Here is a 72,089-nt window from a genome sequence, read left to right on the forward strand (position 1 = left end):
CCTACCCTGGACGACTTGTGCGCCGCCCCATGGGTCTCCCGGTCGCGGCCGGCTACGACAGAGCCTGCATTCGAACCAGGATCTCTAGTGGCACAGCTAGCACTGCGATGCAGTGCCTTAGACCACTGCGCCACTCGGGAGTCTCTCTATGAAGGGTTCTACCGAGAACCCTTTTATCTTTGAAGGGTTCCACCAGCCTTATTAGCCTTTACAATTAAACTCTTTATGACAAAACATTACATATATCATAAGGCCTTTCTTCATGGGCCTACATATACCCTAACACAGTGGTGTTATGAAACTCCTGGTTTACAGGCCGCATCAGGCCATCAAATCACATTATGCTGGATTTGGAAAGTGATGTGTAATTCCTATTGGAATCCAGGCAGAGTGAGAATATACAACAATTAGAACCTTTAATCACCCACAACCTGCATTCAGAATGACTGCCAGAGTAGGGAAGATTGATTAATGGGACGACCATAAAAATAAATAAAAACATTTTCGTAATTTAGCAGACGCTCTTATCCAGAGGGACTTACAGTAGTGAGTGCATACAGTTTCATAAGTGTTCGTACTGGTCTCCCATAGGAATCAAACCCACAACCCTGGTGTTGCAAGTGCCAAGTTCTACAACTGAGCCACACGGGACCAATCATCTCACACACAACTCTGGTTATTAACAACAACACTAGGGTTATTTTACACCACTGAGTGAACACTAGAAATGTTACACTGAAACATCAACAGGTAAAACTGGCCAATTGGCTGTGTACCACACAATACACTGCTGGTTCACGCATACTCCCTTCTATCCCCCTACTCTCTGCTCAATAAAATCACAGAAAATACTTATTTGAAAGACAGAAATCATGGCAAAGATATAAACTATGTCAGTACTGTATATGTAAAATGATTAAAGGAATACCAGATACATGCACACATATTCCCATTAAGGTACAGTTTAAAACATTCTCACACCCATCTTTCTAAACTTATCAGATTACTCAAACTCCTGATGTTAAAAGGTCAAAAGTCCCAAAGAGTCATTCTGATTCCCACCTAAAATAGACTTTTGAGTGATAAAAACATCACCCACAATATTTTTTTTTTTACCCATTATTACTTTTTCTCTCATGTCAAACTACGAGGACGTCTGAAAAGACAGACTGAGTTGGCGGGGAGCTAGTACGCTGAGTGGGCGGGGAGCTCACCTTGACTGACAGTTCTTTGAAAACACCTACTGTATGTCAAGCAACATGCACGCTGTGAGCAGTGTTGCAGTGAGATTATATCAAGCACATTTTCTGATAAACAAAGCGATTCAAACAATGTTCAAATTGCGTGCAACATCCAATTACAGTGAGGGAAAAAAGTATTTGATCCCCTGCTGATTTTGTACGTTTGCCAACTGACTAAGAAATGATCAGTCTATAATTTTAATGGTAGGTTTATTTGAACAGTGAGAGACAGAATAACAACAAACAAATCCAGAAAAACGCATGTCAAAAATGTTATTAATTGATTTGCATTTTAATGAGGGAAATAAGTATTTGACCCCCTCTCAATCAGAAAGATTTCTGGCTCCCAGTTGTCTTTTATACAGGTAACGAGCTGAGATTAGGAGCACACTCTTAAAGGGAGTGCTCCTAATCTCAGCTTGTTATCTGTATAAAAGACACCTGTCCACAGAAGCAATCAATCAGATTCCAAACTCTCCACCATGGCCAAGACCAAAGAGCTCTCCAAGAATGTCAGGGACAAGATTGTAGACCTACACAAGGCTGGAATGGGCTACAAGACCATCGCCAAGCAGCTTGGTGAGAAGGTGACAACAGTTGGTGCGATTATTCGCAAATGGAAGAAACACAAAAGACCTGTCAATCTCCCTCGGCCTGGGGCTCCATGCAAGATCTCACCTCGTGGAGTTGCAATGATCATGAGAACGGTGAGGAATCAGCCCAGAACTACACGGGAGGATCTTGACAATGATCTCAAGGCAGCTGGGACCATAGTTACCAAGAAAACAATTGGTAACACACTACGCCGTGAAGGACTGAAATCCTGCAATGCCAACAAGGTCCCACTGCTCAAGAAAGCACATATACAGGCCCATCTGAAGTTTGCCAATGAACATCTGAATGATTCAGAGGAGAACTGGGTGAAAGTGTTGTGGTCAGATGAGACCAAAATCGAGCTCTTTGGCATCAACTCTACTCGCCGTGTTTGGAGGAGGAGGAATGCTGCCTATGACCCCAAGAACACCATCCCCACCGTCAAACATGGAAACATTATGCTTTGGGGGTGTTTTTCTGCTAAGGGGACAGGACAACTTCACCGCATCAAAGGGACGATGGACGGGGCCATGTACTGTCAAATCTTGGGTGAGAACCTCCTTCCCTTCCCTGGAAATGGGTCGTGGATGGGTATTCCAGCATGACAATGACCCAAAACACACGGCTGAGGCAACAAAGGAGTGGATCAAGAAGAAGCACATTAAGGTCCTGGAGTGGCCTAGCCAGTCTCCAGACCTTAATCCCATAGAAAATCAGTGGAGGGAGCTGAAGGTTCGAGTTGCCAAACGTCAGCCTCGAAACCTTTATGACTTGGAGAAAATCTGCAAAGAGAAGTGGGACAAAGTCCCTCCTGAGATGTGTGCAAACCTGGTGGCCAACTACAAGAAATGTCTGACCTCTGTGATTGCCAACAAGGGTTTTGCCACCAAGTACTAAGTCATGTTTTGCAGAGGGGTCAAATACTTATTTCCCTCGTGCAAATCAATGTATACAAAAAAAATCTGGATTTTTGTGTTGTTATTCTGTCTCTCACTGTTCAAGTAAACTTACCATTAAAATTATAGACTGATCATGGTGGTCCTCTGTAGCTCAGCTGGTAGAGCACGGCGCTTGTAACGCCAAGGTAGTGGGTTCGATCCCCGGGACCACCCATACACAAAAATGTATGCACGCATGACTGTAAGTCGCTTTGGATAAAAGCGTCTGCTAAATGGCATATTATTGTTTTTTATTATATAATTTCTTTGTCAGTGGGCAAACGTACAAAATCAGCAGGGGATTTTTTCCCTCACTGTACATAAATTATTGATTTAAAAAATGATTTGTTTATCCAACTGCTGGGTTATTGTAACAGCATCAATATAGACAATATGTTGGCTGTATAATTTAGCTAGCTACCCCAAATGGAATTGTCAGCACTGTTTATCAAGCTAGCTAGCATAGGCAGCGTGTCAGTTTCAAGTTTGGAGAAGCACATTTTCACCATAAGAATGCAGCTTTATAATAAAGCATTCCATGCAACATCGCATTTGAAGACTTATGTAAGACAGCCTACTATTCCTAATATGATGAGTAGCTTGTATAATCATAATTTAGGCTAATAATATAACTATCAACAAACATATCAATACAAATGACATTGTTTGATCCATATAATAGGCCTACAAGAAGGTAAGACAAATAAAATATGACATCCATCTAACCTGGAGGAGGAAATTATTGTCCAAAAACATAATTTAAAGTGGCACTGACCCAACAATGATAAAGAGTGAATATGCGCACTCACCGGGCTGGGCTGATGCTCTCCACTGGTGCCAATAAGATAGGCTACACTGTTCACTCAATTAAGTTGAGAATTTTGATAACTAAAAGACATAGTATTTTCATTGTTTTCTCTTTACAGTAATAGCCATTTGCTTTCCAAACTATGTTTTCCCGCGATTGTATTTTGAAATATTGCGACTCACAACTCAACAATCTACACTGAACAAAAATATAAACACAACATGCAACAATTTCAAGTTCATATAAGGAAATTAGTCAATTGAAATAAGTTAATTAGGCCCTTATCTATGGATTTCACATGACTGGGAATACAGATATGCATCTGCTGGTCACAGATACCTTAAAAAAAGGTAGGGGCGTGGATCTGAAAACCAGTCAGTATCTGGAGTGACCACCATTTGCCTCATGCAGCGCAACATATCTCCTTTGCATAGAGTAGATCAGGCTGTTGATTGTGGCTTGTGGAATGTTGTCCCACTCCTCTTCAATGGCTGTGCGATGTTGCTGGATATTGGCGGGAACTGGAACACGCTGTCGTACACGTCAATCCAGAGCATCCCACACGTCTGGTGGTAAGTATGAAGGCCATGGAAGAACTGGGACATTTTCAGCTTCCAGGAATTGTGTACAGATTCTTGCGACATGTGGCCGTGCATTATCATGCTGAAACATGAGGTGATGGCGGTGAATGAATGGCACGGCAATGGGCCACAGGATCTCATCACGGTATCTCTGTGCATTCAAAGTCTCATCGATAAAATGCAATTGTGTTCGTTGTCCGTAGCTTATGCCTGCCCATACCATAACCCCACCGCCACCATGGGGCACTCTGTTCACAACGTTGACATCAGCAAACCGCTCCCCACACAACGCTGTCTGCCATCTGCCTCGTACAGTTGAAACTGGGATTCATCCGTGAAGAGCACACTTCTCCAGCATGCCAGTGGCCATCGAAGGTGAGCATTTGACCACTGAAGTCGGATACGACTTCGAACTGCAGTCAGGTCAAGACCCTGGTGAGGATGACAAGCACGCAGATGAGCTTCCCTGAGACAGTTTCTGACAGTTTGTGAAGAAATCATTTGGTTGAACTTGAGACATCTGTGCCATTGTGTTGTGTGACAAAACTGCACATTTTCGAGTGGCCTTTTATTGTCCCCAGCACATGGTGTACCTGTGTAATAATCACGCTGTTTAATCAGCTTCTTGATATGCCACACCTTTCAGGTGGATGGATTATCTTGGCAAAGGAGAAATGCTTTTTGTGTGTATTGAACATTTCTGGGAAATTTTATTTCAGCTCATGAAACATGGGAAACACTTTACATGTTGTGTTTATATTTTTGTTGAGTATATTTGGTATTTGCCGTGCGCGCTGCCCAAATTGCAGGCCTTTCCGACTGTAGACAATGCGATTTAAAACAATCCACACATTTTTTAAGCTAATGATCCTCTGTGGCCAAATCCTGCTTTCTGGTTTAGTAGCTATTTTGAATTATTTTATTTATTACTGTATAGACAGGAGTCGGCTAATTAGGCCATATCATTTTGGCAATTTAATTCAATTTACTTTAGAGGGAAGCCTTATGGACATGCCGCCTATGCTAGCTAGTTCATCTTGGACAATTTCAGTTGAAACTTTACAGGGTGAGGTCTACGCATATTTCAATAAATATATATACTGACTGCCAGACAATGTTCATACACTGAGTATACCAAACATTAGGAACACCCTCCTAATATTGATCTGCACCCCCCAAGTATATACTGTATAGTGTATATCATAAATATTAATGATGTCAAGAAGTTTGTATAAATCTCCTGTTTGGCATGTCTCTTGATGTAATGACATGACAACTGCGACAGAGTTTTGGGAAACCCTTCACCCGCTTTTGTTCCAGGCTAACTGAAGACCGAACTTTATGATCAAACTTTATCAATGTAGAAGCAACAGTAATTTTTCAGTCATCCTTCTTTGATCTGGTTTCATCCAAATACCATCCAATTTCATGAAAAACATGATTTTGACTGTTCAGGACCTTTAAAGTTAAAAGGCCAACTGAGCTTCCTGATTTGTCCTCGTTTTAGATTTGGTTCATTAAGAAATGCTAGCTGCCATGACTGAATTCAAAACGTGAGTTGGTTTCAGGGTGTGGTTTGATGTGGGTTTCTCATGTGTGTTCGCAGGTGGGAAGAGTTAGCCAAATTATTTAGGCAATTAGCTTCAGCCGGCTGGTGTGCAACCATGGCAAAGTTGGTTTAACTTCAGATAGCCCATCTCTGGGGCTAATTAGTGTTACGTCTACTCCCGCTATCCCACTCCGGGATAGCTGGACTCCAAATGTATGATTACTTGTGTGCTGCCAGCTGTGGGTATGTGGGAAGGACTGAAACAAACCCAACCTTCATTTACAGTGCCTTCGGAAAGTATTCAGACACATTGACCTTTCCCACATTTTGTTACGTTACAGCCTTATTCTAAAATGGATTAGATAAAAAAGAAATCCTCAGCAATCTACACACAATACCCCATAATGACAAAGCGAAAAACAGGTTTTTAGAAATGTTTACAAATGTATTACAATTTAAAAACAAATACCTTATTTACATAGGTATTCAGACCCTTTTCTATGAGACTCGAAATTGAGCTCCGGTGCATCCTGTTTTCATTGATCATCCTTGAGATGTTTCTACAACTTGATTGGAGTCCACCTGTGGTAAATTCAATTGATTGGACATGATTTGGAAAGGCACACACCTGTCTATATAAGGTCCCACAGTTGATAGTGCATGTCAGAGCAAAAACCAAGCCATGAGGTCAAAGGAATTGTCCGTAGAGCTCTGAGACAGGATTGCGTCGAGGCACAGATCTGGGGAAGGGTACCAAAAAATGTCTGCAGCATCGAAGGTCCCCAAGAACACAGTGGCCTCCATCATTCTTAAATGGAAGAAGTTTGGAACCACCAAGACTCTTCGTAGAGCTGGCCGCCCAGCCAAACTGAGCAATCGGGGGAGAAGGGCCTTGGTCAGAGAGGTGACCAAGAACCCGATGGTTCCTCTGTGGAGATGAGAGAACCTTCCAGAAGGACAACCATCGCTGCAGCACTCCACCAATCAGGCCTTTATGGTAGAGTGGCCAGACTGAAGCCACTCCTCAGTAAAAGGTACATGACAGCCTGCTTGGAGTTTGCCAAAAGGCACCTAAAGACTCTCAAACCATGAGAAAAAATATTCTCTGGTCTGATGAAACCAAGATTCAACTCTTTGGCCTGAACGCCAAGCGTCACGTCTGGAGGAAACCTGGCACCATCCCTACGGTGAAGCATGGTGGTGGCAGCATCATGCTGTGGGGGTGTTTTTCAGTGGCAGGGACTGGGCGACTAGTCAGGATTGAGGCAAAGATGAACGGAGCAAAGTACAGAGAGATCCTTGATGAAAATGTGCTCCAGAGCGCTCAGGACCTCAGACTGAGGCAAAGGTTCACCTTCCAACAGGACACTGACCCTAAGCACACAGCCAAGACAATGCAGGAGTGGCTTCGGGACAAGTTTCTGAATGTCCTCGAGTGTCCCAGCCAGAGCCCGGACTTCCCTCAAAATAGCTGTGCAGCAACGCTCCCCATCCAACCTGACAGAGCTTGAGAGGATCTGCAGAGAAGAATGGGAGAAACTCCCCAAATACAGGTGTGCCAAGCTTGTAGCATTATACCCAAGAAGACTTGAGGCTGTAATTGCTGCCAAAGGTGCTTCAACAAAGTACTGAGTAAAGGGTCTGAATACTTATGTAAATGTGATATTTCCGTTTATTTGATTTGATAAATTAGCAAAAATGTATAAAAAACAGTTTTTGCTTTGTCATTATGAGGTATTGTGTGTACATTGATGAGGGGGAAAAATATTTAATAAGGCTGTAACCTAACAAAATGGGGTCTGAATACTTTCCGAAGGCACTGTACATTGTGAGGGGGTCACTACCACAAGTCTCACAAAACTCTGTTTTGGACGAGACTGACTTTATGACCAAAATTATCATATTTACACTTTGTAGTCAATTTTGACAGTAGAATAAATGTTTCTGACTCATATCGATGCCACAGGCTGTTTTTTAAATGAGAAGTTGGGTTTTAGGGGGCAGTTGCTCTTTAAACACTGAGTTAAACACTAATGCTCAGGCACTATTTAAAGGAAGAACCCACCCCCCCCAAAAAATAACTTATTCAGATTCAGAAGGGTTCTATATATAATTCTTGCCTTCCAAATAATCTTTCTTGCATTCCAAATAATCATCAGCACCCTTTCTTCTAAAAACTTTTCTTAGGATGAAAAAAGTTATAGGTAGAACTCTTTGCCTTATGAAGAACCCTTGTCTTCCAAAAAGGGTTCTTCAGATGAAAACAGTTATTGGTAGAACCCTATCCCCTCAGCAAATATCCCTTTTGGAACCCTTTTTTCTAAGAGTGTATTTACAGCCTTGTAACTCTAGTCCACAGAACACAATTAAGACGTTTTGTGCGTGCATGTGTAGCTTGCCTCCTCCACCTTGCATCCTAATGTGTTTAATGAAGCATATGACTGGGTCTGAAGAGAGACAAACTCAAGGCAGCCTCAACGCCACATCTCCAATTTTAAACACAACAGATTGGATTTGACACTCAATCTAACCAGGTAATAGCTGATAACGACAGAGTGAGTTAAACAGGTGCTACCTAGTATCTTGGTCCTGCGCATGTCAGCACCACCACCGCCATTTACCAGGGTCAAGTAGGCCGACATTGGGGCCAGGGCTATACCAGCAGCCCCTGCTACTGTGTAACCATTCTACAGGGGCCACAGCACCCTCATTACTGTTAGTACTAAAGACCATAACAGCCTGGTTTCTGGTAGTGCTGGTGAGTGGAACCAGAGACAATGGCCACATTCCAAATGGCACCCTATTCCGTTTGTAGTGCACTAGTTTTGACCAGGGCTCATATGGCTCTGGTCAAAACTAGTGCACTATATAGGGAATACTGTGCAATTTGGGAGGCTGCCAATAATAAGGTCTGGAAACACCGCAGGGTCTGGAAATATTAATGAACTCCTCCTCACACAGGAAATTCTACGACAGTCTCCCACCATTTATATTTTCCTCTCCCCTCTCCATGGCCATTTGTTTAATTAAAAGTGTGTTTTAGGGAAATTAGCCATTCGCTGTCTAATGCCTCTGGCAGGTCTCCTTCTCTCTCACTCTCCTTCTCTCTCCACCTCCCTCTCTATTCCCCCCCTTCGCTCTCTCTCTCTCACCAAGACTACAAACTGGAGACTGCTGACATTTAGCTGAGGAGGAGAGGAAATAAAAGGGGGTTGCATGGCAGACTGACTGAGGTGAGGCAAGAGATCGCACATGAAACACTCAATGTGTAGAGATCTTTATAGAAATATACTGTGGCGTGTACTCATTCTGAACATTTCAGTATTATTAAGGTTGAAGTCCACATTTGTAAATACTGTAATGATAGTGTTAACCTTTGATGATTTAAAATGCACAGTTAAAACCACAAGTGTCACTAATCAATTCCAAATGTTAATAAGTGTATTTAACAGAATATATTATACATTTTTATGTTCTTATATTCTAGGCAGAGAACAAACAAGCAAACTGAACAATGACAGCAGCAGCGCCACTTGAAAGTCTAATGTGAGAGAGTGAAAGAAAAGACTAACTTCACAATCCATAATAAAAACAGGGCCTAAGGCTGCATTCAGATTCACACTGTGCAGACCGTCATTTTTAATAACTCTGACAAGGTATCAGATAGACTCATATTCTCTGTCACAATAACGCGCAAAAACAGGATTTCCATCGCCAATAATTAGTGCAGGCAGTGCCTTTGTTCGTCCCCAGCCGAACATTTTCCTCCTCACAGACCTTAATTCACTCCAAGGTACAATGTAAATTTGCCTGCCCTAATATTTAAGCAGAGTGGGCATGAGGAATTTGATTCCTTCTAAAAAATAAAAAATAAAGTCAGACAGCGCAGCTGACAGTTTCCTGGAGAATAGAAACACACAAATCCCCCCTCTGTTTTAATTGCTTTTCTACAGTGGTAACAAAGGAGGTAATTTAGAATGAGCCCAGACCACACACAATAACCATTTTCTACTGGCCTGTCCTAGTTATTCCCCTGTTGGAAACTTTTTAATTCAAACTACTGTGTAGATCAATTTTCTGACATGTACAGCATTGTTCTACATACTGATTTGACATCGTTTTTATTGTTGCAAAGCAAGGCTTTTCACTGAGGCTTAATTAAAAGGGATAGTAAGGGCTTTTATGGCACGTTAGAGCTGAAATTAGCCAATTACTGTACCCTTTCTGTTAGCAGGAGGAATACCAATGTTGAGTCTCGATTCTCATTTAAGTGCCTGACTTAACAGCTTTGAGCTAACCCCCAAATATGTTTTTTTAGAAGCACAGCCTAGGAGGAGAGCAGAGCAAACCATTTACTGGTTATTAACTCTGCCTTTAAAAATATGATCTTACAAGGGTTACAGAAATATTGTATTGGTTGCTCTGTTGTTTCCTTCATAAAAATGGTCTGTAACAAATTAGCAAATATAAGTGCCAATATCTTTGTGATTTTAGCATTTTAGAAAAAATCAATAAGAAGATCTAATGCATGAGTAAATTAGTATTGTTTATTCAACGCAACTGGCTGCTCCAGTTGTCCTCACTGATCAGAGAGAGGATCCGTCTTGGCTTATGCTGCTCTCTGCTGGTGGCGGGTGGAAACTACAACAACAACGCCAATCAATTTGACTAATAATTTTGGCATTCTCTAAAACAAATCAGACAAGTAACTAATTTAGAGGTTTAAAGAATATTCCCCCTCCTGCTGATGTATGGTGTCTGTCTGGGTTGTCAGTGGAGCGATTGCATCCCCTTGTGCTATGCATAAGATGAAACACAGACAAGACAGCACTCACCTGTAATGTTGGTGTTTCTGATGTGCGTCCAACACTGGGTGGCTAGAAAAAGACAGATCACACATAAAACAAGTATATATTTACATACATGTGTCTGTCTCCAAATACTGGAATAACCGTTTGACATCAATCAAGCAATTTTTTTCCACTTAACACAGAAAAACAGAAATACATACTCAGTGTGTGGCCCGCTGTAGGTTGGCACAGATCTCTGGCGACTGGGGGCCTTGTGTGGCAGTGGCATATCATTGTGTGACAGTTTCAGATCCAGTATGGCTTGAGGCAGGATCAGTTTGAGTCCATGGTGGACTGTAAACGTCAGAGTGGTGTGGTCCTCTGTTGACGTAGAGATGATGTCACTTCTCAAACAACCAACTGGAGAGTCTTTAGCCAAACTGTTTGTACTCCGTGTATTTATTTTAAAGATATTTTTTTTTGTTAGGGGGTAGATCAGCTTTAATATTGCAGATAGATTGTAACTTCCATCAATGTAATTGTCTGCATCACTTCCAATCCCACTTATGTTAGTTTTTTCTCACACATACATATATATATATATATATATATATATATATATATATATATATATATATATATACACAGTGGGGAGAACAAGTATTTGATACACTGACGATTTTGCAGGTTTTCCTACTTACAAAGCATGTAGAGGTCTGTAATTTGTATAATAGGTACACTTCAACTGTGAGAGACGGAATCTAAAACAAAAATCCAGAAAATCACATTGTATGATTTTTAAGTAATTAATTTGCATTTTATTGCATGACATAAGTATTTGATCACCTACCAACCAGTAAGAATTCCGGCTCTCACAGACCTGTTCATTTTTCTTTAAGAAGCCCTCCTGTTCTCCATTCATTACCTGTATTAACTGCACCTGTTTGAACTCATTACCTGTATAAAAGACACCTGTCCACACACTCAATCAAACAGACTCCAACCCCTCCACAATGGCCAAGACCAGAGAGCTGTGTAAGGACATCAGGGATAAAATTGTAGACCTGCACAAGGCTGGGATGGGCTACAGGACAATAGGCAAGCAGCTTGGTGTGAAGGCAACAACTGTTGGCGCAATTATAAGAAAATGGAAGAAGTTCAAGATGACGGTCAATCACCCTCGGTCTGGGGCTCCATGCAAGATCTCACCTCGTGGGGCATCAACGATCATGACGAAGGTGAGGGATCAGCCCAGAACTACACGGCAGGACCTGGTCAATGACCTGAAGAGAGCTGGGACCACAGTCTCAAAGAAAACCATTAGTAACACACTACGCCGTCATGGATTCAATTCCTGCAGCGCACGCAAGGTCCCCCTGCTCAAGCCAGCGCATGTCCAGGCCTGTCTGAAGTTTGCCAATGACCATCTGGATGATCCAGAGGAGGAATGGGAGAAGGTCATGTGGTCTGATGAGACAAAAATTGAGCTTTTTGGTCTAACCTCCACTCGCCGTGTTTGGAGGAAGAAGAAGGATGAGAACAACCCCAAGAACACCATCCCAACCGTGAAGCATGGAGGTGGAAACATCATTCTTTGGGGATGCTTTTCTGCAAAGGGTCAGGACTACTGCACCGTATTGAGGGGAGGATGGATGGGGCCATGTATCGCGAGATCTTGGCCAACAACCTCCTTCCCTCAGTAAGAGCATTGAAGATGGGTCGTGGCTGGGTCTTCCAGCATGACAACGACCCGAAACACACAGCCAGGGCAACTAAGGAGTGGCTCCGTAAGAAGCATCTCAAGGTCCTGGAGTGGCCTAGCCAGTCTCCAGACCTGAACCCAATAGAAAATCTTTGGAGGGAGCTGAAAGTCCGTATTGCCCAGCGACAGCCCCGAAACCTGAAGGATCTGGAGAAGGTCTGTATGGAGGAGTGGGCCAAAATCCCTGCTGCAGTGTGTGCAAACCTGGTCAAGACCTACAGGGAACGTCTGATCTCTGTAATTGCAAACAAAGGTTTCTGTACCAAATATTAAGTTCTGCTTTTCTGATGTATCAAATACTTATGTCATGCAATAAAATGCAAATGAATTACTTAAAAATCATACAATGTTATTTTCTGGATTTCTGTTTTAGATTCTGTCTCTCACAGTTGAAGTGTACCTATGATAAAAATTACAGACCTCTACATGCTTTGTAAGTAGGAAAACCTGAAAAATCGGCAGTGTATCAAATACTTGTTCTCCCCACTGTACATACTATATACATTTTATGGACATAGTCAATTTTACAATAATTCTATTTTGTTTATTTTTACTCCTGAACTTCCTCTACCCTCAACCTCTCCGATCATTTTCATGATGTCCATCCGGTTTGCTTCTATATGCCATATCTTTCTAACTGTGCTCTTTCACAAAACCTTTCAACCTATAACCTATAAACGTATTATGGACACAGTAGTTTTACATTAGTTATCTTGTTGATATTAGTTGTTGTTAGTTGTTATTAGTCCCATCCTTCAACTCCATTCAACACCACCTATCTATCTCTTAACACCATTCATATTGGATTTCTATTTGCCATTCATTTTTCAACTGTACTGTGATGTTTCACAAAAGTTCTGAACCCTTCTATTCTCATTGTTTCTACAGATTGTAAATTGAAAATAAAAATGTTTGCTAAAAGTATTATTATATTATTGATCGATTGACCTTGACTTTTCAGATCACCCAGTAGTGCTATCTGCAGGGTTAGCTCCAGGTAAATATTGCAATCCTTTAGCCATTCCTAGACCTGTGTCCAAAAACAAGCTACAAATGGACAGTACCAAAACAAATGATCTAATGATTCTGTCTCTTAGCAGCAAAATCTGCAGATCTGGGATGATTGTATCACCCATATAAATAACATTCTACTGGTAGCAAGAATTTTGTATAATAATTTAAATTGAAAAGTTTTGAATCCGACGTCGTTTTGCGTATCAGTTCATAAACACTATGCCATGGCATCGGTACATCAAAAATCTCTTCCCAACTATTTTGCAATCTATATGGGACGGCTGTCAATCCTTTGGTCCTTAAATTAACCTGGTATACCTTAGAAATAGTGATATTTGGGAGATTATTTCCTTTTCAAATAACTTAAAGTGAGTGGTTGTAATCTGAATAAAGGGAAAAAGTCCATTCTTGAACATTGGGTGAGACAATCTTACTAATTTGCTAGAGAACCAGTTCGGATTTTAGTATAACTTTTGTATGACTGAAGCTTTTAGTGATAGGTCTAATTCTTTAATATTTAATAATTTCTGTCCTCAGAATTCATATTCATTATATAAATAGGCATGTTTAATTTTGTCTGGCTTGCCGTTCCAAATAAAATGGAATATTTTTTTCTCATATAATTTAAAAAACTGTTCGCTAGGCGTAGGCAAGACAATAAGCAAATAGGTCAACTGGGATAATACTAAAGAGTTAATCAGGGTGATTTTTCCACAAATTGACAGGTATTTACCTTTCCATGGTAGCACGATCTTATCTATTTTTGCTAACTTTCTATTAAAATGTATTGGAGTGAGATCATTTATTTCATTTGGGATATGTATTCCGAGTATATCCACATCACCATCAGACCATTTTATTGGTAAACTACATGGTAATGTAAAAATTGTTGGTGATCCAATACATAATATAGTACATTTAGCATAATTTGGTTGTAATCCAGAGAGGGTAGAAAATGTATCTAGATCCTCTATGAGGCTGTGGAGGGATTCGAGTTGTGGATATACAGTGGGGGAAAAAAGTATTTAGTCAGCCACCAATTGTGCAAGTTCTCCCACTTAAAAAGATGAGAGAGACCTGTAATTTTCATCATAGGTACACGTCAACTATGACAGACAAATTGAGAATTTTTTTCTCCAGAAAATCACATTGTAGGATTTTTTATGATTTTATTTGCAAATTATGGTGGAAAATAGGTATTTGGTCACCTACAAACAAGCAGGATTTCTGGCTCTCACAGACCTGTAACTTCTTCTTTAAGAGGCTCCTATGTCCTCCACTCGTTACCTGTATTAATGGCACCTGTTTGAACTTGTTATCAGTATAAAAGACACCTGTCCACAACCTCAAACAGTCACACTCCAAACTCCACTATGGCCAAGACCAAAGAGCTGTCAAAGGACACCAGAAACAAAATTGTAGACCTGCAACAGGCTGGGAAGACTGAATCTACAATAGGTAAGCAGCTTGGTTTGAAGAAATCAACTGTGGGAGCAATTATTAGGAAATGGAAGACATACAAGACCACTGATAATCTCCCTTGATCTGGGGCTCCACGCAAGATCTCACCCCGTGGGGTCAAAATGATCACAAGAACGGTGAGCAAAAATCCCAGAACCACACGGGGGGACCTAGTGAATGACCTGCAGAGAGCTGGGACCAAAGTAACAAAGCCTACCATCAGTAACACACTACGCCGCCAGGGACTCAAATCCTGCAGTGCCAGACGTGTCCCCCTGCTTAAGCCAGTACATGTCCAGGCCCGTCTGAAGTTTGCTAGAGTGCCTTTGAATGATCCAGAAGAGGATTGGGAGAATGTCATATGGTCAGATGAAACCAAAATAGAACTTTTTGGTAAAAACTCAACTCGTCGTGTTTGGAGGACAAAGAATGCTGAGTTGCATCCAAAGAACACCATACCTACGGTGAAGCATGGGGGTGGAAACATCATGCTTTGGGGCTGTTTTTCTGCAAAGGGACCAGGACGACTGATCCGTGTAAAGGAAAGAATGAATGGGGCCATGTATCGTGAGATTTTGAGGGAAAACCTCCTTCCATCAGCAAGGGCATTGAAGATGAAACATGGCTGGGTCTTTCAGCATGACAATGATTCCAAACACACCGCCCGGGCAACGAAGGAGTGGCTTCGTAAGAAGCATTTCAAGGTCCTGGAGTGGCCTATCCAGTCTCCAGATCTCAACCCCATTGAAAATCCTTGGAGGGAGTTGAAAGTCTGTGTTGCCCAGCGACAGCCCCAAAACATCACTGCTCTAGAGGAGATCTGCATGGAGGAATGGGCCAAAATACCAGCAACAGTGTGTGAAAACCTTGTGAAGACTTACAGAGAACGTTTGACCTGTGTCATTGCCAACAAAGGGTATTTAAAAAAGTATTGAGAAACGTTTGTTATTGACCAAATACTTATTTTCCACCATAATTTGCAAATAAATTCATCAAAAATCCTACAATGTGATTTTCTGGATTTTTTTTCTCATTTTGTCTGTCATAGTTGACGTGTACCTATGATGAAAATTACAGGCCTCTCATCTTTTTAAGTGGGAGAACTTGCACAATTGGTGGCTGACTAAATACTTTTTTCCCCCACTGTAGTCCCCTGTAGCTCAGTTGGTAGAGCATGCTGCTTTCAATGCCAGGGTTGTGGGTTCGTTTCCCACGGGGGGCAGTATGAAAATATATGCACTCACCAACTGTAAGTCGCTCTGGATAAGAGCGTCTGCTAAATGACTAAAGTGTAAAATGTGGATTTAACAGAAAACATGAATCATCAGCGTACAATGACACCTTTGTTTTTAAGCCCTGGATTTCTAATCCCTTTATATTATTGTTGGATCTGATTTTAATAGCTAACATTTCGATGGCCATAATAAATAGATGTGCCGATAGTGGACAACCTTGTTTCACTCCTCTTGACAGTTTAAAACTTTTGGAGAAATAGCCATTATTTACTATTTTACACCTAGGGTTACTATACATGATTTTAACCCATTTTATAAGAGATTCTCCGAAATTGAAATGCTCCAGGCATTTATATATAAACCCCAGTCGTACTTTATCAAATGCCTTTTCGACGTCTGCTATGAATAGTAGGCCTGGTTTCCCAGATTTTTCATAGTGTTCTATTGTTTCCAGTACTTGCCTTATATTATCTCCAATGTATCGCCCATGTAAAAAACCTGTCTGATTAGAATGAATAATGTCCGACAATACCTTTTTAATTCTATGCGCTATACATTTTGCTAGAATTTTTGCTTCACAACACTGAAGTGTAAGGGGCCTCCATTTTTTTTAATGGACTGGATCTTTATATTTCCCACTTGTATCCTGTTTCAGTAATAATGAAATCAGACCTTCTTCTTGAGTGTCTGATAATCTACCATTTACATAGGAGTGGTTAAAACATGCTAATAACGGTCTTCTGAGTATGTCAAAAAAGGTTTGGTATACCTTGACTGGTATGCCATCCAACCCTGGAGTTTTCCCAGACTTAAAGTCTTTAATTGCATCCAGAAGTTCCTCCTCTGTAATTTCACCTTCACATGTGTCTTTCTGTATGGCTGTTAATTTTACATTATCAATAGAAAAAAAATCTCTACAATTTGCTTCAGTTAGAGGAGATGGAGGCGACTGAAACGAAAACATATGCTTAAAGTACTTTATTTCCTCCTTCAAAATATCATTTATGTTTTGTCATTTAGCAGACGCTCTTATCCAGAGTGACTTACAGGAGCAATTAGGGTTAAGTGCCTTGCTTAAGGGCACATCGACAGATTTTTCACCTAGTCGGCTCGGGGATTAGAACCAGCGACCTTTCGGTTACTGGCACAACACTCTTACCCACTAAGCTACCTGCCACCCCAGATTTGGTGAATCATGGGTGACTCTGTCATTTGTAACCAGTTTCAGTAAATTATTTTTTGGTAGCATTCCTATGTTGAAGATAATTTGGTGCATTTTTCCCCATATTCCATCCAGTTTGCTTTATTTTTATAATATATTACACTTAATCTTTCTTGAATAAGTTTCTCCATTTATTTTTGTTTTTCCTCTAATTTATCCTGAGCCTCTATGTTACAGGTTTTATTGCTATCTATCTGTTCTGTTAGACCTTCTATTTCCTTTGTTAGTATGGAGTCTTTGACCTAAATTGCTTTTGTTTTTGAGATGAGTACTGAATTGCATGGCCTCTAAAGGAACATTTAAAAGTGTCCCATACAATAAGGGGATTTGCTGTACCTATGTTATGTCGGAAAAAATCAGTTATAAATTCCTCTGTCCTAGTTAAAAACAAGTTATCATATATATGCCAATTATATGATGGTGCGACCGCATTCTGTCCCCTATCAACACTTTTTAAACTTTTGGTGCCAACGAGAATGACATAAGAAAGAAGTCAAGACGACTAGCTTGATTGAGTCTCCGCCATGTATATCTCACTAGATCAGGATATTTAAGCCTCCATATATCTACTAGTTCTAATGTATCCATGACATTCACGATTTCCTTAAGAGCATGAGGGTGATAGTTTGTAGTGTGATTTCCTTTACGGTCCATTGAGCTATTTAAAACAGTATTATAATCTCCCACCATAATAATATAGTCTTGTATTACTTGCAGGGTTGATAATTTATTATATATATTGTCAAAGAAGTGTGGATCATCATTATTTGGTCCGTAAAGGTTAATGAGCCATTTCTGTTTATGGTCCAATAACATATTTAAAATAATCCATCTACAGTGGGGGAAAAAAGTATTTAGTCAGCCACCAATTGTGCAAGTTCTCCCACTTAAACAGATGAGAGAGGCCTGTAATTTTCATCATAGGTACACGTCAACTATGACAGACAAAATGAGAAAAAAAATCCTGAAAATCACATTGTAGGATTTTTTATGAATTTATTTGCAAATTATGGTGGAAAATAAGTATTTGGTCAATAAAAAAAAGTTTCTCAATACTTTGTTATATACCCTTTGTTGGCAATGACATAGGTCAAACGTTTTCTGTAAGTCTTCACAAGGTTTTCACACACTGTTGCTGGTATTTTGGCCCATTCCTCCATGCAGATCTCCTCTAGAGCAGTGATGTTTTGGGGCTGTCGCTGGGCAACACGGACTTTCAACTCCCTCCAAAGATTTTCTATGGGGTTGAGATCTGGAGACTGGCTAGGCCACTCCAGGACCTTGAAATGCTTCTTACGAAGCCACTCCTTCGTTGCCCGGGCAGTGTGTTTGGGATCATTGTCATGCTGAAAGACCCAGCCACGTTTCATCTTCAATGCCCTTGCTGATGGAAGGAGGTTTTCACTAAAAATCTCACGATACATGGCCCCATTCATTCTTTCCTTTACACGGATCAGTCGTCCTGGTCCCTTTGCAGAAAAACAGCCCCAAAGCATGATGTTTCCACCCCCCATGCTTCACAGTAGGTATGGTGTTCTTTGGATGCAACTCAGCATTCTTTGTCCTCCAAACACGACCGAGTTGAGTTTTTACCAAAAAGTTCTATTTTGGTTTCATCTGACCATATGACATTCTCCCAATCCTCTTCTGGATCATTCAAATGCACTCTAGCAAACTTCAGACGGGCCTGGACATGTACTGGCTTAAGCAGGGGGACACGTCTGGCACTGCAGGATTTGAGTCCCTGGCGGCGTAGTGTGTTACTGATGGTAGGCTTTGTTACTTTGGTCCCAGCTCTCTGCAGGTCATTCACTAGGTCCCCCCGTGTGGTTCTGGGATTTTTGCTCACCGTTCTTGTGATCATTTTGACCCCACGGGGTGAGATCTTGCGTGGAACACCAGATCGAGGGAGATTATCAGTGGTCTTGTATGTCTTCCATTTCCTAATAATTGCTCCCACAGTTGATTTCTTCAAACCAAGCTGCTTACCTATTGCAGATTCAGTCTTCCCAGCCTGGTGCAGGTCTACAATTTTGTTTCTGTTGTCCTTTGACAGCTCTTTGGTCTTGGCCATAGTGGTGTTTGGAGTGTGACTGTTTGAGGTTGTGGACAGGTGTCTTTTATACTGATAACAAGTTCAAACAGGTGCCATTAATACAGGTAACGAGTGGAGGACAGAGGAGCCTCTTAAAGAAGAAGTTACAGGTCTGTGAGAGCCAGAAATCTTGCTTGTTTGTAGGTGACCAAATACTTATTTTCCACCATAATTTGCAAATAAATTCATTAAAAATCCTACAATGTGATTTTGTGGATTTTTTTCCCTCAATTTGTCTGTCATAGTTGACGTGTACCTATGATGAAAATTACAGGCTCTCTCATCTTTTTAAGTGGGAGAACTTGCACAATTGGTGGCTGACTAAATACTTTTTTCCCCCACTGTACCTTGCGGATCTGTTTGGACAAATTACTGTTAATTAATATCTTCACCCCTTTTGAGTTTCTTTGCCCATGGGAGAAGTATATTTCATCCCCCCATTCGTTTTTCCACGCAACTTCATCTAGAATTGTTGAATGAGTTTCCTGTAAACAATAGATATTATATTCCTTCTCTTTGAGCCAATATTGTTCTTATTTTGTTATTATCTGCTAAGCCATTACAATTATAACTGACTATACTTATTTCACCACATACCATAATGAGATACAAGTTTCAAATCTATTTATCATAATATATGTTTGTAAATGTGCCAATAAAAAATACCATAGTGATTGACTGTCCATATACTGTATCTGTAACATGATATTTGCATTGCTACTAAGTAACCCTCTAATTGTTCTACACTATTACCCCCGCTAAAGCCCCTCCCCATCCCAAGTTGGGCCGTCATCCCAGTGATCGGCAAACCACCCCCGTCCCCCCGGATCCCTAGGCCCCCGAGAGGCCAGGACCCATCCATCGAAAACAGCACACAGTGCCACCCACAATACAGAAGCAGGTCAACCGCCAAAAGCATTTCCAATGCTCTCACCTCAATATATATATAGCTATTTAAAAATATATATCTATTCAAATATCTTGCATATCTTAATTTCCATCATTATCAATTAATATGCGTAATAATGTTGGCAGTTCATGCGTAGGATTGTTACCTATAACCCGGATTGCCATTACATTACATTTTTGTCAAGCAATTCTTATTTTAGCAAACAATTATTGTGGTTCATCCTATATTTTCCCTAACATCCTTACCCCCTTGCAACAGATGTGGGATAAACACACACATACACGCACATACTCTAACACACTCAACCCATTTCCTCCACAATCAACCATAATATCAGATGCTCAACGGTTGTTACATCCCAGAGCCCAACTCAAGAAAGGACCTGATTTACGAATGCATATACAGTTACAGCTGTTTGAGAAAGCATGCAAGATTCAGCAAAAATTGACAACAATGTGAGATTTGATTAATCTATGTCAAGTCCTAGGTGGTGGAGATCAGATCCACCCTCTTCCCCTGAGACACTAACACTCTGGTCCCCCGTTGTAACCATTTTTCCCAAGCATTTCCGTGCAGTCAGACCTTTAATTATTTTGTGCCCCCAGGGCCACAATAATATGCCCCCTCTCTGATTGTCCGAGTGTGACCCCCTCCGCATGGGTTACTGCAGCCAGTGTTGCCAGCACTGCCACTACCTGGGTGGGGGTACCCTACCGGAATCCCCACCGGTTAGGTACAAGGTCGTCAAGGTTCTCATTAGCAGCTTTGAGAATTTCCTTGTATATTATGCTCTACCATCAGGGGGCTCTGGCTTTGTAGGACCAACCCTGCCAGGCAGGCTCAGAATCTTGAGGGGGTGGTGCTACTCAAGTAGGTCTCTGACCGCATTTATTTTTCTGTTTTGGCTGCATATAGGCAACTCCGTGTTTTAATATCATCTATATGTACAGTACATTTATTTACATATTGTTCCTATGGGCTTATAAAGATTCCCTACTCTGCTCTCTAACTGTCTTGGACAGTGGAACTGACCTGTCATGGACATGATGGTTTTGACCTTGCGGTACCAGTCGTTATCTATGAGCAGCGGGCCCATGTAGTCTGGGGTGGAGGAGACCTCCTGCTTCTTAGTAGGCTTGACTCCATACAGGTTCTTCGCCAACTTCTGATTACAGAACCTAAAGCAGGGGAGGGATCAGTTTTTCTCAGCAAGGTCCGTTCAACTAGCCTGGGTACTAGTCTGTTGCTGCTCTCTTACTGTCTGGTACACAGGCTAGAATTAAACCATTATGGGGGAAAGTAATATCAGACTGTTGCCTCGTGAAATTATGTATATAGAAAGGTATTACATAAAGTCACAGATAAAGAGGTTTCCCTAAATACCAAAATGTGTAACAGCATGTACTGTAATATTGATAGTAATAATAACACTAGCTATAGGTCACTTTTTCCAGCAGAAGATGAGGTTGGGGAAGATGGTTATGATAGCTGGGTGGAACAGTCCTCTGTCTACTTTCCCTGTGGAGCATAGCAGCAGTATGGCATCCCTCTGGGTCTCAGCTATGTTTATCTACAAACAAAGCAGCACAGAGTTACCATATTATATTAACCATAACACGATATGGGATATAAAAAGACAGCCAATGGGACTGCAGATGAAAATAAAAAATTTAATAAGTATCATATAAAACATGATATCATATAAAACCACAGTATCATATAAGACATCTGAACTAAGTAGTCCTACCCTGAGTTTGGGAGAGATCTCTGACTTGAGGAAGATCTTGATGATCATGTCAGCCTTCTGGTGTAGCATAGCATGGTCATTCTCTCCATACATCCCTGCAGACGCCATCACTGAGCCTGAATCTGCCATGTTCCTGAACCTGCAACACAACAACAACAAAAACAACAGGTTAGCGGTATCAGGACACACATTAAAGAGTTGATGTCTGCACCCTGCGGAAATCTAATTAGCATAATAAAAACAGCCCCATAAAAATGTGTCTGTTTAAGCTAGAGATATGTTTTTTTTTTTGCACGGGCTGTGTATCACATCCGCCGATGTCAGCCTCCTGCATCTGCGGTGGAAAGTGGCAGAGCTACAGCTGTGTTTTTCAGACCAGGAGACATAGGTGCGGTAAAGAGGTCAATGGAACGCAGACCGTGGGGGATAGAAGAAAGCTGCCGGATTGGCACACATTCAATAAATCTAACAAAGTGGATATTCGTCAAATCCGTCATGATTGATGTATTGTAACAGGCCCTCGATGTGGTTACTAAAGTCCGATTTGGATATATTTGGCTGTTTTCGCTGCATAACATTTAGAAGTAGTCCCTTTCCAGGTTTAGAAGAAGTGAATGCTAATACTAACTCATGTTTGTATAAGCTGGTAGCATAGCTAGCATACAGAAATCGGTGGTGGTAGTCAGTCGTTTTTAACTGCAATGTAGTTGATTGGTGACAATGGCATGAACATCTATTGGGGTTGACATCCATACAAGCATTATACTTCGATTTCTACCTCAATATAGTGTGAAATACACATTAAAAATTGCCTAAAAGTAGGCACATTTTGCTGGGGGGGGGGGATTCAGGATCTTTCCCCCACGCATTTCCATGGCATTTCCATTGTCTGGGTCGAGTTCCATGGACCTCTTTACCGCATCTATCCCGAAAATCAGTCTTCTCACAAAACTTTCTGTAGCGTCCGGTTTGGGCTACAAACTATTATGTCCCCTCTATGGAAAGATGAGACTCTCACGAACACGACGGTGTTCACCGTTTTGCTCTACAATCCCCACAAGCGTCACAGGACTCATCTGAAGTCAGTACCGCCGATGTGCCAACTTCGGTCTGTAGTGTCCAAACGGTTTGGCCTACACACTAATCGAAAGGTGAGATGCTCACCAATACGTACACTACCAGTCATCTGTTTGGACACACCTACTCATTCAAGGGTTTTTCTTTATTTTTACTATTTTCTACATTGTAGAATAATAGTGAAGACTTCAAAACTATGAAATAACAGATATGGAATCAAGTAGTAACCAAAAAAGTGTTAAACAAATCAAAATATATTTTATATTTGAGATTCTTCAAATAGACACCCTTTGCCTTGATGACAGCTTTGCACATTCTTGGCATTCTCTCAACCAGCTTCACCTGGAATGCTTTTCCAACAGTCTTGAAGGAGTTCCCACCTATGCTGAGCACTTGTTGGCTGCTTTTCCTTCACTCTGCCGTCCGACTCATCCCAAACCATCTCAATTGGGTTGAGGTCGGGGCATTGTGGAGGCCAGGTCATCTGAAGCAGCACTCCATCACTCTCTTTCTTGGTAAAATAGCCCTTACACAGCCTGGAGGTGTGTTGGGTCATTGTCCTGTTGACGCCCGCAAGCCTCACAAGACTCGTCTGAAAGTAACCCGGGAGGTAGCCAAACCTCTGGTAGAATGAGCCCTCAGGCCCTCCAGGGGCTGTAAACCATTAGTACAGTATTATACGTTAATATAATAGCCTCCACTACCCAATGGGATAGCAGTTGACGAGAGAGGGGCCCATCTTTGCATGGGGGCGCCCAGGACACGAAGAGTTGGTCCCTCTTGCGCCATGCTCTCGTTCAATCCAAGTAGATACAACGTGTGTACTGGACATAAACAGTAGAGACGCCCTTCTTCCATAGAGTTGAAGGGCGGCGGGCTGAAAGGGCAATCAGCAAAGCCGTCTTGAAGGAGAGATATTTCAACTGCACACTTTCCAGCGGCTCAAAAAGTTGCAGAAAAATCACCTCAAGCACAATAGACAGGTCCCAAGACAGGGCTAAAGGCTTAGGGATTGGCTACTTTAGTGCCCAAAAAGGGGGTTAAATATGGGTCGCAAAAATGTATGAATTAATATGTTATTCAATGCTTTTCTATGGGCTAATAGCATTAAGGCCAAATTCAATATTTCATCAAATATTTTTTGTTTAGTTTGTTTTTTTATAACTACAGGGGTCTTAAAATTCTAAATCAAATAACTAAATGATCCTTGGTATGACCATCTTAAAACAATTCCATATGTTATCTTAGTGGAAACCCAGGCCCATAGATCTTATGGGGTTAACAGCACAGACAGAACTGAAACCTTTAACGATTCAAAACAAACATACACTAACATTATGCAACCAACACAAATACTAGTCTAAAACTACATAAAGGCCCAGTGCAGTCCAAAACATTAAGAACACCTGATATTTCCATGACATAGACTGACCAGGTGAAAGCTATGATCCCTTATTGATGTCACTTGTTAAATCCACTCAAATCAGTGTACATGAAGGGGAGGAGACAGGTTAAAAAATGATTTTTAAGCCTTGAGACAATTGAGACATGGATTGTGCATGTGTGCCATTCAGAGGGTGAATGGGCAAGACAAAATATTTAATTGCCTTTGAACGGGGTATGGTAGTAGGTGCCAGACGCACCAGTTTGTGTCAAGAACTGCAAAGCTAATGATTTTCACGCTCAACAGTTTTCCTGTGGAGTCAACATGAGCCAGCATCCCTATGGAAAGCTTTCAACATCTTGTAGAGTCCATGGGGGGGGGGGGGTTCTTAATGTTTTGTACACTCAGTGTATATATCCACACTATGAGGTTGGAATAATACTGTGACATTTTTAAAATTATGATAATAATGCCCTTTTAGTGTAAGACGTCGGTTCCCAAACTCGGGGTCACTGACATGAAAATGGGGTCGCGGGATAATATATAGATAATATAATATTGTCTTTGTATCTCAAAATCATTGTAAAGTGATTAACCTTAAAAATCGAAATAAAAATTATTCAAATCTAAAAGATAGATTTCAACCAGAGAGCGCCCTTAGATCATGGGAAAAGGCCGCACTTGACCGTTGCACTTGAATCATTCCCACGGTCAATGGCTAGGCCCACTTCCCTATGAAACAACACACTATTGCAGAGACTTTGATATTACCGGCCACAATTGATATGGTGAAAACAATGTGTGGGGAGGCAGTGGTACAGAAACTCACATCAATACCTTTGTCAGATAACACTGTTAAACTAATAATTTATGCTATTGCTAGCAATCAAGAGGAAACTCTGAACGACTCAAAACCTCCCCAGCCTATGCTCTCCAAATGGACTTTAGCTGAGAGGGCCGAGATGCCCATGCATTGACTTTTGTTCGCTATACATGTCGGGGGATGCTATTCACGAGGACATATTGTTCTGTCTCACGATTGCCAAGCATGAAATGGCACAGGGGATGTTCAGTGTGCTGTGTGGTTATATTGACGAAAAACAGATTCCATGGGATCGAATGGTTGGCTTTTGCACAGATGGGGCTCCATCTATGGCGGGACAGCAGGCAGGGGCCTCTGCACTCTAATTATGAATGTGTCTCCCTCTACCATATGGGCGCATTGTATAGTACACAGAGAGAAACTGGCGGCAAAAGAACTGAGCACAGAACTCTGAGATATACTGCAGCAGGTAACTTCATTTGTAAACTACATCAAACCACAACCACTGTGCGCACGCCTGTTTGCAAAACTATGTGGAGACATGGGTAGGTTCATGCTCTACAACATTCGGAGAGTACGACCCTGCCTTACACAGGAAGCGGCACAGGTCCTAATCCAGTCACTTGTCATCTCCCGTCTGGATTACTGCAACTCGCTGTTGGCTGGGCTCCCTGCCTGTGCCATTAAACCCCTACAACTCATCCAGAATGCCGCAGCCCGTCTGGTGTTCAACCTTCCCAAGTTCTCTCACGTCACCCCGCTCCTCCACACACTCCAGCTTGAAGCTCGCATCTGCTACAAGACCATGGTGCTTGCCTATGGAGCTGTGAGGGGAACGGCACCTCCGTACCTTCAGGCTCTGATCAGTCCCTACACCCAAACGAGGGCATTGCGTTCATCCACCTCTGGCCTGCTGGCCCCCCTACCTCTGCGGAAGCACAGTTCCCGCTCAGCCCAGTCAAAACTGTTCGCTGCTCTGGCACCCCAATGGTAGAACAAGCTCCCTCACGATGCCAGGACAGCGGAGTCACTCACCACCTTCCGGAGACACTTGAAACCCCACCTCTTTAAGGAATACCTGGGATAGGATAAAGCAATCATTCTACCCCCCCCCCTTACCCCACCCCAAAGAAAAAGAAAAAAAACATATTGTAAAGTGTTTATCCCACTGGCTATAAGGTGAATGCACCAATTTGTAAGTCGCTCTGGATAAGAGCGTCTGCTAAATGACGTAAATGTAAATGTAAATGGATCAGAGCATGACAATGTTCTATTTCACACTGAGGCTTGGTGGTTATCGAGGGGGATTGTTGGAAAGATTTTTCGCATTGAGAGTGGAACTGTTGTCATTCACAATGGAAGTAGAAAAAAAGAAACGTTTTGGTTGACGTTCAGTGTAATGAAAACAGACATATTTGGGAAACTGAACAAACTGAATGCAACCATGCAAGGAAAATACAAAAACATTCTACAGATGACTGACTGAATCAGTGGATTCAGAGGAAAGAATTCTTATTGGAGAGAGAGTCTTTCAAAATTGAACCATGCCCCTTCCCTCAGCTGTGCATGTTTCTAACAGAAAACAGCATCAGTAAGGGTCCCACACGAGTGATGACTGCTCACCTCCAACGCTTGGAAGAGCACTTTGGGATATACTTCCTAATCCGTTTGACTTTGATCCTGGCTCAGTTGACATGCCTGTAAGTGAAATCGAACAGCTGATCGAGCTGTCATGTGAATGCATTCACGGGTCACTACAGAGGAGTTCCCTGACTCAAAGGGAATACCCTGCCGTCTCCCTCTGAGCATTAATGCCACGTTCAAAAACAACTGGGACCTGGGAACTTGGAACTATCTGACTTCCAACTTCATTGTGTTCAAGAAAACTGGGAACTCTGGGAAAAAAACCAAGCTCCAACTTGGATTATTATTATTTTACGGTCATTAAACTCAGAATTCCAATTTGGGAACTCGGGGCTCTTTGTAGAGCTCCGACCTGAAGATCACTGATGTCATGATTTGACCTTGTACTTTTCAGAGTTCCCAGTTGTCTTGAAAGCACCATAAAACCCAAGGTACCCTTCGCCAGCTCATCTGTGTGAAGCTGGATTCAGTGCTCTTGTCTGCATTAAAACCAAATACAGTGGCTTGCGAAAGTATTCATCCCCCTTGGCATTTTTTCCTATTTTGTTGCCTTGCAACGTGGAATTAAAATTGATTTTTTGGAGGGGTTTGTACAATTTGATTTACACAACATGCCTAACACTTTGAAGATGCAAAATATTTATTTTTTGTGAAACAGACAAGAAATAAGACAAAAAAACAGAAAACCTGAGCGTGCATAACTATTCACAAAGTCAATACTTTGTAGCGCCACCATTTGCAGCAATTACAGCTGCAAGTGTCTTGGGGTATGTCTCTATAAGCTTGGCACATATAGCCACTGGGATTTTTGCCCATTCTTCAAGGCAAAACTGCTCCTTCTCCTTCAAGTTGGATGGGTTCCCCTGGTGTACAGCAATCTTTAAGTCATACCACAGATTCTCAATTGGATTGAGGTCTGGGCTTTGACTAGGCCATTCCAAGACATTTAAATGTTTCTCCTTAAACCACTCGAGTGTTGCTTTAGCAGTATGCTTAGGGTCATTGTCCTGCTGGAAGCTGAACCGCCGTCCTAGTCTCAAATCTCTGGAAGACTGAAACAGGTTTCCCTCAAGTATTTCCCTGTATTTAGCGCCATCCATCATTCCTTCAATTCTGACCAGTTTCCCAGTCCCTGCCGATTAAAAACATCCCCACAGCATGATGCTGCCACCACCATGCTTCACTGTGGGGATGGTGTTCTTGGGGTGATGAGAGATGTTGGGTTTGCGCCAGACATAGTGTTTTCCTTGATGGCCAAAAAGCTCAATTTTAGTCTCATCTGACCAGAGTACCTTCTTCCATTTGTTTGGGGAGTCTCCCACATGCCTTTTGGCGAACACCAAACGTGTTTGCTCATTTTTGTCTTCAAGCAATGGCTTTTTTCTGGCCACTCTTCCGTAAAGCCCACCTTTGTGGAGTGTATGGCTTAAAGCGGTCCTATGGATAGATACTCCAGATACTCCAATCTTTGGTCCCTTTGTTGCCTCTCTGATTAATGCCCTCCTTGCCTGGACCGTGAGTTTTAGTGGGCGGCCCTCTCTTGGCAGGTTTGTTGTGGTGCCATATTCTTTCAATTTTTTAATAATGGATTTAATGATGCTCCGTGGGATGTTCAATGTTTCCGATATTTTTTTATAACCCAACCCTGATCTGTACTTCTCCACAACTTTGTCCCTGACCTGTTTGGAGAGCTCCTTGGTCTTCATGGTGCCGCTTGCTTGGTGATGCCCCTTGCTTAGTGGTGTTGCAGACTCTGGGGCCTTTCAGAACAGGTGTATATATACTGAGATCATGTGACAGATCATGTGACACTTATATTGCACACAGGTGGACTTTATTTAACTAATTAAATGAATTCTGAAGTTAATTGGTTGCACCAGATCTTATTTAGGGGCTTCATAGCAAAGGGGGTGAATATATATGCACGCACCACTTTTCCAATATACATTTTTTTGAATTTTATGAAACAAGTTATTTTTTTAATTTCACTTCACCAATTCAGACTATTTTGTGTATCTCCATTACATGAAATCCAAATAAAAATCTATTTAAATTACAGGTTGTAATGCAACAAAATAGGAAAAACACCAAGTGGGATGAATACTTTTGCAAGGCACTGTATCGATCCATGTTGGCTGTGACAGCAGAGATGAGGTGCGCACACACCCTGACTTGACAGAGATGAGGACCACACACCCTGACTTTGAGAAGAACCGACATGACATGCATCAAGCACACCCATCTCATTAGTGGTGGTGAGATAAGATGCATTATATCAGACTAATTTGCAAATGACTGTCATTATCCCCACATTAAAAGTAAATGATGGTGAGTTTAGAATACAGTCAGAAATACTGTTAGAATTTCAATTGACTGCCATAGCCCCCATTAAAAAAGTATACATTGGCTGTTAATTACATAATTTTTTCCTCATGGTTGGGGTCGTGAGAATTTTCAGATATCAAAATGGGGTTGAGGGCCAAAAAAGTTTGGGAACCCCTGGTGTAAGAGCTGTTTGAAAAGACTGCCTGAAATTTCAGCCTGTTTTGGTGGGATGGAGTTTTGGCCAGTACATTTGTTTATAGACCAATAAGAAAGAGATTTCCAAACCTCTGTAAATAACAGCTAATTTTCTGTTTTCCCCACTCAGACCACTCCCAGACAGTCCTAGTAAATTTCTTGCTTGAGAAATTGCTCTTTGCTAAGAAGCTACTTTTGTTTCTTTTTGACCATTTTAATTGAAAACAATCAGAGCAAGGTACTTAATTTTTATCCAGAAATTATTTGATATTGGACCTTTAAATTGAAACTGTGAATAGAAGTGAATGTCAATAATGTAAGAAGGATACGTGACCTTGTGAGACAGCTCAATCTTACCTCTCACTCTCCAGGTAGAAAGATAGGTCGTTGATGAGGAAGTCAATGATAATGACTTTACCGTTAACGACCCGTCTCTTCATGTGGGAGGTATCCCCCTCTTCTTTAGGAGGGGCAGGGGAGTCACATGCTATAGGAGACAAGGTCAACTTAGTTGTGTATACTGCTGGCACCAGAACTAGGTTTAAAACCCTGATGAAGGTCTAACACCGAAACATTGGTTTGTGGAACATCCAAGATCACCAGTGTGCTGGAGATTTGTCCTTTTTTATTAATATTTATTTTTTCTGTAGCACCTGGAGAAACTATACATTGTTCAGCACCAGAACCAGGACCAGAATGGAGATAAGGGACTGAGGACAGCTTACCTTCGGAGAAGTGGCGGTAGCTCATTCTCAGGTACAGCTCAAACTCAGTCCTCGTGCGAGGATCCTTCATTGCGTTTTGAAACTTACAGACTGTCTTGATGAATCGGCAAAACACCATCCAGACATTTTTCTTCAGGGTGAGGTGCATAAGGAGTGAGTGAGTGAGTGAATTAATGAATGAATGAATGAGAGAGAACATTTTAGATACCATTGCCCAAGAGGGTTATACAGTGATTGTACAACTGTCTAGTGTCTAACAGTACATAGAGGATGAGAGGCTGGGTGTTGTTTCTACCAGTTTGTTCTTCAGTATGGCTCCTCTCAGGCAGGACTCTGAGCCCACAGCAGGACATGGTGGGAACGTGTCTTGGTACTGCTTGAACCTGCAGGGAATCATCCAAACACACACATCGGATTAACACACACTGTTTTGTCTGCATCCAAACAAACACACATCACATCAATCACAGAGTTCTGTCAAGTAGCATCAATCATCCATAGCCTGGTCCCAGATCTGTTTGTTCCATCTTGCCAACTTCTATGGTTATTGTCATGTTTGGCATAACAACGACCATAGGAGTTGGCTATACAGCACAAACAAATATAGGACCAGGCTAAATCAACTCATGTCCACATGGATAAATAATCCCAATACCATGTTCCTTCCAGTGACTTGGTGACCAGGTCCTGGATTGTGTAGAGAACCTCACAGGAAACAGTTCTCATCTGAGCCACCTGGGAGATGATGTCAGCATTGCACTGCAGATAGCCCACTGTGGGAAGATGCTAGTCGTGTTAGCCTTTTCACTTCAATACATCTCTTTCAGTATAATACAGACAGTCCTTTAAGAGTATCAGCAGAAAATAGTGAGATGGAGAGCCATGGTGGACACACAATGCTCCCTAGGGGGCCAAGAAGACTAAGCAAAGTTAGAAAAGAGTACCTCATCTCATATTGCAGAGAAAGGAGGGAAATAATGTTTTACCAGCCAGCATTACCAATGTATGACAGCAAAGAGAATAAGGCACCATTGATGTCAACTTGACTAAAGGTCACCAAGGACAGAATCTGACAGGAATAATGAATAAGGATTTGAGGACTGTACTGGGGTCATCCCGGCGTAAGAACTTATTCACGATGGCGAGGATTTTGATCTTCTGAGGTGTCGGCCGGTCGATGGCTCTCAGCTTCTCTACTTCCAGTGTGAAGAGCAGCGCTCCTTGGGCATAGTGGAAACGCAGAAAGCGCTTGAAGTAGTCCAGACTCACCGGGTTCCGGAACACATCTCCAAACGACCTGTAGCACGGAGACAAACAATACAGCCATATACACATTAACATTTTAGTCATTTAGAAGGTGCTCTTAGAGCTCTTATTCAACTAAAGTAAGTAAAAGAGCCACTTATCACAATCATTGCAAGTAAAACCTTCTACAAAACAGCCGGCTTCTGCAAAATCGGTGGTAGCTGAAGATTCTTACTTATGCTATATTAGATACACTCAATAGATAAACAATGAGTCAATGAACTCAATGAACAAGGAAGCATTTAAGGTGGTGTCCCAACAGTACCTTGGCCTCATAGACAGCCTGCGAACAAAACTGTTGTCTTTCTTCAACATCAGAGGGGCTTTCTTCATCAAGGAACCAGCGGATACTGGCTTAGAGCTTTCGCCGTCTGAGAAAGGCTTCCTCTTCTGGTACAGCAAATAGTTAACACTCAGATTCTCCACTGCCAGCTTTGGGTACCTCACCGCCAGCAAGTCAAACGGCAGATCAAGTGGCTCTAGAGACAGACACAATGACTGTATTCACAGGGCCTTGATTCCTTATCCTGTAAGTGTGCTTTCCACATAATAGAAATGTTACAATGCAACTATACATGGAGTTAAACTTATCATTCTTTCATTGTGCATTCTGTAGTAACACCTGCATTGCTCTCTAGTAGCCTTAGTTACAACTGAATCCGCACATCCCCCTTACTCTCCTTAACTCCTCTGTGTTAGTCCTTGGTTACGTTCCTACCAGTCTTCTTGTAGTGCAGGTGGACAGACCCTCCTCTCTTCACGTCCTCTAGAGCCATCATGGCCCAGTTCTCCTGCCTATCAGAGAGCTGCTCTGTGTCTCCATGGCTACAGCAGGACTGACAAAGGGCCAGAGCCTCCCTCATCCTCCTGACCTGCTGCTCTTCTGTGTTCTGGCCACTAGGAGATAGCATCTGACCGCAGTTCACACTGGCACTCTCCTGATGGTCAAATCAGAAGGGTAAATTTGATAACATAAGATAACCCTCAACAGAGTTAAAGGGGAGATGGGAAGATACGTGTGTGTGTGTGTGTGTGTGTGTGTGTAAAAGGAGGGGGACACACATTTCCGTTGTTCACTGTAACTATGGACAATACTGTTGTATTGTATAATCAATTTGCATAAAACTAAATAAAATCAGTTACCAGACAGGAACAGAAATGTTTGTCTTCTTCGTCCAAAAAGGAATCATAAGATGCACAAAGCACCTGCAAAAAATGTCCATTACCAATACATTGACTCAAGACATTCTAAAATATTCACAAGATTTTTTTTAACATTCAAACATAACTGTATGTCAACATGCTGACTTTACCTTACAGATCTCATGTTTGGCTGTGTATATCCACGGTATGACTGCTCCAGAGGGCAGGAGTCTACAGAGCTGCCTGCTGGTGTCCCTCTCCAGGAGGCCTACCCTCTCTGCGTTCTCCCCCAGGTAGGTGTGTGTGATCCTCCTTGCCACAGCCTGTCTCTGGCTGTGGAGGGAGTCATCTCCCTGGGCCCTGAGTATGGAGATAGATTACAGTCAAATAAAATATAGTTTACAAAAGTGAATGAGTCATCACTACCAAAAACAAATCATTATTAGCACATAAATACAACAATGTTTTTTTCTGTTAAACGCAGCACATTTTACAAACATATTTCTCGCTTTGGGCATTTTTACAGATGTTTCATTTTGAAAGTTGCATTCAGTATTTTCACAACAACACATTTGTTTGTAATTTCTTTTTCAATAATTTACATTATTTTGTAAATATCTCCATACCTGAGTACCAGGCTAAGGAACAGCTCCAGGTCCTGCCAGAGCCCCAGATGCTGCAGCTCTCTCTCCATTCCCCTGGCCCTCAGGAAGGAAGCTAACGGGCCCACCAGCCAAGCTGTCAGCTGACAGGGCAGGCTGAAGGTAGTTGTAGCAGTGGGACTCTGGAGTTGCGGGTGCAGGGGGAACTGGTAAGACAGACGGCTGGTAGTAGGCAGGAGTCTCCATACAGGTGTGTGGAATAAGTACTTCTCCCTCCTGGATCCCCTCAACATCAATGTTTGGGAGAGGGTTGCCACTTCTGTGGCTGGACTTGAGGTTGTCCACTTTGCTGGTTTGTTTGCTGCAGGTTTGGGATTTTGTATCATCATGCATGTTGAGGGATTGTTCAGTTGTGGCATCAATCTGGTATTTGGTTTGACTGCTATGCACAACATTAGTGCACCCTTCCTGGTCTGTTTCAACCCCAAGAGGAAGCCACTGGCAACAGAGGCGTACATCTTGGATCTTCTCCTTCTCCCGGGCTACCATTACGGATCTGTTCTGTGGTTCCTTATGGGGCATCCAGAGGAGTCTCTTGGTGTTTTTGGAGCAGTAGGTCCCAGTTGCACCCCCAGTCAGCTCTGCCTCCACCTGTCCCAGGCCTGGGTCCAGTCGAGCAGGTATATCAAGCAAATCCGCAGGAGCAGAGTGGGATGCGATGGCGCTGTACTCCTGAACGATTTGGCTGCACTCTGCAGCTCTCCAGAGTGAGTCCTTGCAGTATCTTAGAAACTGAGGAAGCCAATAGTGCTGCAGCCGATGTAAAGCTTTGTTATACATCTGACCGATGATCTGCTTTCTGGCACTGTCGGGTAGCTCACTGGATAGAATGCTAATCATTTCATCTACCAGACAGACACAGGAGAGCATAGACAAAGGGATTTAAATGAAGAAAAAAACATCAACACATCAACACAGCACTCAAGAGTATGCAGCCCTATAGGTCAGACAAGGGGCAGGTGAGTAGTTTCAGGACAGGTAACGGCGATGTGGCCTGGCTCTCTCTTGAATGAATAATCTTGATCTTTTTTCATGGTGACTTTATCGATCCCAGGGAAATGCACTTTGTCACCAGTTTAGTCTCCTTACCTCGTGGTATGTGACAGATAGCCATGACGCTGGATCCCTCTGTGAGATGGATGGCTCTGATGACAGTCAGCAGGGCCAGGTATCTGTGTTTCTGACCTGCATCCTCACAGTCCATGTTGAACAACCTGGACACTCTCACACAGAACGACACCAGCTCCTTCCCTGCACACACACACAGGAAGCATGAGTCAATGAATGACCACACGTGGAAAATACATACAAATAAATTAGTAATGCCACCTCATAGGCCAGGAATACACACACACACACACACACACACACACACAAACACCAGTCACCTACCACGAGTGCCCTTGATGAAAATGCTGAATCGCCTCATCCCTCTCCCGCTCCCAATGCATCTCCTCAGCAGCCACTGGTCTTCTGTTGTCCATTTCAACACTTCAACCAACAAGAATTTCAAATTAGCACAGTACAGGAGTGACCTTACTCTGTGAATCTGTCAGCAGGGTTTTCACACAGCTGACCCAAACATAGACTACTATGTGCCTGTATGGAATTGACAGTAAACACATGTGGCATAAAGACACAGTTGGTGGGGCAGGGAAGCAAACTCGGGTCGCTGGCGTGAAAGGCAAACACCCTTGGCCCCCCCCCACACCGGCCCATTTTCCCCCTCGAGGCCTCCACACAGGCATTTTTTTCCTTGAGGCCCCCATTATTAGTCAGGTAATGATCATTTTGCACACAAAAAAACAAGTAAGACAGGCGCACTGGGCTAAAAATAGACCAGCCCATCTGGCATTTGCCCGAAATGCCAGATGACCAGTCCGTCCCTGGTGGGAGGCAGATATAAAAAATAGGGATTTTGGGCAAATGCCAGATGGGCTGGTCTATTTTTAGCCCAGTGCGCCTGTCTTACTTGTTTTTCTGTGTGCAAAATGATCATTATCAAATTACTCAGGTTTGTTTGTTTGTAAACAGTTAAAAGAAAAGTTTACCCAACATCCTGGAATTCCCAAGTGATTCCATACTGTCACGGAATCAGCCGAGGCTGCCCCTCCTCCTTGCTCGGGCAGGCTTCGGCGTTCGTCGTCCCCGGAATACTAGCTGCCACCGATCTATGTTTCGGTGTTTGTCTAGTTTGTCCTGATTGTTTTCACCTGTTTCCCATTATGTTTTATTGTATTCCCTTTATAACCCCCTGTCTTTCATTGGTTATTGTGTGTGATTGTTTTCCGTGAGGTCGGCAGTGTTCGGGTGTATGCGTATTTTGTTTCCTCCCTGTTTGGAGGTTTTGTTTGTATTTTGATTACTGTTCTAGTAAAGTTCGTCTGCCAGTAGCTCGGTGTCCTGCGCTTGACTTCGCTCACCGCATACACGTCGCCCTGACACATACATTGAAACTAATTCAGTGGAGTTTGCCCTCTCCCCCTCCCTGTAGTGCTGTACTGAAACATCTGCAAAAATGGGTCACGTGACATTGCTGGCTGCAGGCCTCGCTCTGTTCCATTGCCAGTGAATTGATGATTCAGAAATCTGCGAAGTGTGGACAAATGTGTTGTTTTATTGAAAGCGTGCGGCCGAATTAGCTATTTTTTACAAAAGTACTATTGGTTTTGAGTCAGTAAATGTGTACTTTTCCACGTAAAACATTTGCAATTATTTTATATAATTATTTCATGTAGCCGACTGCCACAGCAGCAGAGATGGGTAACAACTGTGCATGTGCGCTATCCATAGTTTTAAAAAACTGTAGTGTTTCTGCGGACTGTAGTGTTTACTACAGTGTTTCTTTGCGGATACTACACAATTATAGAGTAAGTACTACAAATAATCGAGGGATACTACAGTGTGTAGTATAGTATTCTACAGTATACTACAATTTACTACTGAATTCTATAGTAAGTACTGGAGTATTCTATAGTAAACTACTATTTTTTTTGTGGGTATTCACAGATGTGCGGAGAAGTGAAGATCACCTTACACATTAGTTCTACAAAGTAAACAACAACCTACAAACATGTCTGACGACGAAATACTCGCGAGTGATGAAGAAAACTACTGGAGGGACACCGATGGTGTCTACTAACCATATTTATTTGAGCCTGAGTATTCGGAAGAAGAATTGAGGCAAATTGAGCTTTAGATGGCCACCGCCGCTCTAGCCACCGAAGCTGCAGCAGCAGCTAGACCACAGCCCCAACCAATCCCCAGGATCCACACAGACTGGTGGTGCAGTTGTGGCAATTGTGCGCCAATGCCGACAGGTGAGGAATGTTTGTGCTGCAGAGAATTCGAAATCGTGACTACAATTCTTACAAAAAATGGAGGAACGTAATGATGATGAAGAGCAGTTAGTTTGCTTTTGCGCCCACAGGGATTTTGCTGCCCTCAAACTCTGGTGTCCTGGAATTTGTTTGCGTATTCCAAAAACGAATTGGAGACGCAACGCTGTTCCAGCTGGGCCAAATTGACAATTATCAGACGGGTAAGTAGCTAAACTTTACTTTATTTAATGACCGCTTATCATAAACCTCTATGAGTGGGACAGTTAGTGGGTTTATGTTTTCACATTAGCCCAAAACACTGTATAGCCTATGTTTATTTATCACAATGTTTTTGGGATATTCTATTCTGCAATGTAAGGTGACACAATGTCTATTGTCTCTCAACCCTCCTGTCATAAATACATTGGGCACATATGCTAACCTGTGGAGCACCGAGGCCCTCTACATGATATGGTGCAATGGTAATAACACAATAAGAACACCTCAAACTTCAAAGATCAGGCTAAGCTACATTCTGTACCTCAGCACGCTTGCTTTGTTGCTTTCTATTTTTAAACGTGCCTTTGTATATTGGCACTGCGCCAGATCAAGTCTATGGAAATACAGAAGCAACAGCTGTATATTTTAGTATCCTTCGGTTTTCTGTCCCCATAATTTCCGATTGCATATCTCGTTCATATGCATCATCGCTGAAGTGGTTGCTACACACACGCAGCGATGCAAGGTTGGCTGCTGGAGTATTTACATCATATTTACTATTTCAAATTGCTACTAACCATATTCTGCATCTCTATCTTTTATCAGAAAACAGTTACATTTGGTGCCTTCTTCCATTGACTTCCTGTATATAGTGCAGCCAGGGATGGAACACCAACCTGCTCTTGCTGCCATCTCTTTTTCCACTTTGCATAACACATTTTACCTGAGCCTAACTCTTATCAACTTTTGCACCAGCTCCTTCTCCCCCCAAAAATATTTTGTATAGCCTTGACGTCAAGCTCCATATAAGGGCATACCATGACGTTTCTATGTAGCAGGGTGTCCCCAACGAGGGCGCAGATGTGTAGTTGTTACCCATCTCCGTTGCTGTGACAGTCAGCTACATATAATAATAATAATTTCAAATAATAGCAAATGTCTTACGTGCAAAAGTACACATTATCTGACTCAAAACCAATAGTACATTTGACAAAAATAGCTAATTCGGCCGTACGCTTTCAATAAAACAACTAATTTGTCCACACTTTCAGTACAGCACTACAGAGAGAGAGAGAGAGAGGGGGGGCAAACTCCACTAAACTAGTTTCAATGTATGGAATCACTTGGGAGTTTCTGGATTTTGGGTAAACTTCTCCTTTAATGTAAGGGGCTCAATACAGTTGTATTCCAGCCACTAGGGGGCATTCGGGTGAAGCCCATGGGAAATTACAAAGAAAAGTTTGAATTGAGTGTGTTAGAATAAAAATAAAAAATAAAAATACTGTAAACTGCTGTTAACAGTCAAGTTAACACATTTGTTACTCTTTTATGAGTTTATAATGTAAGCTTAAACTTCAACGCGAAAGGTACTGTTTACTTGACTTTTAATAATATCAGCATGAGGTAACAGCAGTTTACAGCATTTTTCATAATTTTCTTATTCTAACACATTCAACAACAAAAAAATATAACATTAAAATAACACATTCAACTCAAATTTCCCATGGGCTTCACCCGAGTGCCCATAGTGGGTGGAATACAGCTGTAATGAGCCCCTTACATTAACAGTACACAACATTAACAAGATTACATTAAAGGCGTCTTAGATCTTACTTTCATTAAATAGGACTGACAATCCTAAAGTAATACAGTGCTTTCACAGCCTCAGAGGACTTGAATTTTTGATGACTGAGTTACACAAAACAATCCTAAAGCCAAACACATGGAATAATCTGCAACCAACTTCTCCGAAAATTCTCTACCACACCCCAAAAACTTTGTCAAAACTGCATGGTCACAAAGTCGTTGCTTTCACACAAGTAACAACTCTTCACAGGGCCTTCAGGACAAACACCTTGTCACTTTCTTCTTCTTCTGTGATTATAATGGCAGTCCGCAAAACAAACGTTAAAGGTGCATGCCGCCACCTACTGTGCTGGAGTGTGTGGTCAATCACGGTTTACAACATTTCTAAATCCTCCAACCTAACTCAGTACTTCTGAGAAAATAAAAAACAGCCCTACTAACTTCTAATAGACCCTCCCCCATCCCCAAAATCCCTTCCAAACCCCCCCAACACCGTCCAACCTCAATGACCCTACACTTCCATCTTTCCCTCTCTTCAACATACTTACAACAATATAACAACACATGCTCCACCGTTTCATCGACCATACACTCCAGACACAAACCATTCACATGCTTACCAACCAGATGTAATGACGAATTCAATGTACAATGTCCTAAGCGCAATCAAGCAAACACCACCTCTTCCTTCCTAATCTGACCTTTGAATCTTGGTCCACCAACCTTTCTTTGGAGGTCATATAAATGCCGGCCCTTGGGCTCATAGTCCCACCTCTTCTGCCTCACATCTGATCTTACATTTAGCCTCACCTCTACCCAATGTAACATTAATATAAATTATATCTTGTTTCAAAGCTCTTTTGGCTAACTGGTCTACCATTTCATTCCCTTCCACACCTGAATGTGCTGGGACCCAGCAGAATCTCACTACTACACCCAGTCTCTCAATTCTCCATAATAACATTAATACTTCCAATAGTAGGTCACTCCTATTAGATTTACCAGATGATAAACTATTCAATACAGACAGAGAATCTGAGCATACTATAACAGGCTGTATGACCACCCACTGGAGGGCAACTACTATCGCCAAACATTCAACTGAATATACTGACAGTTCATCTGTTAGTCTTCTACATATCTGCCCATCAAATTCAGGAATGTAAACGCCTGCTCCTGTGCGCCCACTATCTGAAAAGCGGTAAAAAAGCATGAACACTTCTACCAATGTAATTGTCAACCAGTTTCCCTATATCACTGACTTCTGATCAATCTTTCCTTTTCGGTACCAAGGTTAGATCAACAACAGGATCTGGGAGTAACCATGGAGGAACATCCGCTTTCACCACAGAAGGGCCAACCTCCAACTCAAACCACTCTCATCAGCAAGCTTTCCAACTGTCCAACCAAAACCACTGCCTTGTCAACTAGTATATTCCCAACAGTCATCTAGAACAGTAGCAGTCCTTTCAAATCAACCTCACATCCTTTCAAACTAGCCCAATAAGCTACTGACTATTTTTTAATGCCGTATATCCAAAGGCATCTCACCTGCCTCCACTAGTAAGGCACATACAGATGTTGATTTAAATGCACCAATACATATCCTTAAAGCTATATACTGGATTCTGTCCAGCCTCAGAAGCCAAGTCTTCACCGTTTCCATAAACTATACACCTGTAATCAATTGTAGTCCTGATCAGAGCTCTATAAATATCCATGAACGATTGTCTGCCAGCACCCCATTCATAACCAGAGACCGAGCACATGAGATTCACCACTTTCTTACACTTTGTTTCAACATTTATGACATTATCTTTCCATGTATATCACTCATTGTACATCGACCCAAATATTTGTACTTAGAAACCCTCCCCATACTTTGTCACTTTCAACAGTTAAGGGGTGCTTTTATGCAATTTACATGTTCATCACTAAGATTCCACGGGGAAACACTGACCAAAACTATGGTTCCTACCCTGTCACAATGTTTCTCTATGCTTTAGTTTTACAGTACCGCTATCATACTGCAACAACAAAACAAAAAAATCGGATTACCTTTTGAATGATGGTTTGAGAACTCCAAGAATTCTTTACAGAGAGTGTAGTAATGGAACAACTCTGTTTCCTTGAACAAGGTGAAGCGATGTGCAGTCAACCACTTACGAAACCCTCCTCTGTTCACCTCCTGTTATGTCAAAAATAAGTATAGCATATAACACATTAAATTTAAACAAAGTATAGCGAATTCAGGGGGTAGCCCTGAACAGAACTCGAACCCAGGTCTAGCAAACTATTAAACCAACACCTTAACGCCAAGAGGTCCGTACCTTTTGATGAGGCTGATAGATGTTGAGTTAGTGTTGCTACAATACCCCTTTCCTTCGAGAGAGCGTGTCCCCACACTTCTCTATACCAAGTCCCTTACGTGTACACGTCTCTCCAATGGCCTCACGAATGTGTGGGGTAAGCCCAGACCAGGACTCAAACCAGAGTCTAGCGACCATCAAGGCAACACCTTAACCGTTATGCCAAGAGGTTCCAACTTCTTAACGAGGTTGATAGTGCTTCAGTTAAGGTCGCTACAATATTAAATAAAAAATACCCAGACATATTGCCTTTATTTTTCAAAATGAAGAAATTCCTTTGCATTCTTTCTCATGGGTATGTAGAGTAAAAGTTATGTTTTTAACTCTATTTGAACCCAATAGTTTTTAATGGACATTGAGTACTGTTTCATAAATGAACCACACGAGGGCGCCATTCGTAATGTTTTGGATTCTCTACCTGGCCTTGAGGTATCTCAGGACACGTTAACCATTTGTTGTCTGACAGAAAGAAGAGAGGAGTTTGACCAAAAACCTAGACAGAAAACAGATTGAAATATAACATAAATTCTGTGACAGTTATTCTGTTTTATTCTACTCAGTTATATTCTATTCTAAATTATGTGAAAGACCTATTCTATTCTATTCCATTCTGATCAGTTATATTCTATTCTAAATTATGTGAAAGAGCTGTTCTATTTTATATCGCAGAAGGGGCTCACCGGTAGGTTCAGAAAGGTGTTAAAGAAATCCACGAAAACGTCATTTCTCAGAAGATCTGACAGTCGGTCATCATCTCCACCTAAAATAGATACAAATGTGAACAAGTTGTAGTGTTGTTAGAATGTTTAAAAAAAAAAATATATATATATATATATGCCTAATTTTTATGTTAAGTGGGTCATGTTAGGTTTCAGCAAATAACATAGGCCTATGGAATGGCATTGTGCAGGCCTACCGGTATTATAGTATTTGGTCTACTGTATTATTATGCAGAACATACCAGATGGTTTCAGTATTGATGAGTTGTTGGTCATTTTTATTCTACAATAGCTCAAGAAAGCAGGTAGCCTACTGTCTACTCTGCAGCCTTTATGCCTTTGCCTTTTATTCAGCCATGTCTTTTCACATGCAGTAGCTCTTTATCACCAATGACGTAATAATTTGATCACAAAATCGTAACGTAAACCTGTATGAATTGTTGCAATTCATTACGTAGTTGGTTAATGGACTTATAAATCGGTAAGGCTGTATTTTTTTTATTTTCGTATCTTCATCATAACAAATGTCCATCTTAGAATAAAATAGTACAGAACGTTCATATTTTAGCCAAGAGAAGGCAAAGAACAGTCAAAGAGCATCATGTTCTTATTTTTCACCATTTAGGACGATTTGTTCTTTATATGCACCACAACATAATTGTTTCTAGGAGTATTCTGTTTTCATGTCGTCAGGAGCGTCTTTTACTTCATCATCGTTACTTATAATTACCATATTATAGATATGATTCCATGGATTATCTTTTTCCCCGTTCCATATTTTTTACTGTTCAAATAAATAAACGTATTTGAGGTTTCAGTAAGGATAGGTAGCATTCCTTTAGTAAACACAGAGTAGAGTCTTGAAATAAATACTTGTTTGGGCAGGATTGTAGCCAGGCTATTGAATGAAATATTTCGTGGCAACCAATGAACGCAAAAAATGAGCTCCCCATCACCTGATCATGAAGGGACCACGTTCCTTTCTAGCCAATCTGAGGCGAGGGGGCGATATCTCCCTTTTATAAATGGAACCGTTTGGACACTTTGGAGGAAAAGAATGAAAGAAAAGCATTTGGGATTACATAGAACATTTACAGAAGGCTGTACCCGGCTTTTAATCCTAATTCCTTACTTGATATAAGGTTATTATTCCTAAACTATTTTAAAAGTTATAGGATAGGCCACGACAATTACATTGTGTATGTTTTATCATGTTGACTAATTGGTGTGCTGTTTATCTCTTCTTTGTAGTTTCGTAACTCTTAGCCTAATTGTGGGGGTATTATATTCAATTTCTATTAGGTCTATATTATTATGGTTGTTGATTATGTGCGGTGTATGGATAGTGGATATTTTTTGTGTTACGACGTAAGATTGAGTAGATCAACTATTACTATAAATAAATCACTGGGCGGGCATAATAGAATAGTTGTAGACCTCAAATGGCAAAATTCTAAGAATCAAATGCATCAAGTCGATTCTAATCGATTGCTCTGTTTGTTCCAAGGTTTTCCAGGCGCTCAGTGAAAATGGCCACGTCAGAGAGTGCCAGCTTGAGTAAAACTGTGAAGCAGCAGTATATGGATCTTCCTCAGGGAGACAAGGTCCAGGCCATGTACATCTGGATAGATGGGACTGGAGAGGGGCTCCGCTGCAAGACCACAACTCTGGATTCTGAACCCAAGACCATTGAAGGTAACCTCTGACTCTTGGTTTAAATTGATCTAAGCCTGTTGAAATCGGTAATAAGAAACTTTTGTGTTACACCAAGTGTTTTCCCCAAAGTTTTTCTCAGCAGAGGTAGTGGGGGTGGGGGACCGGGGCCATGCCCCCCAGGAGATTTTTGTTGAAGACAGGTCATTTCTGATTACTTTTAAAGGACACTACTCCAAAATGCATTAACATTTTATTATATTCTCTTCCTCTGAAACTCAACTGAAAATTGTGGACAGTTGAAGTTTCTCTTGATCTCAATGACCTCACCAGCCAATTCTATATTAACCCAAACAATTATTTATCTAGCTTAATGTTACTGTATTTTAGCTAACAGTTGTTAAATGCTTCTGTTAATAGGGTTGGCTACACTTTCAGGACTACAAGAGCTAGTTACCTTGGAGTTTTCTCTGACAATCTGATGAGAATCTGAGGAAGATTTGGAACTTGTCGCTCTGATTTTAAAGGCGCGAGTGGCAGTGCGCCGCTGCTAAATGAATATAGAGGAAACACTGGTTACACCCTTGTAACACATTGTTCAAAGAGCTCTAACAAACATTTACTTCTCAAATACAGCAGAAACTCAAACATACAGTGGGGAGAACAAGTATTTGATACACTGCCGATTTTGCAGGTTTTCCTACTTACAAAGCATGTAGAGGTCTGTAATTTTTTATCATGGGTACACTTCAACTGTGAGAGACGGAATCTAAAACAAAAATCCAGAAAATCACATTGTATGATTTTTAAGTAATTCATTTGCATTTTATTGCATGACATAAGTATTTGATCACCTACCAACCAGTAAGAATTACGGCTCTCACAGACCTGTTTTTCTTTAAGAAGCCCTCCTGTTCTCCACTCATTACCTGTATTAACTGCACCTGTTTGAACTCGTTACCTGTATAAAAGACACCTGTCCACACACTCAATCAAACAGACTCCAACCTCTCCACAATGACCAAGACCAGAGAGCTGTGTAAGGACATCAGGGATAAAATTGTAGACCTGCACAAGGCTGGGATGGGCTACAGGACAATAGGCAAGCAGCTTGGTGAGAAGGCAACAACTGTTGGCGCAATTATTAGAAAATGGAAGAAGTTCAAGATGACGGTCAATCACCCTCGGTCTGGGGCTCCATGCAAGATCTCACCTCGTGGGGCATCAATGATCATGAGGAAGGTGAGGGATCAGCCCAGAACTACACGGCAGGACCTGGTCAATGAACTGAAGAGAGCTGGGACCACAGTCTCAAAGAAAACCATTAGTAACACACTATGCCGTCATGGATTAAAATCCTGCAGCGCACGCAAGGTCCCCCTGCTCAAGCCAGTGCATGTCCAGGCCTGTCTGAAGTTTGCCAATGACCACCTGGATGATCCAGAGGAGGAATGGGAGAAGGTCATGTGGTCTGATGAGACAAAAATAGAGCTTTTTGGTCTAAACTCCACTCGCCGTGTTTGGAGGAAGAAGAAGGATGAGTACAACCCCAAGAACACCATCCCAACCGTGAAGCATGGAGGTGGAAACATCATTCTTTGGGGATCCTTTTCTGCAAAGGGGACAGGACGACTGCACCATATTGAGGGGAGGATGGATGGGGCCATGTATCGCGAGATCTTGGACAACAACCTCCTTCCCTCAGTAAGAACATTGAAGATGGGTCGTGGCTGGGTCTTCCAGCATGATAACGACCCGAAACACACAGCCAGGGCAACTAAGGAGTGGCTCCGTAAGAAGCATCTCAAGGTCCTGGAGTGGCCTAGCCAGTCTCCAGACCTGAACCCAATAGAAAATCTTTGGAGGGAGCTGAAAGTCCGTATTGCCCAGCGACAGCCCCGAAACCTGAAGGATCTGGAGAAGGTCTGTATGGAGGAGTGGGCCAAAATCCCTGCTGCAGTGTGTGCAAACCTGGTCAAGACCTACAGGAAACGTATGATCTCTGTAATTGCAAACAAAGGTTTCTGTACCAAATATTAAGTTCTGCTTTTCTGATGTATCAAATACTTATGCCATGCAATAAAATGCAAATTAATTACTCAAAAATCATACAATGTGATTTTCTGGATTTTTGTTTTAGATTCCATCTTTCACAGTTGAAGTGTACCTATGATAAAAACTACAGACCTGTACATGCTTTGTAAGTAGGAAAACCTGCAAAATCGGCAGTGTATCAAATACTTGTTCTCCCCACTGTATGGGTTGCTTTGACTAATAACCCTGAACCGAATGGGTATTTGAATCCCTGAGTTGCTCTTATCGCATGGTTCCCTCCCTCTCTCCTTCAGATCTCCCAGAGTGGAACTTTGATGGTTCCAGTACGTACCAGTCGGAGGGCTCTAACAGCGATATGTACCTTATCCCTGCTGCCATGTTCAGAGACCCCTTCAGGAAAGACCCCAACAAACTGGTCCTGTGTGAAGTGCTCAAATACAACCGCAAGCCTACAGGTAAGCCTAAGAAGTAAAGTGACACTGGGAGTCATGTTCCTTGGGGCTCAAACATTTTAAATCTTTTGCAACAGAAAAGGAAAATAAGTAGTTTTATTGGATAGATTTGGATAATACCACCCTGTTTGACTCCATTTCGGAGTGTTTTCTTCCATTTCATGCTTGGTGAACACGGCCCAGTATCTTATTGAACCCAGGCCTCATTGGCTCAGTGTTGCAGAAATGGTTTGAATGACCAATACAATGTTTGTTGCCCTCCAGAAACTAACCTCAGGCTAACGTGTAAGAAGATCATGGAGATGGTAGAGAACCAGGTGCCGTGGTTCGGCATGGAACAGGAGTATACCATCCTGGGAACAGATGGACATCCCTTTGGCTGGCCTTCCAACGGCTTCCCTGGTCCACAAGGTCAGTTTGAGAGGTTACGTTTAAACATAAAATGTCATTCATTAGCAGATGATTTTATCCAGAGTGACTTTCAGTTGGTAAATGTAAAAAATGTAAATGTTTAGCGTTTAAACTGTTGAGGCTGACGATGCAGTGTTTCTGAACAGGGCCCTACTACTGTGGAGTGGGAGCAGACAAGGCGTACGGTAGAGACATCGTAGAAGCCCACTATAGAGCCTGTCTTTATGCTGGGGTTCAGATCTGTGGCACCAATGCTGAAGTCATGCCAGCTCAGGTAAGAACCACTTTTGATTATTCTACTGAACAAAAATATAAATGCAACATTTTCAAATATTTTACTGAGTTACAGTTCATATAAGGAAATCAGTCAATTGAAATAAATAAAGGAGGCCCTAATCTATGGATTTCACATGACTGGGAATACAAATATGCTTCTGTTGGCCACAGATACCTTAAAAAAAGGTAAGGGCGTGGATCTGAAAACCAGTCAGTATCTGGAGTGACCACCGTTTGCCTCATGCAGAGCGACACATCTCCTTCACATAGTTGATCAGGCTGTTGATTGTGGCCTGTGGAATGTTGTCCCACTCCTCTTTAATGGCTGTGTGAAGTTGCTGGATATTGGCGGTAACTGGAACACGCTGTCGTACACGTCGATCCAGAGCATCCCAAACGTGCTCAATGGGTGACATGTCTGGTGAATATGCAGACCATGGAAGAACTGGGATATTTTCAGCTTCCAGGAATTGTGTACAGATCCTTGAGACATGGGGCTGTGCATTATCATGCTGAAACATGAGGTGATTGCGGCGGATGAATGTCATGACAAATGGGCCTCAGGATCTTGTCATGGTATCTCTGTGAATTCAAGTTTCCATAGATAAAATGCAATTGTGTTCATTGTCCGTAGCTTATGCCTGCCCATACCATAAACTCACCGCCACCATGGGGCACTCTGTTGACAACGTTGACATCAGCAAACCACTCGCCAACACGACGACATACACATAGTCTGGGGTTGTGAAGCCGGTTGAACGTACTCTGGTGGATATTCCTGCGGTCAGCATGCCAATTGTACGTTCCCACAAAACCTGAGACATCTGTGGCATTGTTGTGTGACAAAACTGCACATTTTAGAGTGGCCTTTTATTGTCCCCAGCAGAAGGTGCACCTGTGTAATGATCATGTTGTTTAATCAGCTTCTTGATTTGCCACACCTGTCAGGTGGATGGATTATCTTCGCAAAGGAGAAATGCTCACTAACAGGGATGTAAACAAATTTGTGCACAATAAGCTTTTTGTGCATATTGGACCAGTTCTTAGATCATTTATTTCAGCTCATGAAACATGGGATCAACACTTTACATGTTGCGTTTATATATTTGATCACTGTAAAATCAAAGGGAAATTACTTTTTGGGCCAGTTTGCCGGATACAGATTAAGCTTAGTCTTAGATTTAGAGATTCTTCATGCAGGATTAGGCTAAATCTGTGTCCATGAAACTCTCCCTTAATATTCTGAAACTTAACCATGTAAATGTCCAAAATTATCATCTCTCTGACTCCTAAGCCTAATATCTATATTGTTGTCTTCCAGTGGGAGTTCCAGGTTGGGCCATGCGAAGGTATCAACATGGGTGACCATCTCTGGGCAGCTCGGTTCATCCTCCACCGGGTGTGTGAGGACTTTGGCGTGGTGGCCTCATTCGACCCCAAGCCCATCTCTGGGAATTGGAACGGCGCTGGCTGCCATACAAACTTCAGCACCAAGGAGATGAGAGAAGATGGTGGATTGAGGTAGGCATGGATTAAATTTGTGCTGTAAACCCATTGCGCTAGTTTTAGGGCCAGTTTTCCTGGACCCATATTAAGCCTAGGCCTAGACAAATGGCAATTCTCCATTGAAAATGCTTCTTAGTTGAAGACTAGGCTTAATCTCTGCCTGGGAAACCGGCCCAAATGGTTTTTAAGTCTCAAGTCTCTATAGCAGTGGATTAACTCCTTCCGTCTTCTATCCACACAGGGGCATCGAAGATTCGATCGAGAAGTTGGGAAAGAGACACCGCTACCACATCCGTGCCTACGACCCCAAAGGGGGGCTGGACAACGCTCGGCGCTTGACCGGTCACCACGAAACGTCCAACATCCACGAGTTCTCAGCCGGTGTGGCGAACCGCGGCGCCAGCATCCGCATCCCCCGGTCAGTGGGTCAGGACAAGAAGGGCTACTTCGAAGACCGCCGCCCGTCTGCTAACTGCGACCCGTATGCAGTCACGGAAGCTCTGATACGCACATGTTTGCTCAGCGAAGAGGGGGAGGAGCCTAAAGAATACAGCAAATGAACTAGATACTCCTTTGGACTGAAATAATCCCCCTCCTTTCCTATTGAGCTACATCTCAAGTGTCATTCCAAGTACTATTTTGTCTGTGGCTTTGTAAACCCCTTGCATATTGCAAGTGTTGACCATCCATGCATGGCTTGCTTTTTAACCCTTTTTAATGGGAGAATCTTCGGCAAATTCTGCAGTGTGTGTTAAGGGTAGAGTAGTCCCCTACGTTTTGATCACTGCCTACATTGCCCTTTAATTGATGCTATGGACTAAACGATTCCAGACAGATGTCTGTCGAGGAGGGTGAAATATTTTTTATGTATAGGTCTATTTCTAGTTTTTATGTGTATAATTTTGCTACTCATAATTGTTTAACATGATTTACTAACCAAGATGCTCTAGATGTATGAATATGTAAGGTGTGTGTGTGTGTGTGGGGTCCGTATTCTAAAAGGGTCCAAGTTGCATGTGTGTTTTTATAGATGTGGATCCCCATAGTCTATCATTAGTAGAAGTTGTATGCAGTTAAGGATTTGTATACTGTTATAATGGCCAGCTATGGAACTTGTTTCTGTTATATTGCAAGTGACAGAACCGGTCTTCTTTTTTGTAACATTAAAAAATGATCTAATTTTACCATAATCTGTCTTGTTTGACTTTAATAGTGTATGATTTTTAGATGTAAACGTTTACACTCAATCAAATGTATTTTATAAAGCCCTTTTTTAAAGCCGTAATCAGCAGTAGAAATGACACCAGAGCGTAGTCCCCACCCCTGGTTCGGTAAAAAGTTGCGGTATGGGGCTGGAGAAATGTAACTACTCTCAAATTCATAGACTGAGCTATGGATGCAATAACTGGCCATCCATTATATCAAAATAATAGTTTTACCCATGTTTTGAGGTGATATAGTGTTTATATTTTCTTTGTTTGGGTTCTGATGGGGTACGACAGTTGAACTAATCTCATGAGGCATTTATAAGTTATTAAATAATCAATGGGTACATATTATGTCCAAAAATAGCTGTAGCAACTGCTGATTGCCCCTTAAACATCCATTGTCCCATTGCTTTACTGTAACCTGGCCTAGACCCCCAAAGATCAGGCAAAGCAGAAGCACAGAGATTAATTTAGGTAATATTTTGTAGGACTTCGCTGTAAAGGTAACCTTGTCAGATCAACACTGAGGGGACATGTGCTTCTCAATTTAGACTTTAATTACATTTATGTCATTTAGCAGACACTCTTATCCAGAGCAACTTACAGTTAGTGAGTGCATACATTATTTTTTATACCCTCGTGGGAATCGAACCCACAACCCTGGCGTTGCAAACGCCATGCTCTACATCCCTGCCGGCCATTCCTTCCCCTACCCTGGGCCAATTGTGCGCCGCCCCATGGGTCTTCCGGTCGCGGCCGGCATCGACAGAGCCTGGATTCGAACCAGGATCTCTAGTGGCACAGCTAGCACTGCGATGTAGTGCCTTAGACCACTGCGCCACTCGGGAGGCTAATCAGGAGCATAACCTTGGATCAATCAACAACATGGTGAAAGTAAGGGTATATAATTTCCCTCCTGTCTTCTTCACTCGACTGGTCAGATATTTTAGGACATCTTGAATTGACTAGTTTCACTAGACTGAATGAAATTAGCCTAATAACCTACTGTAGGAAAATGTGTATTTCATGTGCTTTTAACGATAGAAATAACATTGATGCATACTGAATACTCATGATGGCACAGAACAGACTTAAATTGATACCTATTAGAGTGAAAATGAACTTCAGATCTGTATTTCAAACGGCAAAGATTCAGTGAGGGAGAAAGTATCTGGATAACCGTGGTGTGGCTGAAGACAATGGCCACTTGGCAGGCACCTGTCATTCTGCTGAGTCTAGACAGTGCTCTCTTCTCTCCTTTGTCAGAGTTATTCTGCTTTGTCAGCATTCAGTGCTGCCTAACTGCACATTGAAAATTAACTGCACTGACCCTGACCACACGTTATTCTTGTCAGGTTTTTGCATATTTCTAGTGAAGCTTTGGCACAAATCACAGTAGCCACACAAGGAATTGCACTACCAATTATTAGTATACTTTTACTTACATGGAGTGAACTTGGAGATCCACGTTTTAATTTCATCATCAGTGAATGCGATGCAATACGTTAAGTCTGTTGAATGTTGTAAGTCTGAGGGTACATTGTGCTATGCATGCCATGTGTGTTTGTTTCATTGTTAAGGAGGACAGGACACTGAGAAAATGTTTACTGAGAGAATGTACTGCTCTGGCAGATAATGACAAACTTGGCAAGCCAGGGAAACACATCTGTTTTGGGACCTTTAGCCTAGTTCTGCAGACTGCATGCACAAAGGAAGGAGGGGTCCCTGCCTGTTCCTGAACCACCCTAAAGGCTGCAAGGCAAGGAATCCTGGAAACCAGCCACAGTGGAAACATCTTTCAAACTGTCTCTCACTTGGTTTAGATTTAAAGATACTTTGCCAGGTTCAAGTGTTTTAATCATATTTGTAAGTTTAGACATTACTTAGGGCTGATGTTAACACTTTCCCTGTGAATATTTACAGTATGCTATTTATGACTATAACCACTGGAAGGTGGTTGATTTGTTTGTCATACATCTAATATATGATGGTGCTTTCAAGACCACTGGGAAATCGAGGTCAAAAAACAAGGTCAGATAATGAAGTCGGTGATGTTCAGGTCGGAAAGTCAGAATTCTAGAAAGATACCTGAGTTTCCGACTTAGAATACCTGTCACGCCCTGGCTCTGGGGACTATGTTATGTTGAGCCAGGGTGTGTAAGTCTATGTTTGTATATCTATGTTGGCCTGAGTGACTCCCAATCAGAGGCAACGAGTGTCAGCTGGTTGTCTCTGATTGGGAGCCATATTTAACTATCGGTCTTTTCACTTTGTGTTGTGGTTTCTTGTTCCGTGTTGGTTTGTTTATGTAACCAAGGACGTCACGTTTCGTTGTTTTGATCATGTGATCATTCATATAATAAATATGTTTGCTTTCAACGCTGCGCCTTGGTCCTCTCCCTCCTTAGACGAGCGTGACAGAAGAAACCACCAAAACCAGACCAAGCAGCGTGACGAGGAGAAAGGCTGGAATTACGAGAAGTGGAGAGAGAATTGGACGAGAACCATGGAGGCCTGGTCCACGGGGGAGAGACAAGCCCAGAAAATTTTTAGGGGGGGGCTCACGCCGGGGCAGCAGGAGTACGGGATAGAGTGGTGCAGAGGGTTGGCAGAGAAGGCCGCCAGGTTAAGGGGGCCACTGGTCACAGAGGAGAGGGAAAGTGTGGAGGCACGGCGAGAGGTACTGGGGTGTGTTACCAGTCCGGTCCGGCCCGTTCCTGATCCCTGCGTAGGGCCAGTGGTGTGTGTCCCCAGTACGGTCCGGCCTGTTCCTGTTCCTCGCATCGAGCCTGTGGTGCGTGTCGTCAGCCCGGCGCGGCCCGTTCCTGCTCCCCGCACCAAGTCGGTGGTGCGCGTCGCCAGCCCAGTCCGGCCCATCCAAGCTCCCCGCACCAAGTCAGTGGTGCGCGTCGTCAGCCCGGTTCGGCTCATTCCTGCTCCCCGCACCAAGTCTGTGGTGCGTTTCGTCAGCCCTGTCCGGCCCGTTCCTGCTCTCCGCACCAAGTCGGTGGTGCGCGTCGCCAGCCCAGTCCGGCCCATCCAAGCTCCCCGCATCAAGTCTGTGGTGCGCGTCGTCAGCCCGGTTCGGCTCATTCCTGCTCCCCGCACCAAGTCTGTGGTGCGTTTCGTCAGCCCTGTCCGGCCCGTTCCTGCTCTCCGCACCAAGTCGGTGGTGCGCGTCGCCAGCCCAGTCCGGCCCATCCAAGCTCCCCGCATCAAGTCTGTGGTGCGCGTCGTCAGCCCGGTCCGGCTCATTCCTGCTCCCCGCACCAAGTCAGGGGTGCGCTTCGTCAGCCCGGTCCGGCCCGTTCCTGCTCCCCGCACCAAGTCAGTGGTGTGCTTCGTCAGCCCAGTCCGGCCGGTCCCTGCTCCACGCACCAAGCCTACGGTGGGCGTCGTCAGCCTGGTAAGGCCCGTTCCTCCTCCACGCACCAAGCCAGGGGTGCGCGTCGTCAGTCCAGCACAACCCGTGCCTGGGTCATGTCCGGAGCCGGATCCGCCGCCGAGGCGGAGTGCCCACCCGGTCCCTCCCCTGTTGTGGTTGTTTGGCGCGGTCGGAGTCCGCGCCTTTGGGGGGGGGTACTGTCACGCCCTGGCTCTGGGGACTATGTTATGTTGAGCCAGGTTGTGTAAGTCTATGTTTGTATATCTATGTTGGCCTGAGTGACTCCCAATCAGAGGCAACGAGTGTCAGCTGGTTGTCTCTGATTGGGAGCCATATTTAACTATCGGTCTTTTCACTTTGTGTTGTGGTTTCTTGTTCTGTGTTGGTTTGTTTATGTAACCAAGGACGTCACGTTTCGTTGTTTTGATCGTGTGATCATTCATATAATAAATATGTTTGCTTTCAACGCTGCGCCTTGGTCCTCTCCCTCCTTAGACGAGCGTGACAATACCGAGTTGGATGACCGTTCAAAAACGATTTTCCCAGCTAGTTTTTTTCAGAGTTCCCAGTTATTTTGAACGCGGCATCTATACCTACAGTGCATTCGGAAAGTATTCAGGCCCCTTCCCTTTTTCCACATTTTGTTACATTACAGCCTTATTCTAAAATTAATGAAATAAATAACAATTCTCATCAATCTACACACAATACTGCATAATGACGAAGCAAAAACAGTTTATTTGGAATTTTGCAAATTTATTTTTACATTTGAAAAAAAGAAATGTGTTATTTGCATAAGTATTCTGACCCTTGCTATGAGACTCGAAATTGAGCTCAGGTGCATCCTGTTTCCATTGATCATCCTTGAGATTTTCTACAACCTGATTGGAGTCCACCTGTGGTAAATTCAATTGATTGGACATGATCTGGAAAGGCACACACCTGTCTATATAAGGTCCCACAGTTGTCAGTGCATGTCAGAGCAAAAACCAAGCCATGAGGTAGAAGGAATTGTCCGTAGAGCTCAGAGACAGGATTGTGTCGAGGCATAGATCTGGGGAAGGGTACCAAAAAAATTCTGCAGCATTGGTCCCCAAGAACACAGTGGCCTCCATCATTCTTAAATGGAAGAAGTTTGGAACCACCAAGACCCTTCCTAGAGCTGGCCGCCCGGCCGAACTGAGCAATCAGAGGAGAAGGGAGGTGACCAAGAACCCGATGGTCACTCTGACAGAGCTTCAGAGTTCCTCTGTTGAGATAGGAGAACCTTCCAGAAGGACAACCATCTCTGCAGCACTCCACCAACCAAGCCTTTATGGTAGAGGGGCCAGACGGGAGCCATGGTGGTGGCAGCATCATGCTGTGGGGATGTTTTTCAGTGGCAGGGACTGAGAGACTAGTCAGGATCGAGGGAAAGATGAATGGAGCAAAGTAAAGAGCGATCCTAGATGAAAACCTGCTCCAGAACGCTCAGGACCTCAGACTGGGGTGAAGGTTCACCTTCCAACAGGACAACGACCCTAAACACACATCCAAGACAATTCAGGAGTGGCTTCGGGACAAGTCTCTGAATGTCCTTGAGTGGCCCAGCCAGAGCCCGGACTTGAACCCGGTCAAACATATCTGGAGAGACCTGAAAATAGCTATGAAGCGGCACTCCCCATCCAATGGGAGAAACTCCCCAAATGCAGGTGTGCCAAGCTTGTAGCGTCATACTCAAGAAGACTCGAGGCTGTAATTGCTGCCAAAGTTGCTTCAACACAGTACTGAGTAAAGGGTCTGAATACTTATGTTAATGTGATATTTCAGTTTTCTATTTTTAATAAATGTGCAAACATTTCTAAAAACCTGTTTTTGCTTTGTCATTATGGGGTATTGTGTGTATATTGTTGAGGGGGAAAAAATTATTTAATCAATGTTAGAATAAGGCTGTAACGTAACAAAATGTGGAAAAAGTAAAGGGATCTGAATACTTTCCGAATGCACTGTACGTCATCATCCCAGCTGTAGTGGACAACATCAGGGGGAAAGCGTGAGAGTTGCTGACCTGTTCAAACAAACAAGCTTGGAAGAAACAACCATGTTAAAAAATCCCCTATGGATAGAAACAGTCTCAGAGGTCCAGACATGTGCCACTCCACTGCTGGAGACGGAACAAAAGCAGTACACAGCTGTAAACTACTGCAGCTCAGGTCAATGAGAAAACACAAACCCAGCCAACATTTTTACTTTGAGTATCTCATAAGCAAAACTGGCAAAGAAGAACAAGCTGGTTCTCGCTTGATCTTAATTCAACCCCCTGGTTGCGTTCCAAATGGCACCATATTCACTAGGCAGCCCAATTTAGATGTTTTTCCCCAATTGTTCGCAGAAGATCTGATTGGTCAAAATACCAATTTGTGGAAAAATATTAGAATTGGGCTGTCTCTGTACAGATGTAGGATCTTCATTTGAGCCAGTTTGCTACAGCAGGAAAATAATTCTGCAGCAACAGGAAATGTGAATTACAGTGAGAGAAAAAAGTATTTGATCCCCTGCTGATTTTGTACGTTTGCCCACTGACAAAGAAATGATCCATCTATAATTGTAATGGTAGGTTTATTTGAACAGTGAGAGACAGAATAACAACAAAAAAATTCAGAAAAACTCATGTCAAAAATGTTATAAATTGATTTGCATTTTAATGAGGGAAATAAGTATTTGACCCCCTCTCAATCAGAAAGATTTCTGGCTCCCAGGTGTCTTTTATACAGGTAATGAGCTGAGATTAGGAGCAGATTCCAAACTCTCCACCATGGCCAAGACCAAAGAGCTCTCCAAGGATGTCAGGGACAAGATTGTAGACCTACACAAGGCTGGAATGGGCTACAAGACCATCGCCAAGCAGCTTGGTGAGAAGGTGACAAAAGTTGGTGCGATTATTCGCAAATGGAAGAAACACAAAATAACTGTCAATCTCCCTCAGCCTGGGGCTCCATGCAAGATCTCACCTCGTGGAGTTGCAATGATCATGAGGACGGTGAGGAATCAGCCCAGAACTACACGGGAGGATCTTGTCAATGATCTCAAGGCAGCTGGGACCATAGTCACCAAGAAAACAATTGGTGACACACTACGCCGTGAAGGACTGAAATCCTGCAGCGCCCGCAAGGTCCCCCTGCTCAAGAAAGGACATATACAGGGCCGTCTGTAGTTTGCCAATGAACATCTGAATGATTCAGAGGAGAACTGGGTGAAAGTGTTGTGGTCAGATGAGACCAAAACCGAGCTCTTTGGCATCAACTCAACTCGCCGTGTTTGGAGGAGGAGGAATGCTGCCTATGACCCCAAGAACACCATCCCCACCGTCAAACATGGAGGTGGAAACATTATGCTTTGGGGGTGTTTTTCTGCTAAGGGGACAGGACAACTTCACCGCATCAAAGGGACGATGGACGGGGCCATGTACCGTCAAATATTGGGTGAGAACCTCCTTCCCTCAGCCAGGGCATTGAAAATGGGTTGTGGATGGGTATTCCAGCATGACAATGACCCAAAACACACGTCCAAGGCAACAAAGGAGTGGCTCAAGAAGAAGTACATTAAGGTCCTGGAGTGGCCTAGCCGGTCTCCAGACCTTAATCCCATAGAACATCTGTGGAAGGAGCTGAAGGTTCGAGTTGCCAAACGTCAGCCTCAAAACCTTAATGACTTGGAGAAAGAAGTGGAACAAAATGCTTCCTGAGATGTGTGCAAACCTGGTGGCCAGCTACAAGAAACGTCTGACCTCTGTGATTGCCAACAAGGGTTTTGCCACCAAGTACTAAGTCATGTTTTGCAGAGGGGTCAAATACTTATTTCCCTCATTAAAATGCAAATCAATTTATAAAATGTTTGACATGCGTTTTTCTGTATTTATTTGTTGTTATTCTGTCTCTCACTGTTCAAATAAACCTACCATTAAAATTATAGACTGATCATGTCTTTGTCAGTGGGCAAACGTACAAAATCAGCAGGGGATCAAATACTTTTTTCCCTCACTGTATTATGTGGATTATAATGAATGGGGGTGTAACATTTATTGACAATTTTGATACCTCTTGGAAACAAAGCTTGTATTATAAGGAGGATGGGATCCACCCAAATCATTTGGGTTCCTGGATCCTTTCACAGCATTGTAAGGCCCAAGTCTAGCTCATTTAATCCCTACCATTGTGTCGCTGAGTTGTCATAATGCTTCAGCAAATGTACATTATCCTAGGGGCATTGGAAGACACAATGTAGTAACCTAATTTATGTCCCTCTTACTGCCCTGAATGCCTCTGCTGATCCTACAACTATTGTATGCAGTAATCATACGCCTATGAACCAGAGTAATACTGGTAGCACTGAGGTGGTGTGCCCTAGTAGGAAGTCCACTGTGTGCAGCTCAACCTACACTAATAAAAATAACTTGAGCATGTCTAACTCTGCTAAGCTTCACAGTAAAGCAACTAAAATAATCAAGCATCCCAGAAAAGTGTTACAAATAGCCCACGTTAACATATGTAGCTTAAGAAAAAAGGTTCATGAAATCAATAATTTGCTAGTAACAGATGACATTCATATTCTGACAATCTCTGAAACTCACATAGATACAGTTGAAGTCAGAAGTTTACATACAGTTAGGTTGGAGTCATTATAACTCGTTTTTCAACCACTCCACAAATGTCTTGTTAACAAACTATAGTTTTAGTCGGTTAGGACATCTACTTTGTGCATGACACAAGTCATTTTTCCAACAATTGTTTACAGACAGATTATTTCACTTATAATTCACTGTATCACAATTCCAGTGGGTCAGAAGTTTACATACACTATGTTGACGGTGCCTTTAAACAGCTTGGAAAATTCCAGAAAATGATGTCATGGCTTTAGAAGCTTCTGATAGGCTAATTGACATAATTTGAGTCAATTGGAGGTGTACCTGTGGATGTATTTCAAGGCCTACCTTCAAACTCAGTGCCTCTTTGCTTTACATCATCGGAAAATCAAAATAAATCAGCCAAGACCTCAGTAAAAAAATATTGTAGTCTGGTTCATCCTTGGGAGCAATTTCCAAATGCCTGAAGGTACCACGTTCATCTGTACAAACAATAGTACGCAAGTGTAAACACCATGGGACCACGCAGCTGTCATACCGCTCAGGAAGGAGATACGTTCCGTCTCCTAGAGATGAACGTACTTTGTTGTGAAAAGTGCAAATCAATCCCAGACCAACAGCAAAGGACCTTGTGAAGATGCTGGAGGAAACAGGGACAAAAGTATCTATATCCACAGTAAAACGAGTCCTATATCGACATAACCTGAAAGGCCGCTCAGCAAGGATGAAGCCACTGCTCCAAAACCACCATAAAAAAGCCAGACTAAGGTTTGCAACTGCACATGGGGACAAAGATTGTACTTTTGGAGAAAAGTCCTCTGGTCTGATGAAACAAAAATAGAATTGTTTGGCCATAATGACCATTGTTATGTTTGGAGGAAAAAGGGGGTTGCTTGCAAGCAGAAGAACACCATACCAACCGTGAAGCACGGGGGTGGCAGCATCATGCTGTGGGCATGCTTTGCTGCAGGAGGGACTGGTGCACTTCACAAAATAGATGGCATCATGAGGAAGATAATTATGTGGATATATTGAAGCAACATCTCAAGACATCCGTCAAGAAGTTAAAGCTTGGTCGCAAATGGGTCTTCCAAATGGACAATGACCCCAAGCATACTTCCAAAGTTGTGGCAAAATGGCTTAAGGACAACAAAGTCAAGGCAATTGGAGTGGCCATTCCTGACCTCAATCCTATAGAAATTTGTGGGCAGAACTGAAAAAGCGTGTGCGAGCAAGGAGGCCTACAAACCGGACTCAGTTACACCAGCTCTCTCAGGAGGAATGGGCCAAAATTCACCCAACTTATTGTGGGAAGCTTGTGGAAGGCTACCCGAAACGTTTGACCCAAGTTAAACAATTTAAAGGCAATGCTACCAAATACTAATTGAGTGTATGTACACTTCTGACCTACTGGGAATGTGATGAAAGAAATAAAATCTGAAATAAATAATTTATTATTATTCTGACATTTCACATTCTTAAAATAAAGTGGTGTTCCTAACTGACCTAAGACAGGGAATGTTTACTAGGATTAAATGTCAGGAATTGTGAAAAACGTATTTGGCTAAGGTGTATGTAAACTTCCGACTTCAACTGTAATAACTTGGGTTATACAGTGGTAGCAATACATGGTTATAAGATCTACAGAAAATACAGAAATGCCAAAGGTGGAGGTGTGGCTGTTTATGTTCAGAACCACATTCATGTAAAGCTTAGAGAGGATCTCATGTTAAATACTGTTGAAGTAATATGACTACATGTTCATCTGCCTCACCTAAAACCCATTCTAGTGGGAAGCTGCTATAGACCACCAAGTGCTAACAGTCAGTATCTCGATAACATGTGTGAAATGCTTTATAATGTATGTGATATCAATAGGGAGGTTTACTTTCTGGGTGATTTAAATATTGTCTGGCTTTCATCAGGCTGCCCACTCAAGAGAAAGCTTCAAACTGTAACTAGTGCCTGCAACCTGGTTCAGGTTATCAATCAACCTACCATGGTAGTTACAATCAGTACAGGAATGAAATAATCAACATGTATTGATCATATCTTTACTAATGCTGCAGAAATTTGTTTGAAAGCAGTATCCAAATCCATCGGATGAAGTGATCACAATATAGTAACCATATCTAGGAAAACCAAAGTTCCAAAGGGTGGGCCTAATATTGTGTATAAGAGGTCATACAATACGTTTTGAAGTGATTCCTATGTTGTTGATGTGAAGAATATTTGTTGGTCTGTGTTGTGTAATGACGTGCAACCAGATGCTGCACTTGACACATTTATGAAATTGCTTATCCCAGTTACTAATAAGCATGCACCCATTAAGAAAATGACTGTAAAAACTGTTAAATCCCAGTGGATTGATGAGGAATTGAAAAATTGTATGGTTGAGAGGGATGAGGCAAAAGAGATGGCAAATAGGTCTGGCTGTACAACCGATTGGCAAACGTACTGCAAATTGAGAAATCATGTGAGTAAACTGAATAAAGAGAAGAAGAAACTACACTATGAAACTAAGACAAATGACAAATAATTTTTGGAACACCTTAAATGAAATTTTGGGCAAAAAGGCAAACTCCGTTCCATCATTTATTGAATCAGATGGCTCATTCATCACAAAACCCATTGATATTGCCAACTACTTTAATGATTTTTTCATTGACAATGTGAGCAAACTTAGGCATGATATGCCAGCAAAAAACGCTGACACTACACATCCAAGTATGTCTGACCAAATAATGAAAGATAAGCATTGCAATTTTGAATTCCGTAAAGTAAGTGTGGTAGACGTGAATTTTTTGTTGTTGTCTATCAACAATGAGAAGCCACCTGGGTCTAACAACTTGGATGGAAAATTACTGAGTATAATTTCTAAGTGGAAATGACAAACTTTAGAAGCCTTTTTAAAACTCTAATACAGTACACTACAGGTTTTCACTTCCTGCTGTGCAGGAAAATTCTCACCAACAAAAGAGTAATCAAATTAGGATCCTACATCTGTAAATGCAGGCTATGTAAGGGTATAGGGTGCCATTTGGGATGGCCCTCTCTAACAACTTACATGGTTCACTAATTTACAGGTTGATGTGAAAACATCTGACATTATCATCTCAGAGAATATATATGTTAACATTTTCACTGTCCTATAGCCTATTTACTGTAAATTCACATTATCTAGTATGCTACAAGTGTGTTCTATAGAGAGCTAGTGGACTGTTTGATTTCAAAACAACTGCATAAAGACATCTCTCTGTCATACGCTACACCAGACCTGAGGCCAGGAGGGGAGGGTAAATATGAATAAATATACAGTGGGGAAAAAAAGTATTTAGTCAGCCACCAATTGTGCAAGTTCTCCGACTTAAAAAGATGAGAGAGGCCTGTAATTTTCATCATAGGTACACGTCAACTATGACAGACAAAATGAGAAAAAAAAATCCAGAAAATCACATTGTAGGATTTTTTATGAATTTATTTTCAAATTATGGTGGAAAATAAGTATTTGGTCAATAACAAAAGTTTCTCAATACTTTGTTATATACCCTTTGTTGGCAATGACACAGGTCAAACGTTTTCTGTAAGTCTTCACAAGGTTTTCACACACTGTTGCTGGTATTTTGGCCCATTCCTCCATGCAGATCTCCTCTAGAGCAGTGATGTTTTGGGGCTGTCGCTGGGCAACACAGACTTTCAACTCCCTCCAAAGATTTTCTATGGGGTTGAGATCTGGAGACTGTCTAGGCCACTCCAGGACCTTGAAATGCTTCTTACGAAGCCACTCCTTCGTTGCCCGGGCGGTGTGTTTGGGATCATTGTCATGCTGAAAGACCCAGCCACGTTTCATCTTCAATGCCCTTGCTGATGGAAGGAGGTTTTCACTCAAAATCTCATGATACATGGCCCCATTCATTCTAACCTTTACACGGATCAGTCGTCCTGGTCCCTTTGCAGAAAAACAGCCCCAAAGCATGATGTTTCCACCCCCATGCTTCACAGTAGGTATGGTGTTCTTTGGATGCAACTCAGCATTCTTTGTCCTCCAAACACAACGAGTTGAGTTTTTACCAAAAAGTTCTATTTTGGTTTCATCTGACCATATGACATTCTCCCAATCCTCTTCTGGATCATCCAAATGCACTCTAGCAAACTTCAGACTGGCCTGGACATGTACTGGCTTAAGCAGGGGGACACGTCTGGCACTGCAGGATTTGAGTCCCTGGCGGCGTAGTGTGTTACTGATGGTAGGCTTTGTTACTTTGGTCCCAGCTCTCTGCAGGTCATTCACTAGGTCCCCCCGTGTGGTTCTGGGATTTTTGCTCACCGTTCTTGTGATCATTTTGACCCCACGGGGTGAGATCTTGCGTGGAGCCCCAGATCGAGGGAGATTATCAGTGGTCTTGTATGTCTTCCATTTCCTAATAATTGCTCCCACAGTTGATTTCTTCAAACCAAGCTGCTTACCTATTGCAGATTCAGTCTTCCCAGCCTGGTGCAGGTCTACAATTTTGTTTCTGGTGTCCTTTGACAGCTCTTTGGTCTTGGCCATAGTGGAGTTTGGAGTGTGACTGTTTGAGGTTGTGGACAGGTGTCTTTTATACTGATAACAAGTTCAAACAGGTGCCATTAATACAGGTAACGAGTGGAGGACAGAGGAGCCTCTTAAAGAAGAAGTTACAGGTCTGTGAGAGCCAGAAATCTTGCTTGTTTGTAGGTGACCAAATACTTATTTTCCACCATAATTTGCAAATAAATTCATTAAAAATTCTACAATGTGATTTTCTGGATTTTCTTTCCTCAATTTGTCTGTCATAGTTGACGTGTACCTATGATGAAAATTACAGGCCTCTCTCATCTTTTTAAGTGGGAGAACTTGCACAATTGGTGGCTGACTAAATACTTTTTTTCCCCACTGTAAATACACTATTTCATATCAAATCCAACTCATTTCACACGTGTCCTCTATGTAACCCCACTCTCTTCTGCTCTCTTTCTGTGTGTGTGGAGATTGAAAGTAACGGTTTTCACCCCTACCTGTCTTAGTGTTATGTCATATTTTTGTATACCAATATCTATAGCACGTGTCTAACTCGTTCTATGGAGGGCCGAGTGTCTGAGGTTTATCGCTCCTCCCTTGTACAAAAAAAGTATGAAAGTGTATGCACTCACTACTGTAAGTCGCTCTGGATAAGAGCGTTTGCTAAATGACTAAAAATATAAATAAATCAAATAATTGATCAATTGAGATCATTAATTAGTAAAGAACTCTTAATTGAAAGCAAAAACCTGCAGAGACTAGGCCCTCCATGGAATGAGTTTGACACCCCTGATCTATAGGATCTTAAAGATATGTGAATCTACTGATTGGGAGTTGCTCCAGTTACAGTGGTGATCATTAGGAGACAACGTGTGACAGCAATTAAACAACATCACAGGAGGTTACTGAGGGGATGACGGCTCATAATAATGGCTGGAACAGAGCGAATGGAATGGATTTGATACCATTCCACTTATTCTGCTCCAACCATTACCATGAGCCCGTCCACCCCAATTAAGGTGCCACCAACCTCCTGTGCAACAGATGGTATAGATAGAGAGCACAAGGCTGTAGTAGTGAGTGGTAGTCTGTGGCCTAACCGTAGGCAATCATAGCCAACCCTAACACACACCATCATGACAAACTCAGCCAGTCCCAATTTGCTCCCTCCCTACACAACAAACATTGAATGGTGAGGGACAAGGGGAAGGGATAGGGAGTGAATTGGGGCTGACTGAGTGAGTTTGGACCAATGCTCAATACCTTTGTCTTCTCCTGCCTTCCTCAAGCGGATTAGTAATGGACAGAGGCATGGTCTGGGGCAGTCATGTGCACATCACATGCCTCTCCTTACTGCATGCTCCACAGTGCGTGCTCTGGAGGAAATGCAATTGAAATATCCACTGCCGTTTAGAACCATTCCATCCATCCAGTCCAAAAGACACACAGACAGAGCTTCAGGCATCGTTGCAAATCAGGAGAGTAAACATAACAGCAATGTGAAGGTGAAGGGATGCTGCAGCTTGTTTGCCATGGCACCCACCGTCACTCTGAGCCCAGACAATCTGTGTGTTGTGTGTGTATGTGTATGGTGAAAGAGAGGGGGTGGGGTAGCATAGCTTCTATATATCCCCCTCTAAACAAAGACCTCCAGATCGATGGACCATATACTACAGTTATTGTTCTGAAAATAAATAGGCTACATATGCTAAGTCTTGGCAATTGCTTGAGGAACGGGATGTCATTTATGTTGAAAACAACAACAATATAGTGTATTTTGTATCAGGGTCTTATAATGCAGAATGAGTCCGATTATTCATCAATACTATAAGATGATGAACATGTATACATACACTGAGTGTACAAAACATTAAGAACACCTGCTCTTTCCATGACATAGACTGACCAGGTGAATCCAGATGAAAGCTATGATCCCTTATTGATGTCACTTTTTGATGTCACTTCAGTCAGTGTAGATGAAGGGTAGGAGACAGGTTAAATATTTATATACATAATATATAAATAAGTATTTTTAAGCCTTGAGACAATAGAGACATGGACTCTGTATATGTGCCATTCCAAGACAAAATAAGTGCTTTTCAACAGGGTATGGTAGTAGGTGCCAGGCACATTGGTTTGAGTGTGTTAAGAACTGCAATGTTGCTGGGTTTTTCACGCTCAACAGTTTCTGTGTGTATCAAGAATGTTCCACCACCCAAAGGACATCCAGTCAAGTTGACACAACTGTGGGAAGCATTGGAGTCAATATGGGCCAGCATAGCTGTGGAACACTTTTGACACCTTATAGAGTCCATGCCCTGACGAATTGAGGCAAAAGGGGGTGCAACTCAATATTAGGAAGGTGTTCCTAATGTTTTGTCCTCTCAGTATATATTTACAGTATGTAAGCTCCACCTTGCCCTTTTAAGCCTACACATCCTATTTTTATCTGGAAATGTGTGTAAATGGTACAGCGTGCATGGCGTGTGATTTGTTATTGAATTAGGTGAGGAAAGCCCAACAGTAAAATCTACTGGGTCCAAAAGTCTGATGGCTTCTGTTTAGTCTGGGTCTGTAATCCTATCAGGATTTTTAAAAAAGCGGCATAAATTGTAGCGAAAAGGCTTTACTATGACTGTGACTTGCGCCCTGAATGACACCCTATTCCTTATATAGTGCACTAGGGAATAGGGTGCCATTTGAGACATACACATAAACTGTATAATCTCTTTACCTAGTGGGCAACTAAAGAGCCCTCCAGCCACCACTGACCATGTTGACAACAGACTGGTCTGGTGTTGTTTGTGACCCATCCCCCATTCCCAGTCTCCCCTACAGCAGTCTGGTTGAGGACATGTTGTGATAACAGCCAGTAACAGAAACGGGACACACACACGTATGGATACAGTGAGGGAAAAAAGTATTTGATCCCCTGCTGATTTTGTAAGTTTGCCCACTGACAAAGAAATGATCAGTCTATATTTTTATTTATTTGAACAGTGAGAGACAGAATAACAACAAAAAAATCCAGAAAAACGCATGTAAAAAATGTTATAAATTGATTAGCATTTTAATGAGGGAAATAAGTATTTGACCCCCTCCCAATCAGAAAGATTTCTGCCTCCCAAGTGTCTTTTATACAGGTAACGAGCTGAGAGTAGGAGCACACTCTTAAAGGGAGTGCTCCTAATCTCAGCTTGTTACCTGTATAAAAGACACCTGTCCACAGAAGCAATCAATCAATCAGATTCCAAACTCTCCACCATTGCCAAGACCAAAGAGCTCTCCAAAGATGTCAGGGACAAGATTGTAGACTTACACAAGGCTGGAATGGGCTACAAGACCATCGCCAAGCAGCTTGGTGAGAAGGTGACAACAGTTGGTGTTTATTATTCACAAATGGAAGAAACACAAAAGAACTGTCAATCTCCCTCGGCCTGGGGCTCCATGCAAGATCTCACCTCGTGGAGTTGCAATGATCATGAGAACAGTGAGGGATCAGCCCAGAACTACACGGGAGGATCTTGTCAATGATCTCAAGGCAGCTGGGACCATATTCACCACGAAAACAATTGGTAACACACTACGCCGTGAATGACTGAAATCCTGCAGCACCCACAAGGTCCCCCTGCTCAAGAAAGCACATATACATGCCCGTCTGAAGTTTGCCAATGAACATCTGAATGATTCAGAGGAGAACTGGGTGAAAGTGTTGTGGTCAGATGAGACCAAAATGGAGCTCTTTGGCATCAACTCAACTCGACATGTTTGGAGGAGGAGGAATGCTGCCTATGACCCCAAGAACACCATCCCCACCGTCAAACATGGAGGTGGAAACATTATGCTTCGGGGGTGTTTTTCTGCTAAGGGGACAGGACAACTTCACCGCATGAAAGGGACGATGGACAGGGCCATGTACAGTCAAATCTTGGGTGAGAACCTCCTTCCCTCAGCCAGGGCATTGAAAATGGGTCGTGGATGGGTATTCCAGCATGACAATGACCCAAAACACACGGCCAAGGCAACAAAGGAGTGGCTCAAGAAGAAGCACATTAAGGTCCTGGAGTGGCCTAGCCAGTCTCCAGACCTTAATCCCATAGAAAATCTGGGGAGGGAGCTGAAGGTTCGAGTTGCCAAACGTCAGCATCGAAACCTTAATGACTTGGAGAAGATCTGCAATGAGGAGTGGGACAAAATCCCTCCTGAGATGTATGCAAACCTTGTGGCCAACTACAAGAAACGTCTGACCTCTGTGATTGCCAACAAGGGTTTTGCCACCAAGTACTAAGTCATGTTTTGCAGAGGGTTCAAATACTTATTTCCCTCATTAAAATGATAATAAATGTATAGCATTTTTGACATGCGTTTTTCTGGATTTTTTTGTTGTTATTCTGTCTCTCACTGTTCAAATAAACCTACCATTAAAATGATAGACTGATCATTTCTTTGTCAGTGGGCAAATGTACAAAATCAGCAGGGGATCAAATACTTTTTCCCCTCACTGTACATACACACAGGCACACACACACTGAGATAGTGAGGGTTGGAAAACGACAGCAGCTGTAAAAGCAGAGACGTTGTGGAGATTTGGGAGAGATCAAGGGACAGTTATAATATAATATATATAATATAATATAATAAATATAATAATATAATAATATATAATATAATATAATATGCCATTTAGCAGACGCTTTTATCCAAAGCGACTTACAGTCATGCGTGCATACATTTTTTTTTGTGTATGGGTGGTCCCGGGGATCGAACCCACTACCTTGGCGTTACAAGCGCCGTGCTCTACCAGCTGAGCTACAGAGGACCACATAGCACATTATAACACTGGGGAGGAGACCACCTCAGACCACCATACTCAGGACCCCCATAGTGAACAACGTCAGCAGTGGTCTGAGAAAGCTGTTTTCATCAGGTATCTGAAAGAGATAGGTACCACCATCGTCTGTTTCTTATTTCTTACTTACATTTTCTACTTACTTTTCTAAGGCTGGAGTCCCAACTTGAGATCTGCAGGTGTAGCATTTGATGTTTATTAATGTGTTTTGATGTGTATACAGGGCTAATCTGTAAAAGAGACATTGGTCTCAGCATGACTCCCTGTCAAAATAAATGTTAAATTTAAAAAATACGGTGTGACATCCAACTCTGCGTTGGGGCTGGTTATCACATGTGGACAGAGTGTGTTTGATGGCTTATAACTCCATGTTGGAATAAGATATGAGGATAAAAGGGTCCCCATGTCAACCCAAGACATTGGTCTTTCTCCTAATATTGAAAATAGTCTTGTAAGATATACTGGTGCTGAGAAATACACATCAGAGTAAAAAGTGTGACAACCAACCCTGGTATCCTCTGTTGTTGTTTCCTCAGTTATACAGCTGTAAACATCTACAAGGGAGGATGCTTTGTGTAAATAAATGCTTTGTGTTTGTGTTGATCCCATGGAGAAACTCTGGGTCATGCTGGGAATCTATTGACTGACCGCACACACACACACACACACACACACACACACACACACACACACACACACACACACACACACACACACACACACAGTTGACTGACAGCACCATAGACACAAAATGTCAATGGAAGAAGGAGAATGGACCTCTCCAATCCTCTCAAGACACACCTCTCTGGAATCTTCTGAATGAGAGAAAAAGACTGGCATCTAACTATAGTCATTAGTTACTTGGCATTCTAACTATGGGTGATAGAGCCCTGTCCTGTTGATTAAAGGGTGACGCACATGGAAATATCCCAATAGCAAAACACGGCTGTATACATAACCATGTTACATCACCTTGATGTCAATGCATCATACTTTATATTGTGTAATTTATAAGTAACTTATAAGTAAACATATTCTGTATTCCAACCCAAACATGATTCAGAATGCTAGTTCAGCAGTTTTTTTATGGACAATATCGATGAGAAATCTCTAAAGGTTTCTAATAATTTGGTCTCTATAGGCTGGTGTTTTCGTGTGAGGTCACACTCTGTTGAGACTTTACAGCCTCAGGGAGACTGTTCACAGGTTACAGGTCAGAGGTCAGCAGTCAGGGAAGAAAGACCCTAGGAGCACAGGTGGTTGGTGGCACCTTAATTGGGGAGAATGGGCTTGTGTTAATGACTGGAGCGGAACAGGTGGAATGGAATCAAATACATCAAACACATGGTTTCTAGGTATTTGATGCCATTCCATTTGCTCCGTTACGGCCATTATTATGAACCGTCCTCCCCTCAGCAGCCTCCTGTGCCTAGGAGGTAATTAAAAACAGGTCACATCTTGTATTTGTATATATTATGGATCCCAATTAGCTGCTGACAAGGCAGCAGCTACTCTTCCTGTGGTCCAGCAAAATTGAGGCAGTTATACATTTTAAAAACGTTACAATACATTCATAACAGATTTTACAACATATTAAGTGTGTGCCCTCAGGCCTCTACTCTACTACCACATATATATAACACAAAATCCATGTGTACGGGTGTATAGTGCTTATGTTATCGTGTGTTTGTATGCATGTGTCTATGTTTGTGTTGCTTCACAGTCCCCACTGTTCCATAAGGTTATTTTTATCTGTTTTTAAAAATCTAAATTTACTGCTGGCATGAGTTACTTGATGTGGAATAGAGTTCCATGTTGTCATGGTTCTATGTAGTACTGTGCGCCTCCCATAGTCTGTTCTGGACTTGGAGACTGTGAAGAGACCTCTAGTGGCATGCCTTGTGGAGTATGCATGGGTGTCCGAGTTGTGTGCCAGTAGTTCAAACAGACAGCTCGGTGCATTCAACATGTCAATACCTCTCACAAATACAAGTAGTGATTAAGTCAATCTCTCCTCCACTTTGAGCCAGGAGAGATTGACATGCATATTATTAATGTTAGCTCTCTGTGTACATCCATGGGCCAGCCGCGCTGCCCTGTTCTGAGCCAATTGCAATTTTCCTAAGTCCCTCTTTGTGGCACCTGACCACACGACTGAACAGTAGTCCAGGTGCGACAAAACTAGGGCCTGTAGGACCTGCCTTGTTGATAGTGCTGTTAAGAATGCAGAGCAGCGCTTTATTGTAGACATACTTCTCCCCATCCTAGCTACTGTTGTATCAATATGTTTTGACCATGACAGTTTACAATCCAGGGTTACTCCAAGCAATTTAGTCTCCTCAACTTGCTCAATTTCCACATTATTCATTACAAGATTTAGTTGAGATTTAAGGTTTAGTGAATGATTTGTCCCAAATACAATGCTTTTAGTTTTTGAAATATTTAGAGCTAACTTATTCCTTGCCACCCATTCTGAAACTAACTGCAGCGCTTTGTTAAGTGTTGCTGTCATTTCAGTCGCTGTAGTAGCTGACGTGTATAGTGTTGAGTCATCTGCAGCCAGTGGCATGTCGTTTTCTGTAAAACTCCCTGGTGTCAGATTGCTTACCCTCAATCAGAACAAAATCTTCTCACTCATGCATTTGTTTAACTGTTCCCCTGTAACTGAAATCCTCTGTTCTATGGATTGCAACATTGCATTGGGTCTTTGTGAGCCAGTCTCCAGTGTTTTTCCACTCATTTTAAAGACACCCCATCCCCCATTTTACTCCTCCCCATTCTTCCTCCTCCCACTTACCGGCACCATCCCCTAATTTACTACCATCCCCCCTGTTAAGTATCCGCTTCCCTGACCTACAGCCACTTTCATCATGGAATTTTCCTAAGGGGTAGAGAGGACAGTCAGGACTGTGACCATGGCCTGAATCCAACCCCAATGTTACAAACATGTTAAAAACTGCACTTTGGCACATTGGTTATAGCATTTCTGAAGTGACTGGCCCGGCCTTTCCCCCGCTCTCTCTCTTCCTCTGTCCTCACACACAGTGGCTTTGAGTAAGGCCGAGAACAAAAGAATGAGAATGAGATGCTAAAAATAATGAACTACGTATGTGGTGCTTGAATACAAGCACATTAATACACCTTCTGCCATGTAATTCTTGCTGAGGCAGCATTATCACAGATTTTTGACGATTAGGCCTGGCTCGCAGTCGGATTTCCAATTCATCCCAAAGGTGTTCAATGGGGTTGAGGTCAGGGCTCTGTGCAGGCCAGTCAAGTTCTTCCACACCGATCTCCACAAACCATTTCTGTCTGGACCTCACTTTGTGCATGGGGGCATTGTCATGCTGAAACAGGAAAGGGCCTTCCCCAAACTGTTGTCAGATGGTGAAGCGTGATTCATCACTCCAGAGAACGCGTTTCCACTGCTCCAGAGTCCAATGTCGGTGAACTTTACACCACTACAGCCGACGCTTGGCATTACGCATGGTGATCTTACGCTTGAGTGCAGCTGCTTGGCCATGGAAACCCATTTCAAGAAGCGCTCCCGACGAACAGTTCTTGTGCTGACGTTGCTTCCAGAGGCAGTTTGGAACTCAGTAGTGAGTGTTGCAACCACGCTACGCTACGCGCTTCAGTGCTCGGCGGTCCCGTTCTGTGAGCTTGTGTGGCCTACCAATTCGCGGCTGAGCCGTTGTTGCTACTAGACGTTTCCATTTCACAATAACAGCACTTACAGTTGACCAGAGCAGCTCTAGCAGGGCAGACATTTGATGAACTGACTTGTTAGAAAGGTGGCATCCTATGACGGTGCCACGTTGAAAGTCACTGAGCTCTTCAGTAAGGCCATTCTACTGCCAATGTTTGTCTATGGAGATTGCATGGCGGTGTGCTCGATTTTATGCACCTGTCAGCAATGGGTGCGGCTGAAATTGCCAAATCCACTAATTTGAAGGCATGTCCACATACTTTTCTATATACAGGTTATAAGCTGAATAAGTATGAACATGTATGCACTCACTAACTGTAAGTTGCTCTGGATAAGAGCGTCTGCTAAATGACTAAAATGTACAAATGTAATAAGTTCACAGAGCGCAGGTGTTTACCAGGACTCAGGTGTGACTGATAGCCCGCTGTTCCTGTTGGAGCTAGTCAAACCACTTTTCAGGAACACAGACAGACAGGACACAAGTACAGGCCACTGACTGACTGATTCACCTACAGTATGAGCATGGGGAAAACAAACTACTCTTGTTGGTGAGAGGGTATTCATTTGGCAGTGTGGTTTATTTGACCAGATTGCTGCGTTCTCACCTTACTTGGCTCCCATTCCCTAAAAATACATCAAGCAATACAAATAAATGTATGTTCTTAGGCTGGTTTCATAACAACATAGTATAAGTAAAAGGAGCTGGACTAATAAACAAATAGCTCTTGTTTAAAAGTTATTATTGGTCAGATAATGTTTCTTATATCCTGTTGCTGTTACTTGTAGGATTGTATGCTTGAAAGTCTAGAATGTCTCTGTAAGTCAAATCTGCGCTTTGGACGTCAGCGTGTTCAAGCCTCTAATTGTCTAATTCCCTTCCACGTGCATAACGTCATAAAATCGGTCTAATTTGATATCCTGGCTTGGCTTCAAGTGAGGACAGCATCTGGTGTGCAATGTCCTATGAAGTCCTACTCCTACATACTAATGCTCACACCATGACTGTACCTTCATTTTGATTACACTGTGAAAAGACGTGGTAATAATCAGACTCCTACTTGTACAACATCTTATAAAAATATATACATGCTACCCAAAGTAACTTTTTATGAAATGACCAGGCAAAAGATAAATTGTTACAATCCTTTGTCAAACAGGAAAGATGACGTCCGGTCTCCTTGGATGATGCAAATGATGGGCTAAAGGCCAACTATATGTATGTAATATGTAATATGTGTCTATGTAACCCTTTGAAGATTCGAATGGGCCTAGATCTTAGAAGAACATACTATTTTGTTCTCATGGCGTCATTGTGAACTCACGGGCTTTTCTCTCTCTCCTCCTCCTCTCACTCGCTCTGTCTCTCTCCGCCTCCTCTCACTCGCTCTGTCTCTCTCCGCCTCCTCTCACTCGCTCTGTCTCTCTCCGCCTCTGTCTACCCATAAGAGACAGGCCTAGATTTGTTTACCTCTGTTGAGTACTTTCTCTAGTGTACACAGTGGTTTGTCCCAAATGGCACCCTATTAGTTCACTACTATAGGCCCTGGTCAAAAGTATTGGGTAAAGTAGTGCACTGCATAGGAAAAAGGATGCCATTTGGGACACAAACAGTGTCTTCAGCTATAGTGAACTGTAGCCATAGCCAGTTACATAAATATTTATCCCACTCAGGTGTTGTGGCGTTGCCAACTCACCTCCTCCTTGCTCCACGTGAGACTGATGATGGTTTGCGCCTCAGAGGCGTCCTGATAAGACAGGGGATGTGTCCCAAATGGCATCCGATTATCTATATAGTGCACTACTTTTGACCAGGGCCCATAGGGCTTTGGACGCAGTCAGGGAGCAGGAGAGTGCCACGCTTTTGTTCTCCAGTTCGTTCCCATGCGCCGTCGCCTGTGAACATCAAGATTAGGCAGCACTCAGGTCAAAATGATCAGCAACCTCTCTGCCAACGTGCCTGCATACTGATGAATACACACA

The 72,089-nt window shown here is 42.5% G+C and overlaps 2 protein-coding genes and 1 long non-coding RNA gene across 3 annotated transcripts; 1 reads left to right on the top strand and 2 right to left on the bottom strand.

The window, feature by feature from the left end:
* Window positions 1–10,278: 10,278 nt before the first annotated feature.
* Window positions 10,279–33,901, bottom strand: LOC121540043 (regulator of G-protein signaling protein-like). The gene is made up of 16 exons (XM_041848687.2): window positions 33,195–33,901; window positions 32,739–32,928; window positions 32,569–32,631; window positions 32,144–32,363; window positions 31,691–31,904; window positions 31,227–31,417; window positions 30,776–30,893; window positions 30,416–30,503; window positions 30,121–30,250; window positions 29,753–29,882; window positions 21,948–22,086; window positions 21,646–21,770; window positions 21,233–21,378; window positions 10,723–10,882; window positions 10,547–10,588; window positions 10,279–10,352 (listed from the first exon to the last, which is right to left on the bottom strand). Exons 1-16 carry the CDS (start codon window positions 33,686–33,688, stop codon window positions 10,298–10,300), a joined length of 2,505 nt encoding a protein of 834 aa, XP_041704621.2. The 5' UTR covers window positions 33,689–33,901; the 3' UTR covers window positions 10,279–10,297.
* Window positions 33,902–41,143: 7,242 nt separating this feature from the next.
* LOC121540922 lies at window positions 41,144–41,773 on the bottom strand. Its single transcript, XR_005995569.1, has 3 exons — window positions 41,687–41,773; window positions 41,406–41,485; window positions 41,144–41,218 (listed from the first exon to the last, which is right to left on the bottom strand). It is a non-coding gene; the product is annotated as an uncharacterized LOC121540922 (long non-coding RNA).
* Window positions 41,774–42,424: 651 nt separating this feature from the next.
* LOC121540506 (glutamine synthetase) lies at window positions 42,425–48,987 on the top strand. Its single transcript, XM_041849437.2, has 7 exons — window positions 42,425–42,586; window positions 42,952–43,139; window positions 45,446–45,607; window positions 45,869–46,015; window positions 46,162–46,289; window positions 47,613–47,812; window positions 48,039–48,987. The coding sequence occupies exons 2-7, from the start codon at window positions 42,974–42,976 to the stop codon at window positions 48,355–48,357; spliced, it is 1,122 nt and encodes a 373-aa protein (XP_041705371.1). The 5' UTR covers window positions 42,425–42,586; window positions 42,952–42,973; the 3' UTR covers window positions 48,358–48,987.
* The last annotated feature ends 23,102 nt before the right edge of the window (window positions 48,988–72,089 follow it).

This window comes from Coregonus clupeaformis, chromosome 26 (genome assembly GCF_020615455.1).
Source record: "Coregonus clupeaformis isolate EN_2021a chromosome 26, ASM2061545v1, whole genome shotgun sequence".
Classification (NCBI taxonomy): domain Eukaryota; kingdom Metazoa; phylum Chordata; class Actinopteri; order Salmoniformes; family Salmonidae; genus Coregonus; species Coregonus clupeaformis.

What these genes read in the sequence shown, in the direction of transcription:
- LOC121540043 (XM_041848687.2), bottom strand. Translation starts at nt 33,688, where the DNA reads ATGTACGCCTCTGTTGCCAGTGGCTTCCTCTTGGGGTTGAAACAGACC. An exon ending in CTACCGCCACTTCTCCGAAG is followed by an intron (nt 29,883 to 30,120) that starts GTAAGCTGTCCT and finishes TGTCTCCTATAG; the next exon opens with CATGTGACTCCCCTGCCCCT. An exon ending in TACAGCGGGCCACACACTGA is followed by an intron (nt 10,589 to 10,722) that starts GTATGTATTTCT and finishes GTCTTTTTCTAG; the next exon opens with CCACCCAGTGTTGGACGCAC.
- LOC121540506 (XM_041849437.2), top strand. Translation starts at nt 42,974, where the DNA reads ATGGCCACGTCAGAGAGTGCCAGCTTGAGTAAAACTGTGAAGCAGCAG. An exon ending in TGAACCCAAGACCATTGAAG is followed by an intron (nt 43,140 to 45,445) that starts GTAACCTCTGAC and finishes TCTCTCCTTCAG; the next exon opens with ATCTCCCAGAGTGGAACTTT. An exon ending in ATACAACCGCAAGCCTACAG is followed by an intron (nt 45,608 to 45,868) that starts GTAAGCCTAAGA and finishes GTTGCCCTCCAG; the next exon opens with AAACTAACCTCAGGCTAACG.